The following is a 72,089-nucleotide window of genomic DNA, read 5'->3' on the forward strand; positions in this document are numbered from 1 at the left end:
AATAAACAATTCTGAATGATGTGTATTAGATAAAGCATATGAAATTTGATAGGTAATAGAATATGGTCTATTACCCTATTTCATCAGCCTTTTTTCCTTGAAATTTTGGTGCAATGTCAAGGCTCGGCTGAAATCTCGATCCGCCAGGTTGTAGGCAATTCTTGGATAAATTACTCCTACAATCTTTCCTGCGCAGAGATTTCCTGAGATAGTTTCCAGTACTGAATCTTGAAGGTTTCCCATTTTTTTATCGCATATAGCAATATCAATGGGTGAATCTATTCCTTCTTTAAAAGTAGCTTTTATCATAATTTGGATTGCTCCGATATGAATCCAGGACATAGTCCTTGCTACTTCTATCTTGAGTTTTTGCAATTCCTCCTTAATTTCTTCAGAAGGAATTAATTGCATCTTCATTCTATTTCCTGTAAGTTCCATTGGGATTGTCATTTCCCTTCTAGAAACTTTATAGATTAGATGATGCTTTCTGTTTCTTAGAACATGACTTCCTAAGAACTTTTCTATATGTTCTGCAGAGAATCCTTGATATTCTGAAGACTAGGATTTTTTCTCATAATCCTTCGGACCATGTTATGAGATATTATTGTCTGGCTAAAGAATCCAGACAAATCTTCATGTGTTTCGTGTCGAAACACCTCGTCTTCAGTCAGATTCTGATTCTGTTCCATCATATTCTTCCTGACTCAAGACTTCTTCTTCTTCGTATATACTTTCATCTGAGGCAATGTCCTCAAATCGGTATACCTGAATAAGATCTTGGTAATAAACTGCTTCTTAAATAGCCGGGGTTGGATCGAAGAGTTGAATACCTCTTTTTTCATTTTCTGGACAATTGGTCGAGATATGACATCTTGCTCCACATGTCCAGAAATTACAGTCTTTAAAACTTTCATTAGCTCGAGTATGAGATCTTCTGAAAGTTTTCTTTGTAGGTGTTCTTCCTGTGCTTCGAGAGGTATTCGATGCTTGGGATGATATCCTACTTCTTGATGGTCCACTTCTTTGTCCAGATTTGTAAGATCTGGCTTTCTGTCTAGACCAAACTGTTCTTGGTTTCCAAGAACTTCTTCCACTTCTAGCATAAGGATGAGTTCTAAAACTTTTCCTCTTATACTTCTGTAGTTTACTTCCAATAATCGTTGGAAGATCATTTTTCTTACAACACAAAGGAGTTCTTTTATTGATACCCCTTAATCGCTTGTAATTCTTTTGTAATACTGCCAAATGGCACCATTCTGCCATTTTTTTTTAAGGAAAGATGATCTTCGTGCCAATGTATCTGGATTACCAGGAACATATTCCCTGATTAACATTTCTCTCTAGGGACTTGGCATCTTGGCGAAGAAGAGCTGCATTGTTATGTCTTCCTCGACTCCTGAATTCCATCTATATTTAGTGAATAACATAATGTATTCATCCACTAAACATATATCATGTAATTCAAGACTATACAGAGCTTGAGTATATTTATTTTTCTTCTCTGTATCTTGACTGTTAAAATAGTGTACCCCTATAATTTGGGCTTTTAAAAGGATAGCCATTCTTCCGGCTATCTCGTTAAGAGATTCTCCGGCTAGGACTGATTCTTTGGTTTCTATCGAAGTCATGTCCCAAGCAATTTTCACTGATCCCATAAGACTCATTTCTAGAAGTTTAATGAATCCTTCTCTGTTGAGATCAAGCGTTCCTGCTGCGATTCTCATAGCTGATGTCCAATCATCTATGAGATCTTCTCGGTTTTTGAAATCTAATACATCTAGGTTAAGCATAACCCCATAAAGATGTATTGGTTCTAAAACAGATTTCCTATAGGGAGTTTGGTGCAAATGAATTTGATTTTTCCTTGACCTTGTTCCCGCTGGGTGTGCTTCTCCACTAGTGTAAAAGTCTGATGGGGATTCTCTCATATTTATATTCTGAGATCCCACACTTTCTCTTGGTGGTTCCTGCGTAGATGACCTTGTTCATCAGATTAGTTTCTTTTCTGAGACAGATTTAATTAGATTGATCATCTTTTCTTCTTTAGTCAAAGGTTTTTGCACGACCTTGGCCTTCCCTTGTTGAGGTAACAAGGGTTCAGTTCCAAAAGATGGTGGTAACCTTCTTTCTGAAGTTCTCTTACTAGGACTTTGTTCTAGTATTTGAATTCTTGTTCGAATATCCTTTAGTATTCCAAGAATTTCTTCTTGGTTTTCAAGGATTTTTCCACATTTTGTGGTACATAATACAGCATATTGCCATAATTTTGTACCTTCTTTTGAATTTGTCTAAGATCTCCCGAGAGTTTAGAGGAATCCGGTACTATTTCTAAGAACATGTTATTTTGAATCATAAGTTTATCTTATGATTCTGATAAGTTCCTTCTTGATATCTAACCTTAGTTAGATCTTCCTGTTGCAAGTATTCCAAATTTTTGGAATAGTTCCTGTAAAGAATTAATCTCGAACTTGGGTTCGGATTCATGTAATTTGAGAAAATTCTCCTCCTTAAACATTTAATTACTTGATAATAATAATATTGTATGTTTGAAATAATTTTACCTATGCTCTGATACCATTTTGATGCCCAGAAAATCAATCACTTGAATATGAGGGTGTTTTTGTCACATTTTGGGTTTTTACTTGAGGATTTAAAACCAATTTTCCCATTAGTATTCACTATATTGTTATGATATCAAAAGTTCGATTTTTTTTTAATTAAAATTATAAAGATTAATAACCAAGGGCATAATGGCAAAAAAAAAATAAAGAAGAATTGTTGTGCAAAAGAATGATAGTCAATATTCAAGAAGCGTGTTAATCCGTGTGTTTCGCGTTACATGTCTCCCACAACGCGTTTGTAATACACAACTAATAGTTGCAAAATTAAAAAAAAAAAAAAAACTCAACTGTTTGGCGGCCGCGCTGAAGTTTCAGCAGACAAGTTCTTGGCAGTGGAAATTTTCTAAATTTTGTGATCCCATAAAAATATCTGAATCCGAATTTCTTTGAACATTTGTGGAATCCGTGATGGGATCAGCAATGTCTCAACAAGCCGCCGTCGACACGATTACGCAATGGAAATCGAGGCCGGCGCATGAGCTGATCTTCGACTCCAGCCACCGAGACATAAGCCAGTACATGCAAGCCGTGGAAAAAATCCTGAAATCGCCTAGAATGAGGGGATTTGACGAGCTTTTAGCCACGTCTATGGCTCGGCTCAAGCGCGAGTTCCAAGCTGTTTTGAACCGCCAAGCCAATTACATAGCCGGCCCCAGCTCCGTTACGGAGTGGAGCTCAGTCAACGACAGCACAGCTTGTGCGATTAGGTATGAAGATTACTTGGATTATGAGAAACCCAATAAGCAAGTGATTAGTTACTTAAGAATTGTAGCAGAAAGAATGAGCGTTGGTGGGAATCTTGGAGAATGTAGTAGGACTTACATCGATGTAAGGAAGCAATTTCTTAAGTCTCAGCTCATACGGCTTCGAATTGAGGAGCTGAGTATTGGGGGAAGTGGCAGAAGATTTGAGTGGACTGACTTGGAGGCGAAGGTTGAGCTCTGGATTCAAGTTTCCAAGATTTGTGTTGAACTTTTCTTTCAAAGAGAGAAGAACTTTTGTGAGGAGATATTTCAGAATCTTGGGGCCGCAAGAGATGAATGTTTTGTTGGAACAGTTCAAGATTTTGCGGTTAGGCTGTTTGGTTTCGCAGAATCCGTGAGTTTGAGCGATCAGCCTTACAAGAGAATGGTGTCGGTTTTCGGTCTTTACGATGGATTTTTGTCCGTTTTAGAGGTTAGTGACACCCTTTTCGCTTCTGAATCGGGGAGAAGCATTCGAGACATTTCGTTAGATACGTTGTGCAAGATTGAGAATGATGTGGGGAGAATGATGTATGATTTTGAGAACGCTGTTCTTAATGAGATCTTGAAAGTTCCTGATGACAAAGGGGAGATTCATCGATTGACAGAATATGTGATGGATCAAATTAATCTTCTTGTGAGACACAAGAAACTGCTCTCAAACTTTATCAAGACAGAACCTTTATTGAAATTTGGTGATTCTGTCATCCCTAAAGAGGAGTTGGGGGATTTTGGTTCTCGAACGGATTTTGATCTCCATTTGATCTTGATCATCGTAGTTCTACTGATGAATCTAGAGGGGAAGTCCAAGAAATACAAAGATCCCATTTTGGGGGACTTGTTTATGATGAACAACATTCATCACATAGTCCAAAAAATCGAAGGATCTGATGAGTTACATGAGATGATCGGCGACTTTTACCTAAACAAGTTGCGTCAGAAAGTGAAGCAGTCCATGCTCAATTATCAGTCATCCACTTCCAACAAGTTCTTGGCTTGTTTTGATGATAAGGGATTGTATGTTACCAGTTGGTATTTTAGTTCTAGGCTATCTAAAACTACATTAAAGAAGAGGATGAAGGATTTCAATGATGTTTTTGAACATGTTGGGGCTTTACATTCGTCCTGGACGGTGCCTGATTCACAGCTCAGGGCTAATATTCGTCAGTACCTGTCGGACAAGTTGGTTCCGGCTTACCAACACTTTCTCGAAAAGTTCAGGAGAAGGTGTGGAATAAAGTCCCCTGGAGACAAAAGCATCAAACATTCAGCCGAGGAACTCAAGGCTTTAGTCTTGGAGAAATTGCTTGCAAATTCATCTTGAAATCAAAATGTAAATACAAGTACAATTTAAGGAATAAACATTTGGATATGAGATAAGGGAAACGTTCTTTGTAATTGATAAACAAAAAAAAAGGATAATAATGTAAGAATCTCTCAATCATTTTTTTGGGTTAATTTGATTCTCATGGGCAGCTGTTGTTTTCCGGACAGGAATGATATACAGTACAATTTCAAATGGCCCATCATGTATAGTGTAATATCTGCCTAATATATTGAACAACCCGAGATCTTATAAATTGTAATAATAGAAAACCCACTCAAATAAATAAAAATAAATTTATGGGCTCATTATTTTTAAAGATAAAGACAAAATTATTTAGATTCCCGTCAAGCAAATCTATTTTTTATTTAACAAATTGTAAATGAAATTCTAAAATGTCACTATTCTCATGTACAACACATCTTAAATGTGTGACTTCTTTCAGAATGCAAATACCTACTGAAAAATCTCAAGATAACATACGATCTTTAACATAAAAGATGAGAGTATTTTTAAACTTCCCATGTAAATATTATTAAACTTTATGAACGATGAAGTCTAGATGTATAATGATTTGTTCTTTATCGTTGTTTATTATTTGCGTGAATAAATCGAATGTTTATTATTTGCGTGAATCACGAGAATATTATGATTTTAATGTCGTTCGGTCCAATCGACATATATCCACAAAGTCACGTCGAGCTATCAAGTGAATCCACTAAATATGAATAATTTTATGATTGTTGCACAATATATCGAATGTTGTAGTACAGAAATCTTTTAATAAAGAAAACCAGCAAGCTATACAATTAATAAAACAATACGAAAAAACTTACAGTAAATCAAACCAAGGCCTGTACGAAGTACAATGTCCTTAAAACATATTCGTCCCCTCCTGTATGTGCTTTGAGGATCGTCTTGAACGTTTGTTTCTCGGGATACAACGGAACAACCAGCAGTGACTTAGCACGAGACACTACCACGACAAACAAAAAACGTACCTTTACATTATCACCGAAATTTAACGGAGGCCAAATGAAAAGCTAACAATAAGAAATGCAAGAGAATACTTGAAAGAGATAAGATTTCATATGTTTGAAATGAAGAAATGAACACACTATATTTATAAGCCCCAAAATGAACACAAAGACTCAAGATTAATTAACTCAATTAATCTTCTTATTAATTCAAGAATATTAAGAGTTAAAACTCTTCAATTAACTCAAGAATTTGGAAAGTCAAAAGACACTTCCACAATAATGAGCCACAACTAACTCAAGAATGTGGAGAGCCAAAAGACACTCCCACATTCATGAAACATAATTTTTATTCAAACTCTAAATTTGATTTAAATTTCCAACAATGATCATATAATGACTTATCATAATTAAAAAAAACTCCTTCTTTTGTAACGATACGTTTATAACGAACATATTCAGTCACTTGACGAGAATCACCTGTATCCGCCAACTCGAATTCTCTTCGAAATTGCAAATTATTCTATCCCGAGAACGTCATCGTCCTCTCTCGAAGAATGAATCACGAAGCATTGAGTGTGTGGACCATTAGCAATTGAAACTCTCAAAATCAGAATGATGTATTAGTACTCTTAAAACCTTGTTAAAGCAGTTGACGAAACAAAATGAACAGTCAGGTGTTTTCTTTTCTAAAGTCGCGTGCTTCGGCTGATACTTTCATAACATAATATAGGCATTATCAAGCATGTATATGTACAAAATCTCCTCAAAAAATTAAAAAAATATTGCATGCATCTCACTATTATCACGTATAGAGTTTATGAAATTTAAAGCACGAACTTAGATAGTTTTCTAATCAATATTCATCTATCTTATTTAAACAAAAAACAAATATCTTTTTTCTAAAATATGAGATATGATAATCAAGAGAATTAACATTAAATCTCAATATATGACAATGAAAGATATTCATGTTATTCAAATATATATCATGAATGAAACACAATAAAATCTTATCTCAATCTTCTAAAATAAAGTTATCAGAATATCAAAAGGCAAATAAGACAATTATCCAACTTTCAAAACAAGATAATAATAAACATCCAATTAACAATCTCTCCCGTTGACTTGTTTTGAACACAACTATTGAAACAAAAAACTTACTCTTTTTTTGTGTGAAAACAAACAGAAGAACAACCATCAAACAGTAACAACAGTTTGGATATTTTCATCGTCGTTTGGACCATCATACATCTTTCGAAAACACTCTATATTGTGAGATTTTCCTACAATAAGCTTTCAACGAACAAATTGACCAAAATCAAGTGAGTATGAAAATACTTCTAGTGTAGTCAAGATTGCGATGCGAGAAACAAAGCAAAATACAATTAGTAGTGCCCAGACAAGTCTATAAGAACTAACAAAAAACGAAGCCACACTGAAACATGCACAATGTTGGTTCATTTTCTTGGAAAATCAGAAAGTTAATTTCCAAAATGAAATCATAATTTCAATAATCCAAAACAGACAACAATAAGTACATTAGATGAAAAAATTTCAAATAGAGCAAAAAGTTAGGAACAAGAAATACTCAAAAACTTAAACATATTTGAGGTGTGCCAAAAGAACTTTTCAATTTGAGTTTTCCAAGTATATAGTTCACGATTTCTAACTCTCCTCAAATCTAGACATGGTTTTAAAATTTATGATAATATGAGTTGACTCCAAGACAAAGTAAATTTCAAAATTTCAAGTTCAAATTCATGTAGCCATTAAAAAATTACTTTATTTCTTTTCATGAATTGGCAGTTCTCACTCTAATGAGACACTTTGTAGAGGCTTTTTAGGTAGCTTTTTTCCAAACATGTACCAAAAATTCTATTTTACATGTTCTCCACATGTAGGTTTTATCACGCTCTAAGGAAACCTTCCATCAGGTTTCTTAGGTAGCTTTTTCCAACCATTTTTTCTCTAATTTACCCTTCTTCCAAATCACATCCCCATTTTTTTTTTAAAAAAAAGTAACATATTGGCCAAGACTAAATCTTGAGTCACGAGTTTCGTATAATTTATCAACGTCAAGAAAAGCTTTCAAAATTCTCAACATAATGTATTCACCTCACAGCCTAACTCATCTCAAGCCAAAACTCAAATTTCTAAACTTGTAAACTCAAATATTGAAGGCAAAAATTTGTGTGAGACGGTCTCACGGATCGTATTTTGTGAGACGGATCTCTTATTTGGATCATCCATGAAAAATTATTACTTTTTATGCTAAGAGTATTATTTTTTATTTTGAATATCGGCGGGGTTGACCCGTCTAACAGATAAAGATTCGTGAGACCGTCTCACAAGAGACCTACTCAATATTCAAAATGAAAATTTTTAATTTTATCTTAAGAATGTAAAATTACATGGCATATATAACTAAAATTTTCTAAGTGCTTCAAACCTCACAGAATCAAGTGCCTTAGTGAATATGTCGGCAATTTACTTCTGTTGCGACATGCTCTAGAACAAATTTTTCGAGTCAAAAAATTAACCCAGATATGCTTTTTAAAGATGAACAAGCCATAAACTCATTTCGATCAAATTTTTTAAGTCAAATTTTTCTAATGATCGGTCGACACAAGTAATATCTAGTTTTATGAGTTGATATAGATCTTCCAAAAATGAGAGGCTTGAATAACATCTCTTTTCTCAAAGCATTTATATATTTATAACATCTTGGTCTTATTTGTCAAAATATTCCACAAAAATGACAAATTGGAATAAATTTAATACACTTACCTCCAAAATTTTTAGTCGTTGATTGCTCCCTTGTGCTTCTTTCACAAATAATGTCCTTGAGAGTTGAGACATATATGTTTCCTTCAAATCCGAGCCCAATTCAATCATTGTTGCGCCTCTACAAAGATAAAATATGATATAGATTACTGGTTCTCATATTAAACAAAATTAACTCGTTCTTTCAAGTGATGAAGTTCATTCATCAATTCATTCAATTTCTGTTGATTTTATGTAGCCAAGAATTCATGCTCAAGTGCAAGTTTTTTCAATTTTTTTTCTCACTTTCAAGTGATTTGATTTGAATCTGATCTGGAATTATTTGCTAATATTTGAAAATAATTTCAAGAAGCTTTGTTGTCTCGAACGTACAAGATTAATGATGATTGAAGATGAAGTAACAAGCATATTAAATCGAGTAAATGAGATCAAGGAAGCATTTCATGATATCGTATCAAGCTACTAATCATTCGAGTGCAAATGACCAGGAAGAGAACAGTTGACGTGCTTCGGAGCAGCATGAATATGCAGCCGTGCGCCCGGGAAAATGACTGTGCATGTAGTGGCGCAGAAAACGTGCAGCAGCACGCCCACTGCGTGCCCCTCGCAGCACGCTGTGGAAACCAAGATGCACAAATTCAGAACCATGCGTGCAGGGCACGATTTCAGTGCACACCCGGGCGCGGCAACACATATTTCAAGAAAGAAACCCTAACTTGCAAGATTTACATAATTTTTTGCCTTTATTATTTATAAACAAAGTTGTAAAATACTATAGAAGAACTTTTAGTCATATATTTGAAGAGTATTCTCTCAAAAAACTTTGTCTTTGTTAATACTTTTGTTTTTCCTCAAATCAAACTTATCAAAATTTAATATTCTATGGCGTTTGTCGATTAATTTTCACAAGTATTATCGAATACAGGTTCTTTAAAGGTTATCTTGAGATCGGTTGTTTTCTTTTTATTATTTGTTACTAAACCACGTTGTTTAGGATTGCATATCACGTTACTTGTTTCAAAGATAAAGATCAGAATTTGCAATAATCTTTTTAATAATTGAATAAAGGATGCAACTGAGTCTATATCGTGTTTTACTTTCATGCGTAATCAGATTCATATTATTTGGTATCAGAGCTACGACTTGCTCTGATTCATATAATTTGATAATTAGGGGAATGTTTTGAGACAAGTAAGTTATCTCGTGTGTTATTTTTTGAGTTTTCTTTGTTTTGTTATTTTTGTTCTTCTTTTTCTTGTGTCATTAGATTTCTATTAAGAATCTTGTTCTATCGATGTGCTTTGTTCTTGAATCTTGCGATTCTCGAATATTCTCGAGTTGTTCTTCTTTATTTTTTATCGCACAAGTTTCATAATTTATTGTCGTGTAAGTATTGTAAAAAAAATTTATAAAAAAGATCTAAATGTACAAAAAAAAATAAAAAATAGAAGAGATCGATCAATACAAAAAAAGAGAGAAAGAGTGTGTCGAATTTTCTTGCTTGCATCTTAGCATCGAAAATTCTTCCTTTTAGTGTTCGAGTCATATTCTAGTCTTCAAAGTCATTTTTCTGTGTTGTCCAAGTGAGTCAATTCGCAAGTGTCATGAAATTTAAACTTATGAGTTGGATGCATACAAGTTACAAAGCCAAAGCACACCCTTAATTGAGAGTTCTCAAATTTGAGTGAAAATAGTGGAGTGTGACTATTCTTCCTTGGAGTGACGTGTGACTTATTTGTAGTGAGGACTAAAAAAAGTGAGTGAAATTTTCTTTGGAGGTGACTGTGAAGATTTGGGTGAGATATATATTATTATTTCTACTTACTTTCTTGTAAGTACAACATGCTTGACGATTGAAAATTTCAAACATTGGTTGGAGAAATGGGTAGAATGTGGGAAAATGAGTTTAAGCTTTTACGTGAGAATAATTGACGAGGATAGAGAATCATGCCTGAATTTGGATGATGATAGACGGTGTGATAAGAGTAGTAGACATAGAAGTAGGAAAGAATATAGAGTGAGTGTTGTTAAGATGAAAGTTTCATGTTTCCAAGGGAGAGATAAACTAAAGTAGGGAATTTGATCCTCTGCTGTGTTGAAAAGACATCATTTGGTGCTGTGTATTTTTTTACACGAGATGATCACTTAATCATCTTGTGAACATCACATCATATGAGATAAATTTTAAAAGTTGTCAAATTAAACGAGATGATCATGTGACCATCTCGTGTAAAAAGTGCACATCACTTGGTGATGTGTTTTCGACACAGTAAAGGATCCAAATCCACCAAAGTAGTATCTTGATTGGGAGGAGATGCTTAAATGTATTTTTTATGTCCAAAATTATTTGCAACCGACTATGCATCTACGTGGTGAGATAAATTAGTATTAGGTAGGAGAAGATGTGGATAGAACCTTATAGTAAGATGGAATAAGATGAAAATGGTGATGAGAAAATGATTTTTTTTCTAATTAATATGATAAAAAGAGTTGATAAAAGAGATAAATGTGACTCGAGACATGGTTGCAATTGTAATAATAAATGAAAGGCGCATTATTAGCTTTATTTTCCATCCATTCTCCAATCATTAATACACAAATAATCATTTGAATACGACTCTTCATTTCTTCAACAAGCATTCTCGATGCTTTACTTGGCTTCAAAATTACAAAGAAAATTATCATTTTTATACTACAAAATTATATTTCTTAAATAATATTTTTTTAAAAAAATTATTTAATTATTATTTATAACAAAAAAATGTTTTTCATGATACAGTATATTTTATATAAAAAAAATTAATATTTACAATAAAATTAATTTAAATAATGTGAAAATATGATATTTGACAAATTAGGCACATTTTCTTTTAATTCTTTCATAATTGAAATTAGTAATTAATGACTAAATACAATAATTCCTCTATTAATTACTGAGGCCTATATTCATATTCTCGAATTGACTAAGCTACAGAATATAATAATTGTTAAATATACGCGTCGGCATTTTCCGCGTGGCGATGATTAATTGGTCGTGAGGGGACAATAGAATCCGAAATTATTATTATTATATAATTACCGAATATATCTCTTAGAAAAAGAAATTGACAGCCAAATACAGATAAAGCAGCGCTGGCAAATGTTCCAAAACTATTTTTATACCTAATTATTATTATTATTATGTAAACATATAAATATTTTCTCACGTTTTAATCACAAAATATAGCTAAAACTTTATTTAAAGATATATAGAAATTTAATTATTACAATCCAATCTAAATTAAAATTTGCACTCTATTTTCAGTTGTATATCAGTGACACTGACTCACATAACTATTTTGTGAAACTGGTATCAAATTCAACTCGATTCATGAAAAAATATTATATTCTATATTTTAAATATGGATCGAATTGATCTATCTCGAAAAAATAAATCTATTAAATCGTCTCACAACAGACATGCTCGTAAAAATTTATCCAAAAAATATATTGTAAATAACATCCATAATTATATGAATCCCGATACAATTTTCCATGATATTTAAATCATATCAGCGCATTTATTGGACGATACAATCAGGCATAATTAGGCCATATTCATTTGACTTTTTATCACTAAAGTCAATCGTAACATATGATCTACACTTGCATCAAGCTTATATCATATCGATACAATAATTTTAAAATCCAATACAATTAATTTTTAATCAGCAATTCACCAACAAAAATCAATTTTACGTGTCCATAATCATTTTTTTATAACGTGAAAAATCTCAGCTGCTGTCATTCAGTGTGCTAAGTAAATTATCATATTAACATAATAGCTGACAAATCACGTTAGTCAAGTAAATTTCATCGAGTAAGTCGTTTGTGACCGATGAATTGTTGGTAATGATAATCGAATTTCTGAGAATATTATCAACCAATTATCAAAGTTTTGTTTTAACATCTGATTTGTTTATTTATAGGAAATGTAAATTAATGACAATTGTTCCAACGTGTTATTATTGGCCATGTTTGACAAGTATAGCCAATCATTGAACCCTATTTTCCACCATAAAAACATATATATTTTTTATTTATTTATATATTTACATTTTTCTTCTCCAAATTCCGCCATCATCGCTAAAAGGCTAAACAAGAATTTTTGTGGAGGAGAACACAAAATCCATAATATTAAATTCTATTTATTGATTTTCCATGCTCTCTTTCAGCTAATCATACAGCAAGAATAATTTAAGCCTTTCTGCCTTCCCATTGGAATTTTTGTTTTTCTGGTAAAAAAAATGTCTCTTCTGTTCACGTTTCACATCCCTGAGGAAGTCAAGGAAGAAGAAAGGGAGTGGGATACAGAAAGATAGTGAGAAGAAACGATTGATTTTGTCTTGTAGATTCAACCGAAACTCAAGCCAGTTTATATTTCAAGATCTTGTTTTTATATGTATAAATCTTGTTCTCTTTCTTCAACTGGTAATATTTTTTCTTGATTTAGCTCTGTTTTCTGCTGAACCTTTTTCAAGATTCTTGGTTTTGATTCTGATCTGTTAATTCTTTTTTTTTTCCAGATATGGGGGCGAGTGTAGTTGATGCTTCAATGGTGACGAACCCCGGGCCTGATGGGCAAGTGAATGTGATGTCGGGCCAACTCGTGGTGGATTTCGTTAAATGCGATTGCTGCGGGCTTACAGAAGAATGCACGCCTTCATACATTGAAACTATTCGGGAAGCGTGAGTTTTTTAAGTTTATGTATTATTTTTATTTAAAGCTTCTACATCAGAACATGTTTCAGTTCTTGTCAGAAAGAAACTCATAGGGATTTTCCCAAGAAAGAAAGGAAATTTGTTGATTAATCAAGTTAAATGTTAATCGGAGTACGTAGTTTTAGATGGTTGAGTGGGATTCTTGATAATTTTGTTTAGCATCCATTGGTAAACTTAGGAGTCACGCTAGCTGTTTGGTTCTAACTAACTAATGTGATCAGATATGGTGGGAAATGGATATGCGGGTTATGTGAAGAGGCGGTAAAAGACGAAAGCTTGCGATGCCGGAAACTGATAAGCCCGGACGAAGCCATGGCTCGACATTTCAGCTTTTGCAACAAGTTCAGGACCTCGAGTCCGCCACAGGACCCAACCCTGCATTTGATTCGGGCCATGAGGCATGTTTTGAGCAGAGGATTGGAAAGCCCCAAGTTTCTGAGATCCATGCCCAGTAGCCCGATGAGTAAACCAGGGAAACTCGACTTGCCGGGGCCGGTCTTGGCTCGCTCCGAAAGCTGTATGCCGAGTCTATCCCTCGACGAGCCTTCGGTGTATTGTGGGATCGAGGAAGGTTGTGAATGAGCACGGAGGAGATTATGGAAAACTTAGAATAAAATATCAAGAAAAGAATGGATAAATTGGAGTTTTATAATATGTATACTTGAAAAAGTCTAAGGTTCAAAGATGATATTAAAATGTGCTCCACTTAGATTGTATCATGTTAGGTGAAAATGAAAACTAATTTATATCTCTTCATAAATGCAAATATGCATCAATGGATTCTTGGGAACCTTTTCTTTTTATATCTAATTCATTTTTCTTTTAATTAATTAATAAACAAAAGATAAAAAATGTCATAATAAATTGTCCTTGATAATTATTGGCAAGCACTTTATTATCCTTTTTTTTCTTTTGAATTGGATAAAAGATTTGTTATAATTGAGTTTCGAACATGAGACTGTATCTCAAACTTGGGAGTAGAAATTTGTTACAATTGATTCTTAGAAACTGAGATTTTATCTAAATTTAAAGTTTTGATGTCAAATAAACTACGTGTCATTTGTTGTACTATCTATTCTATAGTAATCGAAGAGGATACGATTATTGATGAATAAGTGTGGAATGAAAAATGGATCGATGGGTGACTATGGGCCATAACTCATGAGTGGCAACTAGTATATCAGAAGCATACTTGAAGTTATAATTCTTAAATCTTTAGAATGAGTAGTTGATCTTCCAAATCTATGTATTCTTTCTTTTGGATAGCCTTAGTTTCTCATTGGATATAAATATGATAGCGTCGGTTCAAAGATAGAGGACATGATAAGGAATGATCTGAGGACCATTACCATTATATAGGTAATATTTATAATTATCTTATAATATTTCTGTTTTATATCATCATAAAAAAAGAAATTATATTTTTTTCTTATACATTAAAGGCCCACAACTTATTAGATACATTAAAGTACATTAACAAAAAATTTAATCGATCATTTTAATTTGAGCTTAACATTAATAGACAACCTACAATACATAATTATTCACATATAAGCACATACAACATAAAATTGATCTAACAATCTTTCACTTGGCCCATATGTGTAACCTTATAATTAAATTTTGTGAAAATAACTTTATAAGCTCAAAACTGTTGTCATTCCCAAATGTATCTTTAAAAAATTCCACTCCATCAATCATATCAACAGATTATCAAAGAAGTCTTCGCAACTTGTAATAACAAGACCCATTGTCACGCCTCAAGAGCGAGGAGTGGGACATCCGACGTTATTCAACAGCGAAAACAATAAGGCTCGTAGATCAAAAGTCTAGCCAATCGGTTTAAATCAACATTGTTTTTACTACGTAAAATCTCAAAACATAAAAAATTTGCAGAAACATCTTACAACTTATATTAAAAACTTAAGTAAAGAACATAATTAAAATAACCTTCATTGTTCATCTTTATCACCAGTCCCAAAATTGATCTTGTTCTTCGTTCTCAACTTGTTTTTCAGATTTATCTTGGGAGAGAGGATAAGCTGAGTATTTTGGAAAATACACACATGGAGGTAGTTCGAGACATAACAAGTACATACACGTGGTAATTACAAAAATTACAAGATAACATGATGTATCTCAACATATCTTGAACATGAGCACCGCGTGCACTTTATCAAGAATCATGAAGCATACAGTATGACACGTGAAAGAACTGAAAGTCATCTCTTTTTTATTGTTTTATTGATATCAGTCTCTTATATGCTAATCCTCTGAAGATGAGACCGTACAACAGTTATAATTCCATTGTACATGGGGCATAGTTCGGAATCATTTTTCACATCCAGTTTAATCCTAACCAGCTTGAACATAGAATTTGACATATCGTGAAGGAACATATGTCGTGAACAAAGAAATTATGCTCAAACGAAACTTTGAAAAACATAAGGAAAATTCATATATGAATTATAATTTTTAAATCACAAATCCACTTAACTTAGTCTTAAGAAAACGTGAAAAAGAATTAGCTGGGCTCGAAAATACTATCTAAATCCTGACAGCACTCTGACAAAACTTCCTATTGCAAAAACTTTGAAAACTTTACAGCATTTGGGAGCAAATTATTGAAAATATATAGTGAGAAAGATATAATATCGAGAATGAGTGTTAGGGGTATTTATTGGGCTAATGTGAAAATCTTAACATAATTTAGTTGATATTTCTTCTATAATTTTAAGATTTTCTTCCATATATATTAAAATGCCAAAGCTCAAAAACTTGGTCACCAAGTTTATACAATTTTCAAAATTATATAATGGTGGTTGAACATAGACTGCTCTCTTGTGCATATTCATGATGTACCTAGACTGTACTGAAATTTAATAGCTTTTTTGTTGAGCAAATTAAAGTTATCGTGCATGTATTATTTTCTTCCAACTTTGCTTGATACATTAGCCTTTAATTTCGAAACCCTTGAATAAATTGCAATAGATTTTAAATTTAATATATATTTATTGACTTTGAGATTTTGAATACCATATATTATTATTTATTATTTTTGAAACTACTAGTTTTACAATTATATCATAATTTCGAAAATACAACTCTATACATATCTATAATTAAATAAATAATTACATGCCCTGAAAAATCGTGGTTTTCACGCCCATCATTAGTAACGTATGCCAAGGCAACTGAATAACATGTATTATGACATGGATGTGTATGATGGAAATTTCATGCAGTGTGATCATGACATGTCTATTTTCAACTGATCCTCCTTAAACCTTATTGAGAATCTGAGATCAAACTTTAACCATAATTAGAGTGTGAAAAAACTTTCATTTTTTGTGTGTGCAGAAAATAACTTTAAATAATCATAAACCAAATTACTGAACATGTCTATTAAAACATTTAAAATTATAAACTCTCACTAAAACTGAATATCCTTAATTGATCAAATATTGATACAAATAATGTGCACAAAACGTTTTGGGTGATAGTCACTTAATAAGTGGATCAAAATTATGGAGTTTGTACTGAAATGATTTATAGGCAACTATTCACCCAGAAATCTTCCTTTAATGACTATTAATTTTATTGGATGCAATATAACACGCTATAAAAACTAATGTATGATGAAATAGGCAACAATATGTGACATTTTAGCACTTTTCCATTAGACAAACCTTCTACCAGATGCATATAGCTCAACATAGTTTTCATACTACATTGACATCCATCAAAGTCAGAGTTAGTATATCAAATGATCTCAAACTGATCTAACATCCAATATGTGAGCATGTAATTCCTATTTTTTCGTAAATATCTTATTATTTGACTATTATTCAATAGTCTACTCCTGAATTACTTAAATATATGTCAAACATCCCAATCACATACATATTACATCGACGTGTATGAAACTTAGCACTACATTAGATCCTCATTGCCAATACATTTGCATTTTGTTTCATTTTTTTTCCTCTAAATTATTTTTAAGACACTGATTGAGACTAAATTTTTTCACCCTTATCCATAAGGGTATCAACTGCTTTACAGTCTTGCATCTCATATTTCTTGACAACCTTCTCGATGTAGTCTTTATGTGATAAATCCATAATACCTCAAGAGTGATTCCTATGTATCTAGATACCCAGTACAAAAGGTGCATAACTAAGATCTTTCATCTACAAATTCTTATCTATAAATCTCTTTATTTCATCCAACAAATCTATATCGTTGTTGGCAGTTAAGAAATCATCAAAATATAAAAATAGAAAAATATGATTGATCCCACTGAACTCATGGTATACACAATCATCGACCAATTTTTTCTTAAAACTGAACAAGATGATCACTTGATGAAAGTTAAAATATAATTATCAAGATGCATGCTTGATTCTGTAGATAGATTTCATGAGTTTTCAAACCATATTATTTGGGTCTCCGTACACAAAATTTTATTCCTGCACCATATAAATAGTTCCATTAATGTCACCATCGAGAAACACATTCTTGACATCCATTTGGTGTAACTCAAGATCGAAGTGTGTTAGCAAATAAGAACCCAAAGATAAATTCTTTTATAATCAATAACTTCTTTTGTGCAAAGACTTTTGTGACAAGATGAACTTTATATATTTTCACATTGCCTTTCGAATCCTTCTTGGTTTTAAATATTCATTTGAAATCAACAGGCTTCGTATCTTTAGGCAATGAGACAAGATCCCACACGTCATTGTACTATATGGGCTTTATCTCCTCATTCATGGAATAAATCCACTTTGCTTGATAGAAGTTGATTAGATAATCATGTCTACTTCATTTTCTTGAAGAACTAAAATGTAATCATCTGGAATTGCATTTCTTCTCTCTCAAATGGATCTTATTAATAGCATATGTTATGGAGGTGCTTGAGTTTGTTTATCTGGAATAATGGGAGGATCTTCAATATTTCTTGATGTATTGTTCCTTGGTCAATGTCAGGAATGAGATCCTGATCAATGCCCAAAATACATGTAGGAATATTAGCATATTCATTTTCAGATGCAATATTCTTAATCGTATCTCTTCCCGCAAACTTAACATCCTCAAAGAACTAGCTTTTCTTGGTTCAAAATTGACTTAGTCGTGGAATCATAAAATTTGTACCACATGGATCTTTCAGAATATCCAATAAAATAACAACTAACCGTTCTTGAGTCAAGTTATTTTTCATTAGGCTCATATGGCCTTACTGCAGCTGGACATCCCCAAAAGTGCAAATGCTTAAGACTAGACTTTTGCATATCCAAAGTTCATAAGGGGTTTTGGTCGTTGCTTTAGTCGAAACCATGTTGAGGATATACGCTACAGTCTTTAGTCCTTCTTCTTAGAGTGATTATAGTAAGTTAGAATGACTAATCATATTACTTACCATGTCTTTAAGCATTATGTTTTGTTTTTCGACAAAACTATTCATAGTGGGTGAACTCGGCATAGTGTACTGTGAGACAATACCACATTCTTCTAGGAATATTGCAAAAGAACTTTGACGTTGTTCACCTAAACCTTCATAATTACCATAGTATTCACCACCACATTCAGATATGACACTTTTAATCCTTAAGCTAAATTGATTTTTAACTTCAGCTTTATAATTTTTGAACACATCCAATGAATGTGCATTTTCATTAATTTGATAAATGAAGTCATATTTTGGAAAATATTTTGTGAACGTTATAAAATATTTTTGATCATTCCATGAAGATGAAGGGAATTGTCAACAAATATCAATATGAATAAGTTCTAGGATGTCTGAACTCATGTTTCCTTTAAATTAATTTTTTTGGTTTTTTCTTTTTATACAATTAAGACAAGTATTAAAATATGTGTAATGTAACGGCTGGATAATTTTTTCTGACACAAGTATCTGTATTCTTTTTTCAGAGATAAGACTTATCTTGTGTGACATAACGTGGCTGAATTTTCACTGATTAATTTTTTTTAGTACCTCTACCTTTTTTTTGTATGGATTCATTAAATGAAACAATGATATTCAACGAATAAATATTATCATAGCTCAATAAAGATCCAGAACCAACCAGATTTGAATCACAAGCTAAACTGAAAATATTTCATTTTCAGAATAACAAAAAAAATTGAATTTGTCAAATGCAGAAATGGAAGTTAAATTCCGTCTAAAAACTCTACAATAATTGTTTCAACAAGATCCAAATAAATTCCAGTATTTAACAATAATCTAAATTTATCTATTGCTTCAACTTGAACTTGTTGTTATCACCAACATAGGTGAATCTTTCAGCCTCATTTGGTTTTCTGCAATCCAGATAGCCCTGCATAAACACACTTATGTGGGTTGTTGCACTAGAATCTACTCACAACATGTGTCTATGCACTGAAATTAAATTAACTTCAGAACAAACCATATTTAGAAGTATACCTTTCTTAGCATATCAAGCATTGTAATTGGTGCATTGTTTCTTCGTATTCACATCGCTCAGCCACAAAAAAAAAAAAACCAGAACCTTGAATCACTGGCAATTTTCTGTTTTTTCTTTGGAGGTGCGTGCATAAAGCTAACTTATATGGGAATGGCACGACACGATAGCAATACCACAAAATATATACTTACGTATCGACAATTTTCTTTTCCTTCCTTTTCTTTCCTTTGTCCTTTGAGGTAGAGGCGAAATGAGAACTTTATGTCTTATCTTGCTTTAACCTTTCATCTTCCTGAACACAGTGTGATACGAGCTCATTCAGAGACCGAGTCCCTTTTTGACAATTTTAGCTTGATTTAAAGTAGTTAAAGTGTGTTGGAAGAGATCAAAACGAAATACACTAGCAAGTCTTCAGAGAGTTTACTCTTATGCGGTTTCAATTTAGAAACAATACGAGTATTTACATGATGTACCCCCTTATATTGCATTTACCCCAATACATCATTGAAACTAGATCTGTCAAGAGTGTATCAATTTCAGATTTTTCAATCTTCACAAACCTATTTCAAGATCCTTAATGAATTCTTTAGTTGTAGCAATGTCACTAGACATTGTGCCCCCAAAGATTTCTAGAATAATTTTCTTCATCATTATCATGCATATGTGATTCGACATCTCCCGATTTTTCAACTATCTCTTTTCATCAAAGATACTCTTATAAGTAATAGTAGTAGGAGAGTCAACCCTTATCAAAAATCCAAATCCATGACTTTAAAAACTATAAGCAAGTTATATTGCTATGATTTGAAGTTTGAGTTAACACAAGAATTGAATTTATTTTGGATCTAATATTTACAGAAGTCATATATGAACATAAAGAACCAAAATATACATGTTAAACAGTTATTCATATAAAATAATCAATAAATTCAAATAATGAAAACCTCATAACAGGATACCAAGCACTATATTAATATTTTATCTTTGGACAAAATATTAACTTGTAAATGATATCTTGACGCAACAATCAAATACTGATAGAAATTAACATGTCAAATAACACTCATCCTTTGGGCAGATGTATTATTCACATGTAAAACCGAATAAATATCACTTGTTTATCACCACAAAAGCAAATGTAATTATATTAAATATTCAACTTCCTATGTGTCAATCAATATTCATAAGATCACATATACAAAACCTTTTATATTTCAAAATTAATTAATTTTAACAAAAGATATCATTTTGAAGATATTTTGTTCAGTCAATCCATTTTAAAATATATAAAATAACCTAATCATTATTTTAATTATTAAAATTTAAAAACTTTAAACCGACCGCTCCGGCTTCAGTCCAGGATAGCCTAGGGCACGCGGGTGCGCCCAAAATAGGCGCCTTTGCCTGCTTGTGTCTCCTTAGACAATCTGTGACGCGCTGGCACGATCAAATTGGGCGCCCCTGCACGCTCGCCTCTGTCCTGATCCAACAAAATCTGACGACCAGTGCGGGTATGCATGCCTTTTCAGTGTGGGGTACTCTAAAACTTTGTTGCGACCCTAACTACGGTTTCAAATTTTCGATTTTTTTTTTTTGGAAAACTGAAGCCAGAAATTCGAAATTATAGACCGAATTTATGAAAATTTGTTTTTAAAAAAATTCTTTTCAAATCCGAAATACAAAAATATGCATAAATTTTAAAGAAAAATTTCAATGATTTGAAATGAGTGGCTCTGATAACACTTGTTAGAAAATAACTATATGTAAAATCCAGAATTTATCATGTTATATCATCAACGATATAACCAATAAACTATTGAGAAAATGTACTTGAGGCCATAACCTTAAGCCTTTAGAACAAATGTTTGATCTTCGCTTTCTTCCTTCTGAATAGTTTCACTTTGGTTCCAAATCTGATTATGGGGGTTAAGAGACAGGAACGTGATAACGTGCAAGGGACCATAATAATTATACAGAGGATGTTAATAATTATCTTCTGATGTTGAAATAAAACAGAAATTATTATACAGAGGATGTTAATAATTATCTTCTGATATTTGTGTTTTATTTCAACATATAAACAAAAATTACGCTTATCGGATATATTAAAGCTCATTAACCAAAAAATTTAATCAATAATTTAAATTTGGACTTAACCTTAATAAAAAAAACTATAACACATTATTATTCACATATAAACTCATACAACATAAAATTTATATAACATACTAGATATCACGGGATATAATCAATAGACAAGCATAGTTTGGTACATGGGATAAGGGAGATATTGATAAATAATCTTCGTTATCCCATGTTTGGTACCTTTTTAAAAAGCTCATGATAATATCATGTGCCCTTGATAAATAATTTTTTAGAAGGATAAAATGTCCCTTCTATTAGGTGTGATAATTTTAATTTAATGATAAAATACATTACAAATGACTTAATTGCCCTCAATATATAAATGATTTTTATAAATCTATTTTAGTAGGTAGAAATTAAAATCAAATAAATATTTTAATTTTTTTATATATTATATAATATGATAATTATGTAAATAAATTCGAGATAATTATATTAATAATTTTTATAAATATCAATAAAATTATTAGTATCACTCGATTAACCTTAAAAATTGATATTTGACTTGAGTCACAAAATCAAAGGCTCAATTATCATATTATATAATATATAAAATTAGGTAAAAATAAATAAATCATGCAAGCACTATCGACACATGAATAGATTAAAAAAATATGAACTCAAGCAACAACTTTGAAATTATAAAATTTATTATGATAAGGTTAATTTTGTCATTACAATCTAATATATAAATTTAATCACTCTTATTAAAATCATACCAAACATTAAATATAATATCCTACATCTTATTTATCCTTAACTTATCCTTATATTATATATCACATGTTTATTCATGTGTATCAAACTATGCCTAAACAGTAGAGATTGAATTGTTTATCACAATAAATATTACTAAATAATTAATTTACGTGCTCATCAGGTAAAATAATAAATGAAAAGATTTTCACCTTCTTCTTGCACGACGTACTCAAATCATTTGGAAAGTATTCAAATTAAACTAAGTTCAATGATTGTTTTTTATAAAAATAAATAAATAAAATACCATTAACAAAATAATCAAATTGTCATAGTTGACTGAATAATAATAAAATAAAATTAATATTATTCATTATTAGTTTTGAGTTGGTAGTTGGCCTATCACACCATCTAGATTAAACGTGAGAAATGGGAGAGAAGAGTATCCACACATTTCAAGGTTACTATCGGGCATTTTTCAAAATCAATGGAGCAATTTTTTTTATTTATATTAGTGTCCAATGTATTTGCTGTGTATGTTTTCAAAATTTTCTTTGTATTTTAAATTATAAAAATTGATTCGGGTATTTTTCGAAATTTTGAAATTGGCTATATAAAAATGAAAAGAAGAAATTAAAAAATGGTAAAACGAAAAAAAAAAAATTGAAAGAAAAAACAAATTCATACCATCCGACCAAATTTTGGGTGTACACACAACACTCAAAGAAACAAAATATCACTTAAAGAAAAATTGATTGATATGGCAATCACTATGGTCCTTTAATTTTTCTATTTCTTGGAAGGACCGACAAATTAATTTGTCTTCTATTTAATCAAAATTTATTTTTATTTTTATTTTTTTAATCATTTTTCACTGAAACGATGACGAAGTTTTTGAGGTTAGCGACATAATATAAGTATTGGATGAAGTATGATCAATTATTTGCAACCAAAATATAATAATGCCATTATTTTGTATGATTATTTTAGAATTTAAAGCATAATAATAATAATTCAGAAAATAGCAAGTAGTTTGACGCTGAGAAAAAAGACAAAGACACTGATCCCATATTTCTTACAGTAGTTAAAATGGTCGGATACAATGATTGAGGCGTCTTTTACCTTTCATAATATTTTATGTGATTTCCTTTATTGACTTTGATTACAAAACTTATAAATAAATAAAATAATTGGGTGATAATGACAGTTTGGTAATAAATCCTAAACTGTCCCCCGCCAACGTGCTAATCGTGGCTGTCGAAATTTCCATGGTAAAGCAATAATAGAAGTAGTTGTTGAAAAATATATTTAAAATGTGAGTATTGAATATTTGAATGTTGAATATTTGAATGTTGAAAATAAGAGTTGTAAATATTGAAAATTAGTGTGTGATGATGTAGGTAATGATGTATTTTATTTTTGGATTATTTGTAAAGATTTCCTATAAATAGATCTCTCATTTGTGAAGAAAATCACAATTGAGTAGAGAGAAAAATATTATAAAGTGTGTAGTTTGGTAAATTTTGAGAGTTTGAGATTTTTACTTTTTACCATAAATTTTTACTTTTTCACAACACGTTATCAGCACGAAGCTCTAAAAGTCCTACATACTTTTCCAAGCTCCAAACAGAAGAAAAAGGTAACAAAAATAATTATATTTATTTTACTGTTATTTATTTATTGTGTATTTATTTAATATACAATATAATGTTATTATTAGAAATAATAAAAATAAATTTTTCAAAAACTTGTTATAAATCCTGGGAGGATGTTAAGACGACATCCCACACTCCCGGTAAGGGATACGACAAGTATAAAAGCCTATAAGATTTTTAAACAAAATAACTTACGACACCTCGTTATAATAATGTGATATACATAATTATTTAAACATGATTAATATTATATTCACCATATTATTACCATAAAATTATACAAATACATACATTTATTTTTTGTACACCAACGGTCATAAACGGTAACAAAACGGCTAGTTTTTGCCCTACAAATATCATCTCACAAACACATTCAATCACTCCAACTTTCTCTTCTTCTCTAAAATTATTCTTCATCAAATTTTTCGAAGAAAAAAGAAGATGACTTTCTCAAAGTTATTTTTAATTATTTTGGTTATCATACTCACGAGTATTTTATTTATCGGAGAATATCCTCCTCGTGTGTTTTTTTTATTTTTACAAATACTTGTACTTGTTGTTTATCCATTACTTTGTATTGCAATATTCATTAACTAATAAAATGCATCGTAATTTTTTTTAGTACCACCATGTCAAACTTGGCAAAACTCGAATTCATTCCTCTTGATATCACGGAAAAAAAATTATATGCCATGGACTCTCGATGTATAAATGCATCTTGAGTCATTGAGTCTAAATGAGACCATAAAAGAAAATGACATATCGACATCCCAAGAAAAGGCAAAAGCCATGATATTTTTGCGTTGGCATCCCATGGCTTTGTGGAAGGGATTAAAAGAAAGATTCGAACAAATGAATTTAGTGAGAAATCATCAGGCACGACCCACTGGTTCAACGGCATTTCATGAAGTAAATGTCGTAAGCAAAAATGAATTTAAATCTGGAAACCAAAATCAAAGTTATAAACAAGATTTTGGTCGTGGACGAAATCTTGGTCGTGGTCGTGGTCGTGGATGTGGACGTGGAAGTGGTCGTGGACGCGGCCGTGGTTTTGAAAATAATCGAGATAGTTACTTTTATAACTCATCTCAAAAGAACGTCCCAAACCATCCACAGAAAAGGCATCATGAAAATATGAGTGTTAATGAGAATCACTCAAAAAGATATGAAAGTTCTTGTTTCAGATGTGGTACTCCAGGACATTAGTCCCATATTTGTCGAGCCCCTGAGCATCTTTGTAAACTTTATAAAGAATCATTAAAGGGGAAAGAAAAGGAGACCAACTTCACTGAACAAAGTGAATCTTTGAGTGATTTAACTCATTTTGATGCTGGAGATTTTCTGATTGATTTCTCAGACAATGATCAATTTGCTGGTGGAATAAATATGTAAAATATTTTATGTGCCCATATGATAATGTTTTATTGTGTGCTATATTTTTGCATTTTATTGTCAGTAATTTTATTTCATTGCATATATTTTTTGAAGTTGAAATATGGAAAATGCTATGAGCAAAGGTGAAGTTTGCATACCCGATAGTGGTACAACGCACACTATCCTCCGAGATAAAAGATATTTCTTGGAACTAAAACCAACAAAAACAACGGTGAATACAATATCAGGTCCTGTAGACTTGATTAAAGGATGTGGTAAAGCACAATTTTTGTTACCTAATGGTACAAAATTTTTGATCAATGATGCTTTATATTCACCACAATCGAAAAGAAATTTGTTGAGTTTTAATGATATATATTCCCATGGGTATGATACTCAAACAATGAATGAAGGGAATGAGAAATATATGTGTCTTATCACATATAAATCAGGAAAGAAATATGTGATTGAAAAACTACCAATGCTCCCTACTGGATTGCATTATACACATATAAGTCCCATTGAATCAAACATGGTAGTTGATAATTCTTCGATATTAACCAATTGGCATGATCGATTGGGACATCCTGGTTCAACAATGATGCGAAGAATTATAGAAAATACACATGGTCATCCACTGAAAGACCAGAAGATCTTTCAGAATAATAAGTTTCAATGTAAAGCATGTTCTCTTGGAAAACTTATTATAAGACCATCACCAGTCAAAATCCAAACTGAATCACCAATGTTTCTTGAACGTATTCAGGGTGATATTTGTGGACCAATCCATCCACCATGTGGACCATTCAGATACTTTATGGTATTGATTGATGCCTCCAGCAGATGGTCACATGTATGTTTATTATCAACTCGAAATGTTGCATTTGCAAGATTACTTGCTCAAATAATAAAATTGAGGAATCAATTTCCCGATTATACAATCAAGAAAATTAGACTTGATAATGCTGGTGAATTTACTTCCCAAACTTTCAATGATTATTGTATGTCTATGGGAATCATTGTTGAGCATCCTGTTGCTCATGTACATACACAGAATGGATTGGCTGAATCATTGATTAAACGTCTGCAAATGATTGCTAGACCAATGATAATGAAAACAAAGCTCCCTATTTCTATATGGGGACATGCAATTTTACACGCTGCTTCATTAATTCGCATCAGACCAAGTGCATATCATAAATACTCCCCATTGCAGCTTGCATTTGGTAAAGAACCAGACATTTCTCATCTGAGAATTTTTGGATGTATGGTGTATGTGCCTATTGCACCACCGCAACGAAAGAAAATGGGACCTCAAAGAAAGGTTGGAATTTATATCGGTTATGATAGTCCATCAATCATTCGATATCTTGAACCTCAGACAGGCGACGTGTTCACAGCACGTTTTGCTGATTGTCATTTTAATGAGGAAATCTTCCCAATGTTAGGGGGAGAACAGAAACATACCGAAAAAGAAATTACATGGTATGTATCATCATTGTTACATCTGGATCCAAGAACAAAACAATGTGAAAAAGATGTACAACAAATTGTACACTTGCAAAGAATAGCAAATCAAATACCAGATGCATTTGCAGACACAAAAGGGGTAACTAAATCATATATACATGCTGCAAATGCCCCTGCTCGAATTGAAATTCCAAAGAAACAAATGGAAGATACTCATGATGTCATTAAACGCCTGAAGCGTGGAAGGCCAGTCGGTTCAAAGGATAAAAATCCTCGAAAAAGAAAATTCATAGAGAAACACGATGATCACAAAATAAAGAATGTCGTTTCTGAAGAAACACATGATGATCACAAAATAGAGAATGGTGTTCCTGAAGAAACACATGATGATGAAAATGTTCTGTCAGAACCACAAACTGACGAGAATCATGAAATCTCTATCAATTATATTAATACTGGAAAAATATGGAACCGAAAAGATATAGATGAAATTGATGATATATTTTCTTATAATGTGGCAATCGACATCATAAATGATAACGAAGATCATGAACCAAAATCTTTTGGTGAATGTAAAAATCGGCAGGATTGGATAAAATGGAAAGATGCCATCCAGGTTGAATTAAATTCGCTAAATAAACGTAATGTTTTTGGACCTATAGTCCTTACACCTGAAGGTGTAAAACCTGTTGGATACAAATGGGTTTTTATTCGAAAGCGAAATGAGAAAAATGAAATAGTAAGATATAAAGCTCGACTTGTTGCACAAGGTTTTTCTCAAAGGCCTGGAATTGATTATGAAGAAACGTATTCTCCTGTGATGGATGCAATTATGTTTCGGTATTTGATTAGCTTGGCGGTATCTGAAAATTTAGAAATGCGTCTTATGGATGTTGTTACAGCTTACTTATATGGATCACTTGATAGTAATATATATATGAAAATCCCTGAAGGATTTAAGATGCCTGAAGCACAAAGTTCAAAACCCAGGGAATGTTATTCTGTGAAATTACAAAGATCATTATATGGGTTAAAGCAATCAGGTCGAATGTGGTATAATCGACTAAGTGATCACTTGATGAAAAAGGGATATGTAAATAATTCAATATGCCCTTGTGTTTTCATTAAGAAAACAACATCCGGATGCGTAATTATTGCTGTATATGTTGATGATTTAAACATCATTGGAACGAATAAAGAAATTCAAGAAGTTGTGTCATACTTGAAGGAAGAATTTGAAATGAAGGATCTTGGAAAAACCAAGTATTGTCTGGGTTTACAAATTGAACAAAAAGAATGTGGAATGTTTATTCACCAGACAAATTATACAGAAAAGATCCTTAAACGTTTTAATATGGATAAAGCAAATCCTTTAAGTACTCCAATGGTTGTTAGATCATTAAACATAGAAAAGGATCCATTCCGTCCATGTGAAGATGATGAAGATATTCTTGGTCCAGAAGTACCATATCTAAGTGCCATCGGTGCCCTTATGTACCTTACAAATTGTACAAGGCCTGATATATCTTTTGCCGTGAATCTGTTGGCAAGATTTAGCACATATCCAACAAAGAGACACTGGAACGGAATTAAACATATATTCCGTTATCTACGAGGAACGACAGACTTGGGACTTTTGTATTCAAAAGATGCTAATCCAAGTATAATTGGTTATGCTGATGCTGGATACTTATCTGATCCACACAAGGCACGTTCCCAAACTGGATATGTATTTACTCGTGGAGGCACTGCAATATCTTGGCGTTCTCAGAAACAAACGCTCGTAACAACTTCATCAAATCATGCCGAGATTATTGCACTACATGAAGCAAGTCGTGAATGTGTGTGGTTAAAATCAATGACCCAACATATCCAAATTTCATGCGGATTATCATCTGATGAGAAGCCTGTGATACTATATGAAGATAATGCTGCATGTGTTGCTCAAATGAAAGAAGGATACATAAAAAACGACAGAACTAAACATATTCCTCCTAAGTTCTTCGCATTCACCAAGGAGCTTGAGAAGAATAGATGTATTGATGTTCGTCACATTCAATCAAGTGAAAACTCATCAGATCTCTTCACAAAGGCACTTCCTACGTCAATATTCAGAAAGCACATATATAATATTGGGATGCGCAATCTACGAAATTTGTGAAGAATTGTTCGTGTCAACATGAGGGGGAGTTTACGTGACTGCACTCTTTTTCCCTTACTATGGTTTTTATCCCAATGGGTTTTTCCTAGTAAGGTTTTTAACGAGGCAGTATAAAAACACGTAATGAAGACAATCATTATGATCATCATCACAAGGGGGAGTGTTGAAAAATATATTTAAAATGTGAGTATTGAATATTTGAATGTTGAATATTTGAATGTTGAAAATAAGAGTTGTAAATATTGAAAATTAGTGTGTGATGATGTAGGTAATGATGTATTTTATTTTTGGATTATTTGTAAAGATTTCCTATAAATAGATCTCTCATTTGTGAAGAAAATCACAATTGAGTAGAGAGAAAAATATTATAAAGTGTGTAGTTTGGTAAATTTTGAGAGTTTGAGATTTTTACTTTTTACCATAAATTTTTACTTTTTCACAACAGTAGTTATATTCAGGGTAAAATAAAAGATTCAAGTTAGGGTTTACGTGTATGGGCATAAAAATTTAGTCTGCACTCCTCAAGCTTGACAAAAGTGATAAACATATTAGAATTATTTTGTGGGCTCACCGAACTTAATTAATTGTACATTGACAAGTTATCTAATAAAGGATCCAATAAAGTAATCTAATTAATTATGAGTTTCCAAAATAATTTGGTATGATCTACTTTATGTATAGAAACTCAGTCCAATTTAGTCTTCTATGATGAGTCGAAGACTGCTAAGATTATATAAGGTTATGGTCCCAAGAGAATAACATATAATATATACGTTACACATATTCTAGATCTCTCTCTTCTTCCATATGAGTCAAGAATAAGGTGGTCGATTCTTTGTTGTTTTGGAAGATCCATAACTACAATGCTAGATCAATCAATGTATTATGCTACACGTTTACTATTGTTTATATTTTCTGATAATTCGACATTAATTCCTGATCTGTTGGGATATTTGGATTCAATCACATGAATTATATATTTATTTTTATTAAATCCCCAACAAGTGCTATCAGAGTCACATTTATGTTGAATTACGAGAAATTTTTTTTATTGATTGATGATCAAAATTTGAATTATTTGAGATCTGAAAAATTAATTTATTATTTTCGTCAATAATTCAAATCAATTTTGTAGGGAGATCGAAACTCAATGAATTTTATAACTAAAAAAATGAAATCCCAAAAATTCAAAATCTATTTTTGTTCAAACCATAGCTATGGAATTGGGTATTTAAGTTGTCAGAATGAGGCCCAAATGGTCGTCGACGGGAGGTTTTTGGCGAAATAAGGAGTTCCATGTTGTCGGACACCTCTGGATGCCCAATATGATGAAGTCGATTGGTCGGAAACCGCCGCAGAAATGGCCAGAAAATCGTGACTTAGGGCTTCGCAGATTTGATTTATTTCCTTTGGCCAATTTCTTTCGTTTTTTGCGCAAATCGATCGAGTTATATGTCAATGAAGATGAAGCCCATGCATGTGATGGTTGCGATATATGGTGACTAAAATTTTTGAGAAATATGAAGATGAAAGCCAAAAATTGTCAATGAAAATGAATGCCAAAAATAATCTTCATTAGAGATATATGTCAACGAAGATGAAGCCCATGCATGTGATTTTTTGAGATAAATGGATTTTATCTGGTTCCTCATGGATCTTCATTTGGGTCTATATGTCATTTGTGATGAAGCCCAAATTGAAAAACAAGATAGATAATTTAACGTGCATATAGATCTAAGAAGAGAATAATCGACCGAAATGAAGATTATTTTTTGTCAGATTGTAGACACAATAAGTGACTAAAAGTGTGTGTATGTCTATGCATAAAATAATCGGCCCGAATGAGTGTCATTAAAGCGCATTAAAACTATGCGAAAATAATCAGCACAAGAGAAGAATACTTTCTTGCGAGGTTGTAGACATATCACATTGCATTAGATCGTGTTGAATTTATGCGGGACATGGTTGGCCCAAAGAAATGTTATTTTCTTGCAAAATTTTAACACAATATGTGGTATTGAATATATGATAATTTTAAATTTATCCATGCATGCAATTTTCGGTTCAAAGAAAGACATATTGTTGGCTGAATTTGTTATCAATATTTAATAACTTGATATTTAAGTGTATCACTTACAAATTATTATATATGTTCAAAGACTAAATATCAATCTCGTGCTAGGTTTTTTTATGGGCCCACCACTTGCATGCGTATATTTTTCAAGATGTATATAACTTAGATATATGCATGAACTATAATTTATTGTGAGTTTTTTTATTCTATTTTGTTATAGCATCTTCTATATCTACCAATCTAAACAACGTTCCAGTACTTAATGGTTCAAACTTCAAGAAATGGCAAGAGCATGTTATGATAGTGCTCGTTGGCATGGATTTGGACTATACACTAAGGGAAGACAGCACCAGACTTTTTGACCAGTGCAAGCACTCCTGATAAAAATGGTTTTTTTGGAAAAGTGAGAGTGATCAAATCGCATGAGTATGATGATTATGAAACACTCCATTCCAGATACTGTAAGGGATGCAATTCTTGAAGAAAAAGATGTCAAAAAGTTCCTTGCTCAAATAGCATATTGTTTCGTGGAAAACGAAAACGTAGAGACAAATACTATTATGACTAAACTTGTTTCAATATAATGAAAATGTCAAATCTTGTGTCTCAACTAAAATCAATCAAGTTAGAATTGTCGTAAGACATACTCGTGCATTTAGTCTTGATATCTTTATTTGCGCAATTTAATAATTTCAAAATAAGTTATAGTACTTAAAAAGAAAAGTAGACTTTGAATGAGCTTATTGCGTAGTACGTTCAGGAGGAGGAGAGATTGAAACAAATTGTGATTAAAAATGCTCTATTGAGATCTAACTATCAAGATAATTGCATCAATAAAAAATGAAATTGATCAACAAAGAAAAAAACTCTGGGAATTCAAAGCATATGGAGTAACAGAAACAAGATAAAGTGATTACTTGTTTCTTTTGCACAAAAACCTGATGGGCATGTGAAGAAAGATTGTCCCAAATACGCCAATTGGCGTGCAAAGAAATGATTGTCTAAGGAGCCGGTTTTCAACCGATGATGAAAGCTATATCATATGAAAAATGACAATAAGACTGTTGGTTTTTTAAAAACTTTATTTAGGAACTATTTTTTATTTCCTAGTATTTGAATTTTGAAAAATATCTGTTGCACCGTTTTTAGATAAAATTTGGCTTTAGTTTCATGTTTAAACAAATCAAGTTATTATTTTATCTACGTAGAAATTAAAATTTTCAATTTTTTTCGAAATTCAAATAATATTGGTATTGGTTCTTTGATTGATATACTTTGGTATTAGTTCCTTGATTGATAAGCTTTATAAATTAAATATCAATATTTTAAAAGACATCAATAGTATGTGTGCATGCAATTATGAAAATTTATTATTGGAATCTTCGAATCATTAGAAGGATCAATTGTGATTATAAATCTTCTATATTATATTTAAAGAATAACTTAAGTTTGTTAAACTCAAAATATATTGACATGAAAAATGCCCTTACATGGGTTATATTCAATATTCAATAATCTTTTTAACATATATTGCAAATAATTCTTTTAAATTAAAAATAAAGATTGAATTTAAATAGAAAATCAAGCAAATTATATTTAAAATTTCCGAGCTTACCAAAAAAAAAAAAAAAAATCAGAACGATGAGCTCTTAATTTCGACCTAGATTTTTAGGAGTACAGATTTGTATTTATTACAATTGAAAACTATAGGATCTAATCGTAATATGTAATGAAATAATCTAATGTATCAATTTTATGAAACTAGAACTCATTCAAATAATCTAATGTGTCAATTTTATTAGACGAAACTCCAATATTATCTGATTAATAAAAAAATATTATTATTTTTACTAAAAATATTAGTTTCACATTAAATATAAATCGAATTGACTTATGTTACGAAAAAACTCCTGCGTGAACATCTCACGAGATATGTTCTCTTCATGATAAACTTAACAAGAAGGCGACACAACTCCCAATAATAAATATTTGAAATTTAACTATTATTATTATTATTTTAAAAAAATGAGCTTTATCCTCTCAAATTGGCAAGGGAAAAAAGTGTATCACAAGGAGACTCACAACTTAAATAGAACACCGTCGTGTGAGCCTTTTTGAAGTGTTTTTCCTTTTAAATAGATACTTTATAGTGCTGATGAAAAATCTATGCAATTTAATTATCCAGAATTGGGAGCTTCCAGTGAAAATTACCATGCAGGAGCTATCCATGAAACGAAGTTCACTTTATTTTTAAAATAATAATCATCTAAATTATTTAAAATAAAATTTAGAGAGCACAACTTCCAGCAAGAAAATTTGACGATTTAACACTACCCAAAGTTGATTCCTTGCGCCAAAGGCAGTTCGCTCCCGTAGTTGATGGTGCTGCAAAATTATAGGAATGTTAGGCAATCAAATAACATTAATTTGGACGTGAAAGTGGATTTAGAAATCCGTGAATTTATTCTAACCATGATAAGTAGAATTGTAAGTAAGAACTACATTTCGATTACTTTTTTTCCTCCAAAATTCGAATCCGACCTATTTCGATGGGATGTCAACAATATCAATTAAATTCTGTCACCTCCCTTCAAATCCAAATCATATCTAAGCTTCAAACGTTCCGCTAGCTGACGGGGAGATTTATAATCACAAATCCCCACTTGTGCTTGTGCCGGAAGAGGGGGAGAATTTGAATTAAAATTCATTTCAAAATCTTGAACATATTTGCTTTGATGTAGAAAATATTAAAGAAGTAGGGTTTACCAAGTTGATCGCCTCATATATTGTTTCCATGAGTCGCTTCCAGCTTCACGCCCACCTCCAGTAGCTTTCTCACCACCAAAAGCACCGCCAATTTCAGCACCGTTGGTTGGAATATTAACGTTTACAATTCCACAATCGCTTCCTTGAGGCCTGAATCAAATTTATGCAGGTGAAATTATGATTTCATAAATAACAAATTCACAACTGCTTGCGATCATAAACTAAATGTTACAAAGAATATTGTAATAAAATGTCAGTTTTCAAATCCTAGCATCTACCAGGGTTATTATCGAAAACTGATGAAAATACACAAGAAGGGAAGCGATGATTTCTTGAAGCAGTTTAATCACTTACCCGATCCATTTGAATAAAATATCGGGTCTGCGAGTGAAGATGGAGCTACTCAGACCCTGAGGTACCGAATTGTTTATTTCAATTGCTTCCTTCAAAGTCTATAAAAATTACAAACCACGTGAACTGTTGTGTAACTCAGCTGGCGACTTTCAGACAAGTGGTAGAACTCTGAATTTGTAGATACCTTGAACTTCATGACATAAAGAACTGGGCCGAACAATTCTTCCTTAACGACATTGGCATCAGGAGATATTTCAACTACAGTTGGCTGCACAAAATTTCCTTTGGATTCTATGACAGATCCACCGGCTATGATTTTTCCTCCCTGGAACAATTTATCAGGACTTGGTCAAGTTATAAAATAAATAGAAATGCTAAGAACATAGAAGTTAGTCGCTGTTGGTGAAATTTAGTGAACCAAGGCCATCTTTCCCAGCCAGCATATGACTACCACACAAGAACGAATCATTTATCTTCTTCTGGAAACAAGTCCGAGCAAAAGTCTGTTATCACTAATTTATTTACCATCAGTTAGTTAATATGCTTCTTTAATACTTTATTGGAAATTCAAAATCTATATTTTCTTCATTTGACATCGTCAACAGCTTTATAACTCAAGGAGCATGTGAATTGTCCAAGTAAATAACTGGATGAATATATTTATGTTATTGTAGATTTTATTTAAGCCATAGCTAATTAACTGAAAAGAAGAATACAGCATATCAGCTTTTACAGATTGATCTTACCCAGAAAACCCTCAGAAACTTTGTGATGTTAAGTGGTACATACAACTCAAAAAGTATCAGCAATGCTGTAATTACACTCTTGCTGAATAAATTACAAGAGGAAACATAGTGAAAATTTAATAGAAAGCGTGCAAATGCTAAAAGTTTCTAACTATTTACTAGAATAAAGTTGGCTACAAATCCTAGTCTACTCCCCATGGGAGAAGAACCAAAGGAAACGAGATACAATAAAAAGCAAAAAAATAAAAACACCGAGTTGATTAAACAATTAGAAGCGCCAAGGGATTAACTAAGTCAATGACAAGTTCTTCAAGAGACAGCACAAACCTGAGACTTGATTTTCTGTATTCCCTTTACAAAATGTTCCTTTGAAGAAGGTGTATGTAGTGGCCCAACTAAGGTGCCCTTCTCTAAAGGATTTCCAATCTTGGCTTGTTTGTATACATCAAGTAATCGGTCAAGTACTTTCTGATAAATACTCTCGTGGAGAAGCTTCATTTTTGACAGTGGTGTGAAAAAATTAGCACATTTACCTAACAAGTTTCTACAGAAACACTGCACAGGAGACTAAAATATTTTAGAATACCAGTCTCCGGCACGTTGTGCATCGCTGACCAGCAGTACCAACAGCAGCAAACAAAATCGATGGAACAGCAAGGTCAATATCAGCATCGTCCATGACAATGATAGCGTTATTCCCGCTGAGTTCGAGCAGGCATTTGCCATATCTTTGATTTACAGTTTGTTGGACCATTAGACCCACCTGAAACCAGCAAATAAAAAATAGTCAAGGATGTAAGTGCAGCCACTGAACCTGCCTGCCATGTAACATGTACAGACACTTGAATATTCTGATAAAGTATCCTGGAAAACTCAAGAAGAAATTTCACCATAGTTCTAGCTTAAAAGTTGCAGGAATAAACTACAAAAGCAAAATCATAGTGAAAATTACCGCTGCAAAGTAAAATACAACAGAACTTTCTACCCAGGAAGATATAAAAGAAGAGTGATTAGTTATAATATAATTTTGAGATTTTATTACACTGCAAAAAAAACAAGCTCGAATATTTCTTGCACAGTAGTAACAACTACACAATACAGGTACTAGACCATATTACCTTTGAACTCCCAGTGAAAGAAACAAGAGGAATTCGTGGATCTTTAGCTATAGCTTGACCAATTTCAGCACCTCCGCAAAATGCTGTGAAAATTGCCCCAGGCAAATTGTTCTTCTCTAAAACTCCAGCAATTATCTTTGTCATTGCTATGGTAATCAAAGGTGTTGATGGAGCGCCCTTCCTTCATTCAATGACAAGACTTTAAAACTATAATTTTTGGCTCACTCAGCTAAACAGTAGGGAGAAAATAGAGTTTGCACAGTGTTTGAAACAGGAGGAGAACTGAAGATTGGATAAGGATTCAGTCTAAAAACTGAGATATTTTTTTTCTCCCGGATAAACAGGCACTTTGTTTGAGAAGACATAGAACATACCACACGAAAAGATCATCAAACCAAAAGAAAATCATTTATGGAACATTTTAAGCATAAGTCATATAATATCTGTTACATAATTTTGAATATTATGTCTCTTAGAAGTAGTGAGCGAAGGACTCACCAGACAACTGAGTTTCCACAGACTAGAGCAAGGCATGCATTCCATCCTGCATTAGACAACAAATGAAAACATTATGATTTTAACATAATTAACTAAATCAAAACCAAAAGCAACTAGGTATTTAATACAAGGTGGAAAAAGAATTCAAGCTCGCCTCTGCCTAACAACATATCTAATAATTATTACTATAAATATTGGTCCTGATGCACATACCAAGCACAGCACAGGGAAAGTTGAAAGCTGTGATAACACCGACTATGCCTAAAGGATTCCATATCTGTTGATTGAATGCATGTAAAATATTAGATATCACTATATATTCTGCCGGACTTAAGATTTTGAACCTGGAAGTCCGTGTCAACAATTTTTAGCATACCTCCAGCATCATATGATTTGGCCCTGCCAAGAAAGCAAATGTTGTAATTAGAAGTAATTAAGCACTACGGACAAACACAGAGTAGATCAAATTTAGCTGATAAATGAACAAATGCAGGGTTGTGCTTACGCTCTGAAGGTATTACTGATCCATTCAGCTGGCGACTTAATCCCACAGCAAAGTCACACATATCTATTATTTCCTGAAATAACATTGCTTTGATATGAGAAAGCATTAAACATGCGATCTTGTTCTTTTTTGGAAGTTATTAAAAAATACCGCAAGGTAATGATCCTGAAAAATGCAACTGAGATACAATTTTACAGACAAATTATGCGGATAATTTTTCTATTTCAGACATTTTGAATACAGAACAAAAATAAATCCCAACCAACCCCAAATATTATTCAATAATGTAAACCTCCGAATTTTTCATTTCGAAGGGCTACTCTAATACAGTAATGATCATGACAAAAGCATAAGGACAATGTGTAAGTTAATTTAAGAATAACTCATCAAACTTCTGAAAATCCGGCTAGTTTATTGGCTAACACAGGAGATCATATTCAGGTTTTGTATCATGGACCAGACTCTAGATTACCATAGTTAATTTTGACAAGGAAATCAAAAGCTTAACACAATAAATTCTTTAATCGGTATATGCGTCCCAATCCCCAACACTAACAAAGGAGTTCAACACTTCACCCAATGCTTTCTACCAATTTCATGTTACATGAACTTTTCCATCTCCTTTTGCTTCAGATTAGGGAAATGATGGGTGCTTCGGGTCTTCTTGTGAGGTTTGATGATATCAGCAGACATAATTACTTCTAGGATCACGGCTTCAACGTCTGTACAAAGCAGATAGATAGATAATCTTTCTATTCCGAGCCATGTTACAGGAAAATGGCATGCGCAATTGGCAACGCCATTATCCATGCACTTACCACAGGGAGTCCGTTTCGTTGCTTTGTTACTTTCCATATCAGTGCCTCATAAATATGGTTGGGATCAATGGGGCGATATGTGATGGAAAAAAGGTTGTGAATATCGTGCTCACAGCAAACACAATGAATTCCAATTATGGGAGGTTTCCAAATTGAAAAGATGATATTTCCTACATAATGTAAATCATAGCAAGGAAAGAAACATTTTTGTCGTGAAACAACATGTTTTAAGCATTTTGAGACCTCAGCAGGTTCAAAAGGCAACAAATGATTTGCAGCCTGAGCGTAACCATTTTCCTGTCTTATCTCCTCATTGTACTGCTTTACTTTGCCGACTGGATAACAGTGACAAAATTTATTCAGTGGCAGCAGGGAGTATGGATTGGGTGTTAAAAAAAGGAAAATAATCGATCCTTGACAATGGCAAGCCCATTTCTAACACGCAAGCAAATCATTTAACTTTTTTCCTTTAACAATTGTATAATTCATACATTGCCTCTTGAAACTCTGACATCAAATCATATATAGCTAGTGGTTTTACATGTTTTGAATGTTATTAAGCTGCAACAAATTTCTGGAACCATTAATCACATCTTCATTTAATTAGAATTAATGAAATGCACATGTTTTCATACTTCATCATTAAGAGATTGGCGCAGTGTATATAATGATCAAAGTTTAACATAATTAATCATGTCTAATTATTAAGGAAACAGAAGATCTTAACCAAAGCCTGATGGCATCACATACCTGAACTTCCCCTATTCCTTCTGCCAATATTTTTCCCATCTCAAGAGAAACAAGGCAGCCGAGGGGATGAAGCTTGGTTCTCAGTGCATCACCGATCTGCCTCACTATTTCACCTCTTTTAGGTGCTGGAATCTGACACGATGAGACAGAAATATAGCCATTCGATTTTCTAGGTTAACAAAAAACAATAATGTTCAAACACAGCTTCGAGTCTTTGGATCATTGAGCACTATAGAGAAATAACGAAAAACCTGCATCCATATCTTGGTGGCCTGGTCACATGCTTGCGTGGCTTCCTCATAGTCTTGAAGAGATGCTTCGGCAACTTCAGCAATTGTCTACATCAACCAAGCAATAGTTTATCATATGTAACTTTTTCCGGAAAATAAATACCTAAGCACATACCATCACTGTCATCAAGCCAAAAAAATATCCTTATAACCTAACAAAATTTCTGTTTAGATAGTTTCATAACTAAAAATATAACAATGAAAAAAAATTTCAAATCACAAGTTCGAGCATCTCCATAATTCCGCTCCAAACAAAAAATCCTCCTCGAGCATCAACACCGAATTCACTTTCTCCTAAAATAAAATAGCTAATCACAATCGATTTAAAGTGATAGATTAATGCCCAAATTGTATCACCCTCGAATAGTTCTCGCATGCAGACTGGTGATTAATTATTAAAACCACCACTAATTCATCAACACATCCAGCTACCAAAAAGAAAAAAGAAGAAGAAAATCAATCGTTAGCTGACCTGATTATCAGAAGGATTTACCGACGAAACCACCGGCCCATTCCCTTGCCATACGCCATTAACATAAGCCCCCAAATTCCTCGGCCCGATCCCGATCTCCTTCAAAAACTCATATTCCTTCCTCGCGAAACTCATCGCTGCATACATTGTCAGACAATCAATACCTCAAACTACAACAAATTTCAGCAACATTTAAAAAAAACACAGACGCTTTAATGTGCATTCGGAACTGGTAAATTTAACAGTACCGTAAGCAGGAGAAGTAGCACTCAATTCAGACATGATCGAAGAATGCGAGCGGAAAAATGAAAACTTACAGCGAAATGTATCGATGCGCAAGGGTATAAAAGGTGACGATGAAGAAAGCAGAGACGTGTGAACTCTGAATTGTAGCATTTTATATTTATTTTCGCCCAAAATATTTCGTTAAATACATAAAATCGTCGGCTGGATTTATCTTAATGGTATTGTAAATAACACGTAGTCCTATAGTCCCTATATTTTCAAATGTTATTACTGAGTAGGCATGGTTAGCGGATGGGTTTGACCCGAAACCGGATTAGAACTAGATCGGAGCCCAATGATTGAGTTTGGAAGCGAAGTAGGTCTCTTGTGAGACGATTTCACTAATTTTTATCTGTGAGACGGGTCAACTCTACCGATATTCACAATAAAAACTAATGCTCTTATAGCATAAAAAATATTATTTTTTCATGGATGACCCAAATAAGATATATGTCTCATAAAATACGATCCGTGAGACCGTCTCACACAAGTTTTTGCTTTGGAATCAAAACCGGTTCGCCTGTACTGGTTAGGGAACTGTCTTGAACCCATTTTTAAATGGGGTGAACCAGTTTTTATTAAAAAAATCGTTTGAAATCGGTTCCAATTTCGGTCGGATCTGGATATCCATAACCAATTTGAATTTTGAATAAAAAATATTTAAAAAGGAATTAATTGGCCCAACAACTATGGCCAATTTGGGGCCAAAATGCAAAATTTTTTTAACTATCCCCTGTTAATATATTATTATTTTTCAACATTTTCACATGACAATCTCATTCTTCCCATTCTTGATCTCTGTACTCAATATCCAATTTGCTATTATTTTTCAACTCATTTGCTATTTGTTGCTATTTACTATACATATTCATGAATTTAATTTCAGTGGCGTCTTCTTCAAATCGAAATTTTATTTTAGTGAAGATTTTGCTACGTCCTAAATTTGACGACGTCAAACCTTGTAATGAGGAGGAAGAAGCTATGGAACTTCCCAACAAAGGTGTTGGGAATTTTTGGACATCGTTGTCCGTCGGAGGAAGCAACACGATGACGAGCACGATGATGGGCCGAGCAAAGTTTGTACACTTCGACATTGAAAAAAAAAGTTACAAACGAATCTTTTGCTGTGTAGAATTTTCAAAAATAAATATTCTTATAAAACAGGTGGTGGTGTCGGTGGTACTGAAACTCAGAAAAATATTTTGTCAAGGTATATAAACTTGTCCTCGATAATTAACTCACTCGGCAGAAAACCAACTCAACAATAAATTAATCATTTAGCTGCGAAAGGTTTTACAATTACAAAAGAAATTTTTCGAAAAATCATTGTTAAATTTGTTACGAAATGTAGTCAACCTTTTTTAGTAGCTGAACAAAAAAGTTTTGTTGAATTTACTAATACTGCTCAACCTGATTTTCGTAATATTTCTAGCCGCAAACTTAAGAAATATTGTTTTGATATATACAAGGTATACAAAGAATCATTAATTTCTCATATTTCAAGTATTAATTGTAGAATTAGTTTGAAAATTGATATTTGAACTAATATAAAATTAGAATCTTATATTATTGTTACATGTCATTGGATTGAAGAAACTTGGATAATGCAAAAAGTAATTTTATCTTTAGAAAAATTAGAATCGTCACACATCGGATATACTAAAGCTGTATATGTTTTATATGTTGTTAAGATTTATGACGTACAAAGAAAAATAATGTCGATTATATTAGATGATGTAAGTGCCAATAATGTTACGATTAAATACTTTAAATATTCATTAATACCAATTTTAGAAAGTAATTTGTTTCATGTTAGATGTGCATGTCATATTATCAACGTATGTGTTAAATGTGTCTTTGATGAATACATGACTACTACGATAGAAAGATTCAAAATATGTGATAAATTATTACGTGAAAGAAGATATGGTTGTGATTGGAAAGCACTGGTCATTGCTAATAGAATTATATATAAGAAATTTCATCTTCTTGTTGATACTCGATGAAATTCTTTAAGTCAATTGCTTAGTACTTTGTTACGTTTTGAAGAATTATTTACATTGTATGACAACATTGTTGTGGTAAAAGCTTTAATATTGACTAACTCTGATCGGGATATTTTGATTAATTGTGTTGCTCTGTTGGAAATTTTTAAATAGGCAACCAAATTTTTTTCTGACGTTAACTACCCTACTGCAACCATGTTTTTACCTCTGCTTTCATTATATTTTTAAAATTTATTGAATATCATACTAATGTTATAAGTGATTTTATTTCAAGTATAGAAGATAAAATTCTAAAATATTGGGAGATTATGTCAATTGTTCATGGCTTAACAACCTTACTTGACCCAAGTCAAAGTCAATGTGCTTTAGAAATATTTTTTCAATATTATGCTAACTTTCTTGAGAAGAATGTTGATGATCAAAAGAAGTCGATTATGCATTCTCTTCAAAAAAAAAAAAAAATCGATTTGTACGCTAATGAATAGGATGGAGAGAGTGTTGGATCTCGGTTTTCTACGTGCCCAAACGCAGCGGAAGTTTAAAATTTTTTTATTTTATTTTGAAAAACAAAATAATATTTGGACACTCGTATGGTTTTCAATAAATAAACATACATAGGATGTTATAAATTATACCTTTGTGAATTAAATCACTGGACTCCAACTAATCCGGTATAAACGGATTAGCTCTTGTTGATTCCTTACGAACTTTCTTCGATGAAATCCTCCTATCAAGTCCACGACTAGATAGTGTGTTCCTCTTCTAATTTGCAGTAGAAAATATAGAAGATGTTTCGCGTAGGAGAAGAAAAATTGAGAGACGGCTCAAAGGTTTATTTTTCTGAAAATGAGGTGGCCAATTTTTTTCTTTGGAGGATGTTATTCTCGAAAACTTGGTGGTGGGTGGCTAGGGTTTTTGACTTGGAAACACTTATTTATAATTAAGTCAAAGCCTAATTACACAATTAACATTAATGGGCTTGATTTAACTAATTGGGCTAGTCCAACTAGATTGATTAATTTAATCAAAGTCCATTATACTTTAGTTATTTAATATGTTGGACTTGTACCCCTACAAGCCCATTAAACATATTATCCACCATATTTAATTTATTAATTAATCAACTCAACTTTTGAGCTTAATAAATTAAATACATTATAAATTCAACATTTGAATTTATTATTTAAACCATAAATTCAACTCCTTGAATTTTTGTCACCTCCAAAATTTAATATTTAATAAACCCAACATTTGAGTTTAATAAATCAAATTCTCAAATTTTATAAATTCAACTACTTGAAGTTATTCTCTCAAAATTTAATTATCATAAATTCAACTCCTTGAATTTACTATATAATATAAATTCAACTTCTTGAATTTATTCTCTCAACGGGAACAAACAATCCAGTACTTGTGTGACCCTCAATGGTTCAGGGATACAGCTAGCCGTGGGTTCACAACTCTTTGTGATTCAGGACATAATCCTTTATACGGGCTTACCCTAATTAGCCTCATTCTTTTCATCAACACCTTGATCAAGAATGTCAGAACTCATTTCTGATTGCACCCATCGGATCATGGTAAGAGCGTCTAGTAGCATCGCCCCATGATCCCCTAGGTATCACTGATAGTGCCTGCAAGAACCAATCGATTATGATTAACGTACAGTACAGTCCTTTCATCTCATATATCCCGATCGAATCTGCAACCATTGGTTCATCGAGGGTTGCATATTAGTTCGATAACTATGTGATAACTATAATAGCGGCATCGCGTGTACTATTGGAGAACTCCTTCTCCAACGTACATCTCGTACTCTGGCCAGAGATTCCATGCACTATTATTTCATTAGTTCACATAGGATATCCACACCCGTAAGTGAGCGGTGAATCCTCGACTACAATGCACTGGCTCCTATATGTGTCGCAACTGTACCCAACCTCGCCACCTGATGACTCTCCTGGAGCCGGTAAACGAGTCAAAGCACAGCCCTAGCATATAGAGCCTCAGTGTTGTCCCGGGTCGTAAGGACTAATGGTGTACAATCATAACCACGGACTTATCCTCTCGATGAATGATAAGCACTTGGAAAGTCCGAGGGAGGGTTGTTCGGTGTAATCATCATATGACTACCCATCTGCATGTTTGGACATCTCTATGCCCTTACTAAGAAACGCAGTACACAACATCACAGATGCTAGTCTCGAGCTCAAGCGACCTTTATCCATTTAGGCGGCTGAATCGACTAGGAACGAATTTAGATCATACAGTGTTTACAAATGAGTTTCAACATCGAATTACGATTCATTTGTATTAAAGTATAATCAAGGTCTTTATCTATATTTGATAACATGGACATACAGATAAAGAAATAACAAACCATGAAATGATGAATTATATTAAAATAAAGATTGTTAATTACAACCGAGTCAATAAAATCCCTAGCCAACAGTTGGCTTGCAGGGCATCTACTCTAACAATCTCCCACTTGCCCTAGAGCCAACTACCCATAAACTTTAATCCCATTGTTTCGCGATGCTTCTCAAACAATGGGCCTGGCAAGGGCTTCGTAAGTGGATCAGCAACGTTATCTGCAGAGGGGACTCTTTCGACTGATATGTCTCCCCTTCCCACAATCTCCCGATTGATGTGGAATTTCCTCAGTACATGTTTGGGTCGCTGATGAGACATTGGTTCCTTTGCTTGCGCAACAGCACCAGTGTTGTCGCAGTACACCGGGACTGGATCAACTCCATTAGGAATAACGCCCAACTCTTGGACAAAATTCCTCATCTAAACTGCCTCTTTCGCTGCTGCAGATGCAGCAATGTATTCAGCTTCAGTAGTGGAATCCGCAACGGTGTCTTGCTTGGAACTTTTCCAAGAGACAGCCGCACCATTAAGCATGAATACGAAACCACAGGTCGATTTCGAATCATCTACGTCACATTGGAAGCTAGAATCAGTGTAGCCTTCCAATTTCAATTCTCCACCCCCATAGACCATGAACAAGTTCTTAGTCCTTCTTAAGTACTTAAGAATATCTTTCACGGCCTTCCAATGCATTAGACCAGGGTTCGCCTGATATCTGCTTGTAACACTCAAAGCGTAAGCAACATCAGGACGCGTCGATATCATACCATACATGATACTACCAATGGCTGACGCATATGGAACACGTGTCATCATTTCTATCTCTTCATCAGTTTTGGGACACATTGCTTTAGATAGAGTAACACCGTGACATATTGGTAAGTATCCTCTCTTGGACTCTTCCATAGAGAATCGCTTAAGTATGGTATCGATATAAGTGGCTTGGGTGAGTCCTAGCATCCTCTTCGATCTATCTCTATAGATCTGTATTCTCAATACATAAGATGCTTCACCCATGTCCTTCATGGAGAATTTACTAGCCAACCATACTTTAGTTGATTGCAGTAATCCTACATCATTCCCAATGAGTAGGATGTCATCAACGTAAAGTACTAGGAATGTCACCGCACTCCCACTAACTTTCTTATATACGCAAGGTTCCTCAGGATTTTTGGCAAAACCAAACTCTTTGATAGTGCTGTCAAATCTGAGGTTCTAACTCCTTGACGCCTGCTTGAGACCATATATTGATCTCTGAAGTTTGCATACCTTATGCTCACTTTCTACTGATGTGTATCCCTCATGTTGAGACATATAAATTTCTTCTTTGATGTCTCCATTGAGGAATGCAGTCTTTACATCCATTTGCCATATCTCATAGTCATACCATGCTGCTATGTCTAGTAATATTCTAATGGACTTAAACATAGCAACTGGTGAAAAAGTTTCCTCATAGTCAATTCCTTGCCTTTGAGTATAACCTTTTGCAACTAGCCTTGCTTTGAAGGTCAATACCTTCCCATCCGCCCCAAGCTTTCTTTTGTAGATCCATTTGCATCCTATGGGAACGATTCCCTCAGGTGGATCCACTAATGTCCAGACTTGGTTCGAATACATAGAGTCCATTTCAGACTGCATGGCTTCAAGCCATTTGGTGGAATCAGTATCAGATATTGCTTCCTTAAAGTTCTTTGGATCACATCCAACACAAGATTCATCATGGTCTTGTTCATGAAGAAGTGCATATCTTGCAGGTGGTCTAATAATTCTATCAGACCTTCTAGGAGCTTGTACTTCAACTACTGGTTCTAGGGGATTAGGTTCAACTTCTAAAGTTGAGGGAGTATCTTGAATTTCTTCAAGTTCAATCATCTTGCTTTTTCTATCTAATAGAAACTCCCTTTCCAAAAAAGTGGCATTTCTTGAAACAAACACTTTTGATTCATTTGGATGATAGAAATAATATCCAACAGAATTCTTTGGATATCCTACAAAGTAGCACAAAGTGGATCTACTATCCAATTTGTCTCCCATTGTCCGCTTCACGTAAGCAGGACAACCCCATATTCTCATGTAAGAATATTTGGGAATTTTTCCCATCCATATCTCATATGGTGTTTTATCCACTGCTTTAGTATGGACATTATTCAACAACATTGCCGCAGTTTCAAGCGCAAAACCCCAAAACGATGTAGGCAATTCAGTGAATCCCATCATAGATCGAACCATCTCCATCAAGGTTCGATTACAACGTTCAGAAACACCATTCAATTGTGGTGTTGCTGGCGGAGTCCACTGTGAGAGAATCTCATTCTCTTTTAGATAATCCAAAAATTCAGCACTCAAGTATTCTCCACCTCGATCAGATCGAAGTGTCTTAATACTCCTTTCTAGCTGTTTTTCTACTTCAGATCTGAATTCTTTGAACTTTTCAAATGCTTCAGATTTGTGTCTCATTAAATAGACATACTCATACCTCGAATAGTCATCAGTAAAAGTAATTAAGTAGGATTGCCCATATTTTGTGCTAACGCTTAGCGGGCCACAAACGTCTGTGTGGATCAAATCCAGCAGACCATGTGCACGTTCCACGTTTCCCTTAAAGGGAGCCTTGGTCATTTTTCCTTTTAGACATGACTCACAAGTAGGTAGAGAATTTATGTCTGACAAGTCAAACATGCCTTCTCCCACTAGTTTGTGCATCCTTCTTTGGGAAATGTGACCTAGTCTAGCGTGCCATATCTGTGCGGGGTTTGGATCATGTAACTTTCTTTTGTTTGTTGTTGTTTTCTTTTGTGCTTGGATATTGTTCAACGGAATATCTTTCAATTTTAAGTTATAGAGATCGTTCATTAATTCGTCGGTTCCTATCAAACATTCATTCTTGTAAATATTGCAAACACCTTTAGCAAAAACACAAGAATAGTCATCTCTATCAAGCATAGAAATAGAAATAATGTTTTTAACCAATTCAGGAACATATAAAACGTCTCTCAAAAGTAACTTAAAATTATTGTTCAAAATCAAAGTAATGTCTCCAATAGCAGTTGCAACAACCCTTGCTCCATTCCCCAATCTTAGAAATGTCTCGCCATCTCTAAGTCTCCTGCTTCTTGCCATCACCTGCAAATCATTGCAAAGATGAGAACCACATCCGGTATCCAATACCCAAGAAGAGGAATTAATTGAGACATTTACTTCTATGTAAAACATACCATGGCCAGAACGCTTCTGGGCTAGATACTCCTTGCAATTACGCCTCCAATATCCAGGTTTATTGCAGTGGAAACAGACATGCTCTGACTTGTCGGGCTTTGAGGGCCCTGGAGTAGGTTTCTTGTATGGCTTTTTGTTGGGCTTGTTCTTCTTTAGAGGGGCAGAACGCTTCTTGCCTTTATTTGGGGCTCCCTTTTTCGTACCAGACGAAGAACCCACTAGAAGAACAAGCTTCTCCTTCTTTATTGTGGCCTCATAAGTAGTAAGCATATTGACCAACTCTTCAAGGGTGGCCTCAAGCTTGTTCATATTAAAATTAACCACAAATCCATCGAACGAGGGGGGTAATGATAGCAGGAGAATATCAGTCGCAAGCTCACCAGGAATAACCACGTCGAGCCCCACCAATTTCTCAACGAGCCCAATCATCCTAACATCATGCTCATGGACAGAAGTCCCATCTCGCAGACGTGTAGTCATGAGTTCTTTCACAGTAGCATGTCTCTCTGAGCGAGTCTGTACTCCATACAACTCTTTCAGATGAAAGTGAATGTCAGCAGCATTCACAGCCTCCTCGAACCGCCTCTGCAATTCATTCGACATAGAAGCCAACATATAGCTTTTAGCTTGGAGATCATGGTCCCACCATTTCTCAAGCTTAGTTAGTTCAGTCTCACTGATGTCCGAAGCTGCCTCCTTCGGTGGCTTCTTATCAAGCACATACAGAATCTTTTCCGAGCTCAGAACAATTTTTAAATTTCGAAACCAGTCATTATAGTTAGGGCCAGTCAACTTGTTTTGATCGAGGATGATAGAAAGTGGATTGCGTGACGTCATTGCAAATATACTGAAAGAAAAAACAGATAATTGTTACTGATTATTTTAAAATAATTTTAAGATATAAAATATGGATTTTATTTTATAAATCTCCCTCCCACTATTTTGACATTTCCACCACCCTCTGATGAAAAAGGGAAATCGTATTTCCTTAGTGGGCACGTAGAGTCCAATTAGTCAATTATAATCCCGAATAATATCAGCCAATTATAATTTCTAAAAGGTAGAGTCCAATTGCATCCCTATGCAACCTCCACGTGTTTTGCCTCACGTTTAATAAGGACCCAATAATATGACGTCGTTTATTTTCACGTGTCAAACCAACCTATCAATATTGAATTATAGTGGACGCTCGCCATGAGTTCTCCCAATAATATGAGCCGAAGTCATGGGAGTTCCACTCAATTCACATCATATGTCCGGTGGAAGTCACAGCTTTCCGGCGTACAGGCCTCCCTAATAATATGAGCCAGACACTGTCCGCGGGTAGCGATCAACATGCAACCACGGTTGATGGAAGGCAAGGAAAAATTAAACTCTTTTAATTTTTTACTTTTTCGGTTTGATATAAATTTTGAATCTTATTCAAAATGAGGGATTTTAATTTCAAAAATTGTCTCGTCATTTTAATTTTAAAATCACGTGCCACGAGTTTGTATGTTTGCCGGATCCATGCAACTATATTATCTAATAATATACATACATGCATACTACTATATATCGCATATATCATAATATGACATTCAACAATAAATAAGGATGATCGATCGCCAACACTATTAAATCCATGTGAGCCATACATGGATCCAGGTCCAAAACCTAGGTGAATGCAGGGATGCAAATGCAACTATTACAAGAGCTTCCAATATTTTACATGTCTTCATCTTGTTCATCGGGCCCACCATCTTCCAGTCTTGATCTCCCATTATTTCTAATCATTACATTTAAATAGCCATGGCACATAAGGGATACATCTCATGGGGTGGGAACGGGCCATAAACCAGGCTCACTTTAATAATATCAAATATTAAAAACGAATAAAACAGTAAAATATCCTAACATACACCTAACACATTGGTCAAGGCTCTCGATCATCCTTCATGCATTTAATATCAAATATTAACATCAATTTAATTAAACAATTTAATTAATTGATAAATCATATATCTAATAATTTTATCAATAACCACCACAATTATTAAAAGATTTAATAAATTAAATAAACTTCTTTATTTAATTTCCAATTAAATCAATAATAATTGATTTATTGTAAAAAATCATTTTTACCATAAATAATTAAAATCATATTCTAATTATTTATTTTACAAGAAAATTATTAATTTTTCAAAAATTAATTTTTCAAAATAAAAATTGAACCATTTTTCAAAAATAAAAATTTTTCCCAAAAATTTGAAAAATCAGAAAATTGCACCCTGGGCCCAAACAATTCAAGCCCATCAATTTTCACGCTTCCCGAGACAATCCCGGGCAGCCGCCCTCGCTGCCCGAACGTTTCGGGCAGTGGCAGCCACCTGTGCGCGCAACGCCGCGCGCAGCGTGCGGACGCTCCGCACGCTGCGCCGCGTTGTGCGCCGCGCAGGGCGGCGCACATCGTGCGGACGTTCCGCACGCTGCGCCGCTCCGCGCGCGCCCGCTGCGCGTTCCTGCGCGCGGTCTTCCCGGAACAGTTCCGGGCAGATCGCGAAAAATAATTTTTTTTTTGTTTTTGAAAATCCGAAAAAAATAATTTTATGGTGCATCAATTTTCTGAAAATTTTCTTGTGTGGTTAGAAACAAATTATTCAATATAATTTAAAATCATACGATTCAGAAAACCTAACTCTGATACCACTGTTGGATCTCGGTTTTCTACGTGCCCAAACGCAGCGGAAGTTTAAAATTTTTTTATTTTATTTTGAAAACAAAATAATATTTGGACACTCGTATGGTTTTCAATAAATAAACATACATAGGATGTTAGAAATTATACCTTTGTGAATTAAATCACTGGACTCCAACTAATCCGGTATAAACGGATTAGCTCTTGTTGATTCCTTACGAACTTTCTTCGATGAAATCCTCCTATCAAGTCCACGACTAGATAGTGTGTTCCTCTTTTAATTTGCACTAGAAAATATAGAAGATGTTTCGCGTAGGAGAAGAAAAATTGAGAGACGGCTCAAAGGTTTATTTTTCTCAAAATGAGGTGGCCAATTTTTTTCTTTGGAGGATGTTATTCTCGAAAACTTGGTGGTGGGTGGCTAGGGTTTTTGACTTGGAAACACTTATTTATAATTAAGTCAAAGCCTAATTACACAATTAACATTAATGGGCTTGATTTAACTAATTGGGCTAGTCCAACTAGATTGATTAATTTAATCAAAGTCCATTATACTTTAGTTATTTAATATGTTGGACTTGTACCCCTACAAGTCCATTAAACATATTATCCACCATATTTAATTTATTAATTAATCAACTCAACTTTTGAGCTTAATAAATTAAATACATTATAAATTCAACATTTGAATTTATTATTTAAATCATAAATTCAACTCCTTGAATTTTTGTCACCTCCAAAATTTAATATTTAATAAACCCAACATTTGAGTTTAATAAATCAAATTCTCAAATTTTATAAATTCAACTACTTGAATTTATTCTCTCAAAATTTAATTATCATAAATTCAACTCCTTGAATTTACTATATAATATAAATTCAACTTCTTGAATTTATTCTCTCAACGGGAACAAACAATCCAGTACTTGTGTGACCCTCAATGGTTCAGGGATACAGCTAGCCGTGGGTTCACAACTCTTTGTGATTCAGGACATAATCCTTTATACGGGCTTACCCTAGTTAGCCCCATTCTTTTCTTCAACACCTTGATCAAGAATGTCAGAACTCATTTCTGATTGCACCCATCTGATCATGGTAAGAGCGTCTAGTAGCATCGCCCCATGATCCCCTAGGTATCACTGATAGTGCCTGCAAGAACCAGTCGATTATGATTAACGTACAGTACAGTCCTTTCATCTCATATATCCCGATCGAATCTGCAACCATTGGTTCATCGAGGGTTGCATATTAGTTCGATAACTATGTGATAACTATAATAGCGGCATCGCGTGTACTATTGGAGAACTCCTTCTCCAACGTACATCTCGTACTCTGGCCAGAGATTCCATGCACTATTATTTCATTAGTTCACATAGGATATCCACACCCGTAGGTGAGCGGTGAATCCCCGACTACAATGCACTGGCTCCTATATGTGTCGCAACTGTACCCAACCTCGCCACCTGATGACTCTCCTGGAGCCGGTAAACGAGTCAAAGCACAGCCCTAGCATATAGAGCCTCAGTGTTGTCCCGGGTCGTAAGGACTAATGGTGTACAATCATAACCACGGACTTATCCTCTCGATGAATGATAAGCACTTGGAAAGTCCGAGGGAGGGTTGTTCGGTATAATCATCATATGACTACCCATCTGCATGTTTGGACATCTCTATGCCCTTACTAAGAAACGCAGTACACAACATCACAGATGCTAGTCTCGAGCTCAAGCGACCTTTATCCATTTAGACGGCTGAATCGACTAGGAACGAATTTAGATCATACAGTGTTTACAAATGAGTTTCAACATCGAATTACGATTCATTTGTATTAAAGAATAATCAAGGTCTTTATCTATGTTTGATAACATGGGCATACAGATAAAGAAATAACAAACCATGAAATGATGAATTATATTAAAATAAAGATTGTTAATTACAACCGAGTCAATAAAATCCCTAGCCAACAGTTGGCTTGCAGAGCATCTACTATAACAGAGAGTAACCTGCCAGAGCCACAGAAGAGCCGAAAGAAAAAAGTGAAATAGGAGAAATCGAATTCTTTCAAAGTTTGAAAATACAAAAGTTGAAAGAAAAATCGGTTACAACAATACAATCCAATGAGATGCAGATCTATTTAAGCCAATATTTTCAGACTCCATAAAAATTTCGATTTTTTAGAATGATAGAGAGTAAATTTGCAACTTTATCTAGTTTTAAGAGCAACTGCAAGAGATGTCCTAGCAGTTCAATGTTCAAGAGATGCTTCCGAATTATCATTTTCAACATGCGACAAAATGATTAAAGAACAAATAACTAATTTAAAGTCGGAAACATTTAGCATACTAACATGTCTACAAAATTGGTTTGTGGCAAAATAAAAGAATTGGATCGCCAGAGCGATAGATGAATTTGTAAGCTCGTGTTCCGAGGAAGATCCAGACTATTCCAAATATATTTTAGTAAATCATGATGAATTTTAAATGTTTAATGTATACATCAATGTTTCATTTATATTTATCATTTTGTGTGATGTATTTTCTCAACTCAAAGTACTTAATAAAAAAAATTACCATTTAATTTTTTCCGTTACTATTATTATTTAAAAAAACCATGGAACTGATTCAAACCGAACCGGAATTGGTCCGTAAACAACCAGTTTGGATTATTGCATTCAACTCTACTGTAATTATTGCATTTTACACATACCTACCTTATCAAATGTAAAATTTATAACACGCAAACAATATATGTCTTGAATTTTAGCGATTTGTTCTAAAAAATCGAATATAAGAATTATTTCTTAGAAACTCAAGACTTATAACTAAATAAGAGAGAAAAAGAGAAATAAATGTATGTACTACTTGCAAATGAAGTGCTTCCTTAGGGTATGTAGATCTCGTATATAAAAGCATGTTCAATTGTGAGATTACGTTGAAGAGATAAAGTTGTATGCTAATGTCAATGTTCGTAACTTCATTTCATGTTCTTGTAGTAGTGTGAGATGGAGTCGCGAAGATGATGTTGAATTTAAACTTTTTATTTCTTTAAATAACTATGTATTTAATTAAAAAGCATAATAATTAAAATTAAATTTAAAATTATACATAATTTAAAAAATACTATAATTAAAAATTACATATGATTACAAAGTTGACGAATTCTACTATGCATCCCCATCACTCCATGTAAACTCTATATATATTCAATCTAAGTCTTTTTGAAGCATGTTGTGCAATTATCGATTTTGAATGCTAACACGCCATTCCATTAAGGCATTGAACTCTATGATAGGATATCTTGAATGGACAACATCTGGATGGCACATATTCGTAATCTTGAGCATGGAAAACCATGATATTTTAGCATATAATCTATTTCATCATCCATAGTCATGTTATGAAGAATGATACATGTTTTTATTATATAATCTAAATCACTGGATCTTACATACGAGATGAACATCTCACTATATGTCAGCATTCTTGGAGTACACAAATTGTTCGCTCAACTTCTTTTCTCACCCCCTCTTGATATTGTGCAAAAATCCTATGTCTTTCGAGATGGGTTGAGGGATGATTTTCACAAAAGCAGCCCAAGATAAATAAATATTATCAGCAAGAAAGTATCATATGTTGTACTCATTCTCGTTCACATCAAATCGCACTATAGGGGCTTCAAACCTTTGCAAGGTCGAAAAATAAATTGGACCTCTCAAGCACATTGATATCGTTGTTGCATCCTGGTATGCCGAATATGTTTGTCAAAATCCACAAATCTTTTTTATGCAACCTTCTATAGTATGATTGAATGTTCTTTTTGGTGTTATTTTGATATTGTCATACCCAAGCTATCAGATAATTCTTTGAAGCCCAATGCATGCTATCAAAATTTCAAAGCATCCCAAAATATGTCATTCGAGCATTTTCAGCAGTTGACAGAGTAATATCCTCATGTATTGGTTGCCTCAAATATTTCTCAAAACAATATATCATATACCTCCCTGCAAAATGTTTTCAAACATTCTAACGTTGTCGATGCACCTATCCTCAAGTATTTGTCAACATCGTCTCCAACATCATATGCAAGCAGTTGGGTCGTAGCCAAAATCTTCTGAAGTGATGACAACTCGAGCTTAATGGTTGTGTACCTCCGTTGGACAAAGTAAGACATGTTGGGTTGTCAAAAGCTTTCACAATTCTAAAAAACGAAGATTTTCTAATTTGTAATTGCCTTCGAAAATCTTTCTCGCTGTAGATGAGATGAGCTATCGATGAAGTAATCTTTATATAATATTTCAGTCCAGGCAACACGTTCTCGATTTTTTCATTCCATTTTTAGTCACGTGCATGTTAGGGATAGTGCCCTTAAAGCATTGTAATTGTGCTTTTATTATTCACTAAAACAAAATTTATTATTGATATGTTTGCGTGAAATATATTTTCTTAAATATCATAGCAAAATCCATAATATATTGGATTTAACCATTATTTTTGTATATATAAAATCTATATATATAGGAAAATTAAAATTATGAATAATAAACATAAATTAAAACTGCAATAAAATTAATTAAAATATGAGATATTGAATTAAATCATCATTAATGCGGCCATGAACTATGAACGTGATCGTCGTGTCCAGACCGTCAATATGGAGACATAAATGGGGAACATTTATATATGATGGGATAATTGATTACTATAAAAAAAATTTATTAAATTTTTTTTATAATATTTTATAGTTTAAAGTATATTAAATATGTAAGTTTCATAAATTTTATAATAATTTATATAAAAAATATGTATTGTATAATTATATTATTTTTGTTATTTTACAAGTTCAGTAAAACAAGTATAAATTTGGCTAGAAAAATGAGAATGAGATGATTCTTAAACATGAAGTGTATTTCAATGTCCACAATAATGATGAAAATCTTGAGATAAAATTCTTTCCACAATTGAGGTCAAATTGAGCAAGAAATGAATATGATATAAATGGAACAGTTTTACCAAGCATCATTATTTTGATCGTATCTGTTAAATATTTGGTACAATAATATGAAAATTTATCATAATTCAGAATAATATTTTGTTTATGTGGAACACTGTTGGTATGATTGCCAAAGATGAAGTACAAAATGCAACAAATGTTTCGGTCATTCATGAAGAAAATTGCATCAATTATATGTATAAAATAATATTTATTTTCTTTTATCTCCCAAATTAAACTATAAATAGGACTGCATTGTGATGAAGAAAATCATCCCAGATTATACAAACTAAACTTTGAGTTCATATTTTTCTCTTTATTTTTTTAAAATTTTTTCACTTAAATACAATTATCATGCTAAGTATATATTACAAGTTCTTTATTTCCATCATGAGTAGCTAAATTTTCAAAGTCGAGATGAAAATATGAAGCTCTTGGTATGATAGTAAGTAATATTGTTTAATTTTTATTTTATTTTATTTAATCATTTTTATATATTTTACTTATAAATCGATTTTTTGATTTATTGATATTATATGTTACACCAAATTTTTAGTACCACTTAAATATTAGTTTGGTATTACCAAATTTTAAATTGGTACCTTGATTTATCATATGTATATTATCATAATATTGAATTCTTGGCACTGTTTAAATGTAAGTTTGATATTACCAACTATTTAAAGTGGTTACCTTAATTTGATTTTTTCAAATATATAACTCAATAAATACTTGACAAAATTATAAGTTTATATATATATATATATATATACAATATACGAATAAGAGTATAATATATAATAATATAAATAATGATTATTTAATTTATTAGAATCATCCTATCAAGTGGATTTCAATTATGTTAATTTATTTTAACTTTATTTAAATACCAAGTGTGAATCATCTAATCTCGATTATTTAATTTAAAATTTTGAATATATAAAAATCATCATTTAAGGATAAAATAATTAAAAGATAAAAAAGACATCATATTGGCATTATAATTATCTTAGCTTCTATGTCGATACGACATTCACACTCACTGAATAATATTCTTGTGGACAACTTGCTCTTAGGAGTACAATAGTCAAAGTTGTGGCAAGTTTTTTGGGCCGTTGTTGGGGAAGTATATTTTACTCTTAAGTCTATTTATTTTTTTTAATTTTTATTTTTTCTTTGAATTTTTATTGTTTTCATGTGTTTTTTTTCATTTGCATGTGCATTTTGGTAACATTCACAGTGGAAGACCCATTAGAAACAACCCTCTATTTTTACAAAACATGAAGGAGCCAACCAACCAATTGGAACATGAAGTAAATAATGATGAAATTCAGTCTCAACATTATAATGACAGACGAAGAACAGTTAGAGATCAAATGAATTCTTCATGAACTAGTGCACCTTCATATCTAGTTTTCCCCTTGATGTATCTCATTTTAATTTTAAACCTGACATTTTTCAACTTTTACCCAAATTTTATGGTTTAGATTTTGAAAATCCATACATGGATTTACGAGAGTTTGAAGAAATGCGCAACACGTATAATGATCTAGTATGAATATCATTCGACTTAAACTTTTTCTTTTTTCTTTAAAAGATAAAGTAAAAATTTGGCTACAAAATCTTAGATCGAGATCCATTTGAATTTGGGATAAATTGCAACAACAATTTTTGAAAAAAAATTTCCAGTAAAAAATTCCATCTAATAGGAATTTTTTTTCAAAAGACAAATCATCACTTTCACTCAAAAAAAGGGGAAACATTTATCAGAGTTGCTCAAAATTGGGACACTATAAGCAAAATTGAACCATCAAACAAGATTATATCTCCCACATCTGGTGGTGGTATATACCCCCTCAAGGATGAACATAATGTCCAAGCCAGATTTGCATATTTGGTGAGAAAACTAGAGGTACTTTAAATAAAAAGAGTGGTCAACTAAAATATGTTCAAGAATTTTCTTCACATTTGTGATACAAGTGATCATTCTACAATAGAGTGCCCCACTTTGTCCTCTTTCAGAGAATGTCTCCATGATCAAGCCAATGTTTTGAACGCTTTCAAAAAGCCGAATTTTGAACCATAATCTCAAAGTTATAATCCAGGTTGGCGAAATCATCCAAATTTTAGTCGAAGGAATGATAATGTTGCACAATTTTAACAACCACCTTTCTAAAATAAAAAAAATCAAAATTTGCACATTTTGTTCCTCCACCTAAAAAGAATTTAGAAGATACATTACATGCTTTCATTGCAAAGTAAGAGTCATTCAATACTCAAACTGCTCAAATCATGATAGATTTCAAAGATATTCATGCTAAATTTGCATATGCACTTAATGTTCATGAAAAAGGTAAATTTTCTTCACAACCACAACATAATACCAATAACCATCATTCACAAACTAGAACTTTTGGAACTCAATCGATGGATCAGGTAAATCTATTATTACCCTTCACAGTGATAAGGTTATTGAAAAATCAATTCCTTAAATTTGTGAAGATGATGATAAATCAAATCTAAAGAATAAAGAAGTGGAACCCATACCTTGCGAAGAGGAAGTTCAACAAACAATATCATCATCATTTTCTCATGCATTGAAAAATACAAAAAAAAAAAAAAAAACAAATTTTAATTCTGATATATATGAGATTTTTAAACATGTAGAAGTCAATATTCCATTATTAGATGCAATAAAACAGATACTATCTTATGTCAAAATTCTGAAAGACTAGTGCACTTTGAAAAAAATTGAATGTGAAGAATAAAATATTTTTAGTTGAACAAGTAAGTGCAATCATTTAAAATAATAATAATTTGAAATATAAAGACTCTGTTTGTCCTGCTATTTCATGTATTATTGGAGAACGAAAGATTAAAAATCCTTGCTTGATCTTGGAGCTAATGTGAATTTACTTCCATATTCAGTTTATAAATAACTCAATATGGGCGAGGTAAACCTACTTCGGTAACATTTTTACTTGATGGTAGATCTGTTAAAGTGTCACAAGGTATGTTTGAAGATGTGTTGGTCCAAATTGATAAATTTGTATATCATGTTGATTTCATAGTTTTGGATACACAACCCGTCGAAACTTGTAATGCAATTCTTGTAATTTTGGTTAGTCCATTTTTAGAAACTTCTAATGCTTTGATAAATTGCAGGAAAGAAATAATAAAGTTATCATTTGGAAGCATGACTTTGGAGCTTAGCGTTTTAATCTTTGTAAGTAACCACATGACAAAAAAATATGAAAGTGGGGATGAAAATCTTATTGAAACTCTTGTGGAAGAAAAAATTAAAGAAAAGAGTACTTGTGACCAATTGAATATTTATTCAATTGATACTCTTAAACAAAATATTTAAATTGAGTTTGATGATTTTAACATGTATAACACCTTTCTAGGATCAGAAAAAGAAATGGAGGCAAGAGATGAGAACAAAGATGAACCACCCATATTGGAGTTAAAGTCCTTGCCAAAAGAATTGACATATACATTTCTTAGGGAAGATGAAACATATCCGGTGGTAATTTTTTCTAAACTTGCAAGTGATCAAGAAGATAAATTAGTCGATAGACTTAAAAGGAATAAAAATGCTATTGGTTGTACACTAAAAAAGATATCAAAGGCATTAATTCACTAATTTGTACTCACAGAATTCATTTAAAAGAAAATTCAAAGACATCGTGACAACCACAAAGAAGACTAAACCCACATATAAAAGATATTGTGAAAACTGAAGTTCTCAAATTACTTGATGTTGTAATTATCTATTATATTTATGATAGTAAGCGAATAAGCCTAATACAAGTAGTTTAAAAAAGATCTGACATTACAGTGATAAAAAAAATGACAAAGGTAAAATGTTAACAAGTCGACTCTCTTGTAGTTGGTGTATGTGTATTGAGTATGGAAAATTGAATGATGCCACAAGAAAAGGTCATTTTCCTTTACCATTTTTGGATCAAAATTTAGAAAGAGTAGCAGGTCATTCCTACTAATGTTTTATTAATGGATATTCAGACTATTATCAAACATCTAATACGTTTGAAGATCAAGAAAAAATTACATTCACATGTTTTTTTAGTACATTTGTATTTAGAAGGATGTCATTTGGTTTATGCAATGCCTCAACAACATTTCAAATATGTATGTTAAGTATTTTTAGTGACATAGTTGAAAATTGTTTGGAAATTTTTATAAATGATTTGAATATTTTTGGGAATACATTTGATAATTGTCTTGAAAATTTGGAAAAAAATTTAAAGGATGTGTGGAAAAATGTCTTATTTTAAATTGAAAAAATTTCTTTAGATGGTTACTTCTGGAATTGTTTTGAAACATGTATAATCTCATGTAATTTAAATTGATAAAACAAAAATTGATGTTATCATCAATCTACCTCCATCAAAGGCCATTAATGAAATTCGCTCATTTTTAGGACATACTGGATTTTATAGGAGCTTTACAAAGAACTTTAGCTTAATCTCTTAACCTATTTGTAACTTTTTGTAGGACCGAGTGCTTACCGCTTTACCAAAAGCTATAGCTGGTGGTAATAACGCAACTCAAATCTTTTAAACCGCATAACAGCTCAAGCACCACGGTTCGATCGCTCTACCAAACAGAGACAATTATTGCACCCAACAATCTCCCTCCCAATAATTGCACTCCTTACAATCAATGGGAATCAAACCCGTGACCTTGGCTCTGATACCAATTGTAGGACCGAGCGCTTGCCGCTTTACCAAAAGCTACCAATTGTAGGATCGAGTTCTTACCGCTTTACCAAAAGCTATAGCTGGTGGTAATGGCGCAACTCAAATATTTTAAATCGCACAGCAGCTCAAACACCACGGTTCGATCGTTCTACCAAGCAGAGACAATTATTGCACCCAACACCTTTTAACAAAAGACAATGCATTTGAGTGGACTCAAGAATGTCAAGATACTTTTGATAAAATAATTAGACATTAATATTAGCTTTTATCATGTGAGCTCCTGATTAGTCTTTAACATTTAAAATCATGTGTGATGTAAGTTGTTAGGGAATTAATTTTACCTAAGAGTTTTGGTGATCGACAAAATCAAAACATCACTTAACTGTTTCAGGAAACAGCTGCAATCTTCTGTGTATAACAGGAACCAGTTCAACTGTCTCATCTTACAACCGCCTAGTCTTCAACCGCTTGAATTTCAGACCGCCTACCATTCAACCTCTTGAAGCAGAAAAAGTTCAAAATTATTAAAGATCTTCCCAACCGATTGTTCGAAGACTTTAAATCGAGTTATTAAAGAGCTATTTATTGCTCACTTAATGAAAGATATTCTCTGACCAGTTCAGGACATTCAATGGTTTTGCACAGCTACAAGTCAATCATGTCCTACACCGGTCCCACTATTGATTTGCATTTATGTCACTATCCCAGAAAAGAAAGATTTCTTATATCCTACAAGTTCTGATAGTAAAAACAGTTGTCATAAAAGAATACTCAGCATAAATTCTTCAAAGAATGAGATTCAAAGCTATGCTAGCAAAGAGAACATTAAATACTTTGCTGAAGAACATTTAATGTATTTGCAGCTGATAGTGACACATCATTCCAAGGTTACAGGTTAAAGTTACTCATCTCTTTCCGACCGTTGGAATGACATCTTATATAAAAAGAGCTGGAAGTATCAAGAAACATAAAATCGCCAAGCTTTCAACAGTGCGATTACTACAAGCCTGCATACTTAAAGGACTTGAGCGCAATCAAAGATTGTATACCTCATCGTTCATCAAGAACGCACTCAACAGAAAGATATCCGATCATTCAAATATCATATTTGTGCTACTAAAACAGATTGTTTTACTTACATTAGTAACCACTGGTTATTTGATTAATAGTGGTGTCTGGTGAACCGAGAGTTCTTAAAATACAGAAGTGTAAAGTGATCACTAAGAAATTCAAAACAGGTAGTATGATAATTCCTGATTGGAATGGGCTGTTGCAAAGAGTTTTGTAAAGTCAAAGTCTTTTAGTGAAATCCTTCTTACAGAGGACGAAGCGGTGACATAAGTAAATATTTTAAAAGAGTTTATTGACCCCCCCTTTAAACTCTTTCCCGATCCTAACATAAGTGATTTTTCCATCGGTGCAGTATTGTGTCAAATTAGGAACGATAAGTCTTATGCAATATGTTATGCAAGTAGAGCTTTAAACATTGCTCAAACGAATTATTCTTCAACTGAAAAAGAACTAATTATTGTAATATTTGCATTAGATAAATTTTATTCTTATTTGATTGTATCAACGGCAATTATGTTTACTGATCATTCTGTTTATAGGTATTTATTGATAAAATAAGATACGAAGCCACAACTGATTCGATGGATTTTGTTGCTCCAAGAATTCAATATTTCTATCAAATATAAAAAAGAACTGAGAATGTTGTAGTTGATCACTTATCGAAACTAGTAACATGATCATCTTGTGAAATCACACCAATCAATGAAATTTTTTCCGATGAACAATTATGTTTTGTTGCTACTACATCTTGGTTTGCTAACATAGTCAATTTTCCTGTGACAGGAAAAATGACACCAATGCAATAGAATTCCTAAGATGAAAGAAAATTTTTGAATAAGGTAAAAAACTTTTATTAGGATGATTCATATTTGTTCAAATATTGTCCATATCAAAATTTTCAGCGTTGCATACCTGACTATGGTTTAAGTAGTGTCATTAAATTTTGTCATTCAGAAGTATGTGTAGGAAAATTTTTTCAAAGAAAACTATTGCAAAAATCTTGCGGTGTGGATTTTATTAGCCCACTTTATTTAAAGACACTCACAAATCTGCAAAATCTGGGAAAATTGTAAAATTGGATGCGATTTCAAAAAGAAACATGATGTCTTTGTATCCTATCATTGAAATTGAAATATTTGACTATTGGAGAATTGATTTTATGGGACATTTTCTACTGTCATTTGGATACTTGTATATTTTAGTTGCATTTTATTATGTTCCAAATATATAGAGGCAATTCTATGTTAAAAAATGATCATAAAATAGACATCAAATTTTGAAAGAAAATATTTTCAATGGATTTTGAATTCCTCGAGCCATGATAAGTAATGTGAGAACTCATTTTGTTAATAAAATATTTGCTTCATTAACATTGTGATAAGATCGGTTATGAATAGCCAAAGATATACCTTACAAAAGTGACTTAAATTTTGTGAGTAAGGGGATATGATTGAGAAAACAGCTTTCGACCCTTTATTGTCACGAGAGAGACTATCTATTGTTTAGATATTGAGTTCTTATTTTGAAACCATTAATATATCCTAAAAAAATATTAAAAAAATGTCATTTTGAAAGTATATGCTACGACACATTTCTCTCTCATAAAAAAATCGAAAAATAAAAAAACAAAAAAGATAGAAAAAGAAAGATATCATACAAATTGAATAAATATGTGTTCGAGGCGCGTAACTTCATTTTGATTTAAAAAAATCATAAAAAATAAGAATGACACTAATGGATTAAAATGTGAAATTATGAAGTTGTGACTCTTACTAGAAATTTTTAAAGGTTATATATATTTAATTACATGAAAATATGTTTTGAATTGATCAACTCACTTTATTTCATAAGTTATAATTATAGTAATTTGATGTAATTTTGACATTCTTTAAATTAATTTTAAACATCTGAATATTTTTTATTGCATTTCTATTTATATTAATCAATGTGTGCTTTTTTATTAACGCTTAACTTGCTAAGGGTTAGTAATAAGATGGTTGGGGTGTGATTAATATAAAAATGTCTATTAACTAAATATTTTGTATAATATTTTATAGTTTAAAGCGTATTAAGTTTTATAATAACTTGTATAAAAAATATACGTTGTATAATTGTATTATCTTTGTTATTTTTACATGTTCGATAAAACAATAATAACTTTGGTTAGAAAAATGAGAATTTGATGATAAACCTATATTAGGTTGATTTCAAATCCCAAAATATTGATGAAAAACTTGAGATAAAATTCTTGTCATAAATGAGGTCAAATTGAGCAAGAAGTGAAAGTGATATCAATTGAATTACAATTTTACCAAGTCTTAGTATTTTGACCATATCTATCAAGTTATTTGGTACAACAATATGAAACTATATCACAATTCAGAAAACTCAGTTATGAACAACATTTATTGTGGGGACCCGGGTACGACATCTAATATTAATGATTATAAATATAACAAACCCAAATGATTGAGTAAAATACATAATTTGTGGTTCACAAATCCACATAAATATCGTCAAAATAATTTAAAGTTCACAAATGTTTGAAATATAAATTCTAACATGTCAAAATAAACTAGTGAGCCAAAAAAATCCAAACATCATCAAATGCTCCTAAGACTCGAGAATCCCACTCTAACTCGTATCTCCTCGCCTGGAGCTGGACTCTAGCATCCCAAGCCTCGCCTCACCTACCATCAAGCACATGAAAACAAGAGGTAGCCGACGTGCCGGTGAGTATAAACCCAGTATGATACAATCAATAACATATGAGAATTAAAATTTCACGTAGTTCATATAAACTCATAAAGATGCAATATAATGCAATGTATGATCAGAAGCTATGGGCTATCAATAAATCTCAAGATCAAGTGATTCATCTGGTCATAGGGTACCCAAGGAAAGAGAATCCCCCAGCAACATCCACCGACTCATCCGCTCGGGGTGGGTTGCTGTGTTCTACAATCCCAGGACTATGGTGCGCCTATAGAGAGTGTTCAGGCCATAGCAGCGACCTCCGCATACATTATGCCAACTCAACTATAGCCCCATACGTCCAACAAATCAATAAATCAAGGCGACCTCCGCCATATCAAATCTGAATCGAAAAGTGGCTCAATATGCAATGCAATGATGCATTTCAATCTCATCAAGTCAATATCATAATAAGCTCATCTCAAAAGATCAATCATCAACAAACTACAAGTAATTCATCAAGCCATCGAATTTTCAATTTAAAATAAAAATGATACTTTTACTTCGTATGTTAACGACCGTAACATACCTTTTGAATATTACAAACAAAAGATCAAAATATATGGTTGAGAAGTCTTGAACCCTCGCTGTCTACTTGATTCGCTAGCAACCAACTTAAAGTAAATAATCTTGAGCAAACCCAAGTCAATACTTCAACCGAATCTTCAAACAAAAGATCGGGGTGGGTTACCGTGTTTTACAATCCCAGGACTATGGTGCGCCTATAGAGAGTGTTCAGGCCATAGAAGTGACCACCGCATACACTATGCCAACTCAACTATAGCCCCATACGTCCAACAAATCAATAAATCAAGTCGACCTTCGTCATATCAAATCTGAATCGAAAAGTGGCTCAATATGCAATGCAATGATGCATTTCAATCTCATCAAGTCAATATCATAATAAGCTCATCTCAAAATATCAATCATCAACAAATCACAAGTAATTCATCAAGCCATTGAATTTTCAATTTAAAAAAAAAATGATACTTTTACCTCGTATGTTAACGACCGTAACATATCTTTCGAATATTACAAACAAGAGATCAAAATATATAGTTGAGAAGTCTTGAACCCTTGCTGTCTACTCGATTCTCTAGCAACCAACTTAAACTAAATAATCTTGAGCCAACCCAAGTCAATACTTCAACCGAATCTTCAATACATAAATCAAGAACTCGGATTACTTATCAACACGGAGCAATTTTCGTACAAAATTCATAATTAATTCGGTACAGCTTCAAATCAAGATCTGTAAATTGGATATGCAAGAAAACTCAATGCCCAACAATTCTTCTTCACAAACTTTTGTCAAATAAAGGCATTTACTCAGTCGTTCATAATTTGAAACATACAACATAATTTTCGAAATTCTGCATCAGTACAAATCTGGCATAGTTTAGTATTTCGAGCATAACTCCCTCAATACTCAATGGAATCAATCCCATTTTATATCATTTCGAAGAAAAGACAATGTTCTATAACTTTCAATGGAACATCAAATCCAGAATCCCAACCAATAAATCCCAGAATTCGAATAAACAGAAGGCATGTACACAAACTCGGGATTCTAGACCAGGTTTAGTAAATATAGCATATCTCTTTCATTTCTTCATGGAACTGAGTAATTTTTGATCCAAATCGAAGCTAACTCGATTGTCTACAAGTTTGATGAAGACCATAACTCCAAAATCCAAACAGCTGTCTCATATACTCGAAATGCAGAAGTTATAAAAACTGTTCTTGCACAGAAACAAGAAACCATGCTCATATCCATTTTAAATTCAAACCAACACAAATACAACATCTTCAACATCTTAATATCTCAAATATCAACTCAAATATCAATTCTAAACTTCAACCCATTTCCAAACTTGAATAAAAATGGGAAATACTTACATCCTCGTGAAGCCCGTGACGAGAGGATCACAAATCTAACTTCATTTCATAATTTTCTTGAACAAATCTCCTATAGATTGAAGAAGAAATGTAGAAAATGGAAGGAGAGAGGGTTTCGATGGATAAGGAGGAGAAAAAAATGATGGAGAATGAATGGGGAAGTCAAAGTGAGCTCAAAAAATCAATTTTCGCATCTGTTAGCGCCGCAGCGCCACTTTTAGCTCCTCAGCGCCAAATTTTCGCAAAACTAGCGCCTAGGCACTACTATTCTAGCGCCGCAGCGCTTGAATAGTGCCGATGAACAATAACTTTTTTTTAAAAAAAAATTTTCAAAATTTTTTTTTAAAATTCGGGCATTACAGTTCCTCCTTTCTAAAAAAAAATTTCGTCCCCGAAATCAAATCTCCAATTTCAAGTCTAAGATGTAATTATCAATACTGAAAGTAAGACTGCGAATAGAAGCATACTTCATCTGAATAACTCTGGATATTTTTGTCTCATATTGTCTTCTAATTCCCAAGTTGCCTCCTCGACACCATGTCTGTTTCACTGTACTTTAATCAACGGTATCAATTTATTTCTGAGTTGCTTATCTTTTCTGTCTAGAATCTGAATCGGTCTCTCAATATAGCTCAAAGTTTGATCTAACTCAACCTCGTCAGGTGAAAGTACATGAGAAGGAACTGGATGATATTTCCTCAACATAGACATATGAAAAACATCATGAATACCTGATAATGCCGGAGGAAGAGCTAATCTATAAGCCAAATCACCAACACGTTCCAAAATCTCATACGGACCTTACAAATCTCGGTGATAATTACCCTTCTTTCCGAATCTAATTGTACCACGGAAAGGAGATATTTTCATAAACACTCTGTCACCTTTCTCAAAAATCAATGGTCGTCTCTTGATGTTCGCATACTTAGACTACCTATCCTGAGCAGCTCACATACGACTCTGAATCAATTTCACCTTCTCTGTCATATCTCTTATCATATCAGGTCCTACAATTGGTGCTTCAGATAAATCGTCCCAATACAAAGGAGATCGACACTTCCTGCCATATAGTGCTTCAAATGGTGACATTCCAATGCTCGTTTGATAATTGTTATTATAAGAAAACTCAACAAGTGGTAACGAATCCTGCCAACCAATACCAAAATCCATCACCACAGCTCTCAGCATATCCTCTAACGTCTGAATAGTACGTTTTTATTGTCCATCTATCTGAGGATGATATGCTATACTCAAATGCAAACGAGTACCAAGGGCCTCTTGTAAACTCTGCCAAAAATGAGAAGAAAATCTGGGATCACAATCAGATACAATGGACTTGGGCACACCATGCAATCTCAAAACTTCTCTGATGTACAATCCGGCCATCTGATCATGCCTATATGTCATCTGATAAGGAATGAAACATGAAGACTTGGTTAATCTATCAACGATAACCCAAATTGAATTGCAACCCCTCGACGACCTCGGCAATTTCGTGACAAAGTCCATGGTGATATGGTCCCACTTCCATTCTGAAACCTTAAAGGCTATGCAAAAGACCTCCTGGTCGCTTTCTTTCTGCTTTTACTTGTTGAAAATTCAAACAACGAGATACAAATTCTGCTATGTCATATTTCATTCTTTTCCACCAAAATTGTTTCTTCAAGTCATTGTACATCTTTTTACTTTCAGGGTGTACACTGAATTTACTGCAATGAGCATCACGCAAAATCTGTATCCTCAAATCTGAAATATTAGGAACTACAATACGATCATTCACAAACAAAATACCCTCATTATTGACCTGAAAATTCTTATTGATGTCCTGATCTGACGAGTTCAACTGATTTTTGAATGCTTTGATCTAACTTTTGGGCCTCTCTAATTTTGACAAACAACTCGGGTTCTGCCTGAATCATAAATACTCTTACAGGTTGAGTATCTACCACAAAATCCAAACCAGAAAGACAACAATCTTCTACTAGATCAGATACACTGCTAGTGATCAAGGACATGTTGCAAACTTTTCTGCTCAAAGCATCGGCTGCTGCATTCGACTTGCCTGGATAATATTTTATCTCGCAATCATAGTCTTTCAACAAGTCTAATCAACGCCTCTGTCTCATGTTCAACTCTACTTGTGAAAAGAGATATTTCAAACTCTTATGATCAGTGAATATCTCAAATTTCTCCCCATACAAGTAGTGACGCCAAATCTTTAGAGCAAAAACCACTGCTGCTAGTTCCAAGTCATGCACTGGGTATCTAGACTCATGTGGCTTCAATTGTCTTGAAGCATAGGCAACCACACGACCATGCTGCATTAATACACAACCCAGTCCTTGATGTGAAGCATCAGTGTGCACTGTAAATCCTCCTACACCTGATAGAATAGTCAGAACTGGGGCACTAGTCAATCTCTGCTTAAGTTCAATAAAACTAGCCTCACATGCCTGTGACCAAATAAATGGTGCATTATTTTGTGTCAGCTGCGTAATTGGCCTCGCAATCTGTGAGAATCCTTCAATAAATATTTGATAATATCCTGCCAAACCCATAAAACTACGCACCTCAGAAACTGATGTCGGTCTGCACCAATTTATGACTGCCTCAACTTTACTCGGATCAACTGATATACCAGCACTCGAAATCACATGTCCAAGGAAAACCACTCTATCCAACCAAAACTCGCATTTGGATAGTTTAACATACAACTTTTCAGTTCTCAAAATTTGCAAAATAGCTCTCAAGTGCTCGGCATGCTCAAATTCAAATTTTGAATAAATAAGAATATCATCAATGAAGATCACAACAAATTGATCTATATACCGTTGAAACACACGGTTCATCAAATCCATAAATACCGCAGGTGCAGTGGTCAACCCAAAAGGCTTAACCAAAAATTCAAAATGTCCATACCTGGTACGAAAAGCAGTCTTAGGCACATCTGCCTCTCTAACTCTTAAGTGATGATATCCAGTTCTTAAATCAATCTTAGAATATACTGAAGAACCCTGCAACTGGTCAAAAAGTTCATCAATCCTTGGAAAAAGATACTTATTCTTTACTGTGGCTTTATTCAACTGTCTATAATCGACACAAAGCCTCATACACCCATCTTTCTTCTTCACGAATAAAACCGGAGCACCCCAAGGTGAAACACTTGGTCTTATATATCCTTTAGCCAATAGATCCTCAAGTTGTTCCTTTAGTTCCTTCAGTTCAATTGGTGCCATCCTATAAGGAGCTCTAGAAATAGGTTGTGTAGCTGATATCAACTCAATGTTGAACTCAATCTCTCGGACTGGAGGAAATCCTTGAATTTCATCTGGAAATACATCTGAAAATTCATTAACAATTGGAATATCTGCCAATTTAGGTACTGACCTTGAAATATCAATTGCATAAACCAAGAAACATTCTGCTCATTTCTGCAACAAAAGATTCATGGACAAAACAGATATCAAAGGAATCTTAGCTCGAGAACCCTTACCATAAAACGTCCAGTGATCTGTCATATCAGGCCTAAACTTAACAATCTTCTGAAAACAATCTACAATAGCCCTGTATCTTGTCAACATGTCAATACCAATTATGTAGTCAAAATCAGACATCTCCAACACAATGCAATCAAGCTCAATGACATTTTCCTCATAACGAAATTCACAACCACTTATCATCTCAGCTGACCTCATCACTTTGCCCAGTGGATTGGAAATAGATAATGTAGATGATAATGGCATAAAATGCAACGAATGCAATGTGACAAAGTGCTCAGATATGAAAGTATGTGATGCACCGGTATCCATCAAAACATAAGCAGGATAACCAGAGAGAAAACAATTACCTGCAATGACATTATCTGGAGCATTATGTGCCTCATCCTCAGTGAGTGCAAAAACTTGAGCCTGTTGTCTAGGTGGTTGTCCTACCCTATGGCTACCACTCTGTTTGTTCTGATATGATCGGTTTGACTGCTGATAGAAATGAACTGTAGGGGTCTGAAGATTCTGGTGAGGTGTCTGTCTCGATGATCCCCCACTCTGAGATACATCACTGCCACGGTTAGGACACACTCAAGCATAGTGTCACACCTGGTTACACAAGTGGCAAGCTCCCGAGACTCCTCTACACTGATCGGTATAATGTCTACCACCACACTGACCACAAGTCGGGCCCGAATAACCAGTGCTCTGAACTGAACCAGACTGTCTCGATCCACTAGAACTCGAAAAATTACTGCCATGCCTCTTAAATTGCTTGCCTCTAGCCCGAAACTGCTCTCTTATATTGCCACTGTTACCGCCACTATTACACTATCTGAACTGCTGTCGGAACTGTGGTTGTTGGGGTCGTTGTGTATACTGAGAACCTCTCTGTCTAATGATTCCGGTTTCAGCTCCTTTGGCTCGATCAAGAGCTTCAACAAAAGTGTTAGGCCTTCCGGTATTAACCAAGGTAAAAATATCAGGGTTAAGACCATTTATGAAGTGATCGGCCTTAGATTCTTCATCGGATGCTACATGAGGAGCAAATCTCAGTAAATTTGAGAACTTAGCATCATATTCCTCAACATTCAAATTTCCCTGCTTTAAATTTGCAAACTCGGCTCCCCTATCTTTCCTGTAAAAGGTAGGAAAGAAACGCTGATAAAATTCAAATTTAAAAATATCCCAGGTAACAATCGTATCTCGACCCTCTAAAGCTTTCTTGGTCATGATCCACCAACTCTTAGCAACATCCAATAACTGATGAACAACTAACTTGATTCTACGATCATCTGGATACTCAAAAGATTCAAATAACTTATCCATATTCTCCAAACAGTTCTCACACTCTAATGAATTCTCTGTACCATTCAACATCGGTGGGTGAAAAGACTGAAATCTGGCTAATAGTATCTCCATCGGAGTCGAAGTTATATCCATCTGAGTATGAGTAGCACTGCCCTGTTCTTGTGCCACTGGTATGTTCTGTCTAGGTCTACTACGACCTCTACCACGAGTAGCCATGTCTGATATACAATAGATCAAATACAGATAAATCACAATATCATAATCATCTCAATCTTGTATCGACCATCTCTGGTCTCAAGACTCAATAAATCTCTAATAAAGCTCAACAATATAATATCTCAATTATAATCATGTATTTCACATGGCACAATGAAAATGCTAGTAAATATATCACATGATCAATCAATTCGAACTAACTCGATCTACCTTGTTCCCAAATATCTTACGCTCTGATACCACCTAATGTGGGGCCCTGGGTACGACATCTAATATTAATGATTATAAATATAACAAACCCAAATGATTGAGTAAAATACATAATTTGTGGTTCACAAATCCACATAAACATCGTCAAAATAATTTAAAGCTCACAAATGTTTGAAATATAAATTTTAACATGTCAAAATAAACTAGTGAGCCAAAGAAATCCAAACATCATCAAATGCTCCTAAGACCCGAGAATCCCACTCTAACTCGTATCTCCTCGCCTGGAGCTGGACTCTGGCATCCCAAGCCTCGCCTCACCTACCATCAAGCACATGAAAACAAGAGGTAACCGACGTGCCGGTGAGTATAAACCCAGTATGATACAATCAATAACATATGAGAATTAAAATTTCACATAGTTCATATAAACTCATAAAGATGCAATATAATGCAATGTATGATCAGAAGCTATGGGCTATCAATAAATCTCAAGATCAAGTGATTCATCTGGTCATAGGGTACCCAAGGAAAGAGAATCTCCTAGCAACATCCACCGACTCATCCGCTCGGGGTGGGTTACCGTGTTTTACAATCCCTGGACTATGGTGCGCCTATAGAGAGTGTTCAGGCCATAGCAGCGACCACCGCATACACTATGCCAACTCAACTATAGCCCCATACGTCCAACAAATCAATAAATCAAGTCGACCTTCGTCATATCAAATCTGAATCGAAAAGTGGCTTAATATGCAATGCAATGATGCATTTCAATCTCATCAAGTCAATATCATAATAAGCTCATCTCAAAATATCAATCATCAACAAATCACAAGTAATTCATCAAGCCATTGAATTTTCAATTTAAAAAAAAAATGATACTTTTACCTCGTATGTTAACGACCGTAACATATCTTTCGAATATTACAAACAAGAGATCAAAATATATAGTTGAGAAGTCTTGAACCCTTGCTGTCTACTCGATTCTCTAGCAACCAACTTAAACTAAATAATCTTGAGCCAACCCAAGTCAATACTTCAACCGAATCTTCAATACTAAATCAAGAACTCGGATTACTTATCAACACGGAGCAATTTTCGTACAAAATTCATAATTAATTCGGTACAACTTCAAATCAAGATCTGTAAATTGGATATGCAAGAAAACTCAATGCCCAACAATTCTTCTTCACAAACTTTTGTCAAATAAAGTCATTTACTCAGTCGTTCATAATCTGAAACATACAACATAATTTTCGAAATTCTGCATCAGTACAAATCTGGCATAGTTTAGTATTTCGATCATAACGCCCTCAATACTCAAT

The 72,089-nt window shown here is 33.3% G+C and overlaps 3 protein-coding genes and 1 long non-coding RNA gene across 5 annotated transcripts; 2 read left to right on the forward strand and 2 right to left on the reverse strand.

Moving 5' to 3' along the window:
• The first annotated feature begins 2,899 nt into the window (after positions 1-2,899).
• Positions 2,900-4,796, forward strand: LOC142531330 (exocyst complex component EXO70A1-like). The gene has a single exon (XM_075637428.1). It carries the CDS (start codon positions 3,030-3,032, stop codon positions 4,686-4,688), a length of 1,659 nt encoding a protein of 552 aa, XP_075493543.1. The 5' UTR covers positions 2,900-3,029; the 3' UTR covers positions 4,689-4,796.
• Positions 4,797-12,547: 7,751 nt separating this feature from the next.
• Positions 12,548-14,037, forward strand: LOC142531782 (uncharacterized). The gene is made up of 3 exons (XM_075638036.1): positions 12,548-12,922; positions 13,018-13,180; positions 13,435-14,037. The coding sequence occupies exons 1-3, from the start codon at positions 12,892-12,894 to the stop codon at positions 13,793-13,795; spliced, it is 555 nt and encodes a 184-aa protein (XP_075494151.1). The 5' UTR covers positions 12,548-12,891; the 3' UTR covers positions 13,796-14,037.
• Positions 14,038-33,392: 19,355 nt separating this feature from the next.
• Positions 33,393-39,996, reverse strand: LOC142531020 (aldehyde dehydrogenase family 7 member B4). Of its 2 annotated transcripts, none has more exons than XM_075637002.1 (15): positions 39,869-39,996; positions 39,552-39,688; positions 39,041-39,127; positions 38,790-38,921; positions 37,222-37,294; positions 37,093-37,115; positions 36,930-36,993; positions 36,717-36,762; positions 36,219-36,399; positions 35,687-35,863; positions 35,428-35,592; positions 34,539-34,679; positions 34,355-34,452; positions 34,001-34,150; positions 33,393-33,619 (listed from the first exon to the last, which is right to left on the reverse strand). In XM_075637002.1, exons 1-15 carry the CDS (start codon positions 39,945-39,947, stop codon positions 33,565-33,567), a joined length of 1,608 nt encoding a protein of 535 aa, XP_075493117.1. In that variant the 5' UTR covers positions 39,948-39,996; the 3' UTR covers positions 33,393-33,564. The 2 variants fall into 2 exon arrangements, with proteins under 2 accessions (XP_075493117.1, XP_075493116.1); XM_075637001.1 differs by having other exon boundaries at positions 39,800-39,950.
• On the reverse strand, positions 37,557-38,783 carry LOC142531021 (uncharacterized). Its single transcript, XR_012816202.1, has 2 exons — positions 38,040-38,783; positions 37,557-37,943 (listed from the first exon to the last, which is right to left on the reverse strand). It is a non-coding gene; the product is annotated as an uncharacterized LOC142531021 (long non-coding RNA).
• Positions 39,997-72,089: the final 32,093 nt, after the last annotated feature.

This window comes from Primulina tabacum, chromosome 17 (assembly GCF_025594145.1).
Source record: "Primulina tabacum isolate GXHZ01 chromosome 17, ASM2559414v2, whole genome shotgun sequence".
NCBI classification, from domain to species: Eukaryota; Viridiplantae; Streptophyta; class Magnoliopsida; order Lamiales; family Gesneriaceae; genus Primulina; species Primulina tabacum.

Excerpts from the sequence above, each read along its gene's own strand:
- LOC142531782 (XM_075638036.1), top strand. The coding sequence starts at position 12,892 with ATGTATAAATCTTGTTCTCTTTCTTCAACTG. Across the intron at positions 12,923-13,017 it reads TTGTTCTCTTTCTTCAACTG|ATATGGGGGCGAGTGTAGTT; the intron begins GTAATATTTTTT and ends TTTTTTTTCCAG. Across the intron at positions 13,181-13,434 it reads ATTGAAACTATTCGGGAAGC|ATATGGTGGGAAATGGATAT; the intron begins GTGAGTTTTTTA and ends TAATGTGATCAG.
- LOC142531330 (XM_075637428.1), top strand. The coding sequence starts at position 3,030 with ATGGGATCAGCAATGTCTCAACAAGCCGCCGTCGACACGATTACGCAA.
- LOC142531020 (XM_075637001.1), bottom strand. The coding sequence starts at position 39,947 with ATGCTACAATTCAGAGTTCACACGTCTCTGCTTTCTTCATCGTCACCT. Across the intron at positions 35,864-36,218 it reads CTTTCACTGGGAGTTCAAAG|GTGGGTCTAATGGTCCAACA; the intron begins GTAATATGGTCT and ends TGCTGGTTTCAG. Across the intron at positions 34,680-35,427 it reads TACAGAAAATCAAGTCTCAG|GGAGGAAAAATCATAGCCGG; the intron begins GTTTGTGCTGTC and ends AAATTGTTCCAG.